Raw genomic sequence first — 72,089 nt, 5'->3', positions numbered from 1 at the left:
CCATGTCATGGTGACCTCATCAGGTGGGTCTCTACCATCCCTAATACTGACATATTATATACATTTATCCAGGTCTTATCTATCATAGTGCCCATTCTAATATACAGACAGCAAATGCAGGACCCATACTAATAAAATACACATAAGGGCAGGTGAGTGGGTTCTATTCCAGGAAGAAGGGTCTCCACCTTCAAGGGTACATATATACACAATTACAGTAAAGAGGAGGGGTATGGCATGCTCGCATCTCTTATGTTTAAAATTAGGGTGTGCAGTGCAGCCCCCTTCCCCCCGCCCGCTATTTGTAATAGTTTATGTTTGTACACTTGAAGGTGGAGACCCTTCTATCTGGACTAGCACCCAACCCACCTTCCCTTAGTATGGGTCTTTGCATTGTCTGTATAATAGAATGGGCACTATGACAGGTAAGACCTGGATAAACCCACCTGATGAGGGCACCGTGACGGGGTAGGTGGACCCGCATTTTTGGCCAAACATGTGCTAAGAACCTTAATTTCATTTGCTTTATGTTAGATTGAGGAGTTTATTATAATTGTTCTGATTAGCAGTGTTCTTAGTGCTTAGAGTGTGCACCTGCATTTTCCTTTTCCTGTGTGAGACGTTAATAATGTAAGAAATTATTCTATTATGAGAACCATTATATTTTCATGAAAAGCACTGTAACAACGTTTTATTAAGGAATAAAAAGGATAAAAACTCACTTACAAAATAATCCATACTTTTAAATAGCAAATGGTGTCCAAAAACCATTTTCTTCTACTGGTTTAATATTGTTCTTGATTCAGAGGATGACGCAGTATACACAGCAGCAGCCGATGCCGCAGGAGGACGCAGTCTGTCCTGGCAAAGGATTATTTTTCTCCCTCAACAGGTTTCCTTGTTTTTTATTTAAGCTGTCACCATTTCTTCTAGACATCAATTTTATATAAGAAAATGTTGTAAAGAGCGTTCCGCGTTCTGAAATGTAATCCTAAAATGAATTATTTACCCCCTAATTGCTTTCTTGCTGTCAGACACCGGCATGTATGTAACAGGGTCTGCTGACAACCAACTCTTTTGAGGTCTCATAAAAATAGCCTCTTTGGGTCTCAGCTAATATAAAGACCCTGCAGCAAAGGTCATTGATTAAAGTCAGTGAGTAAGGGTGCGGGATAGACTTTTAGTGATATATGGCAGCATGAAGTTAGCAACTTCCAAATTGTATTTCTGATCAGTCTGAACTGTTCACACAATGAAAGCATTGGTTTTTTTTCTTGCAACCTGTGTTTATTGAGTAAAAAGACGAATGACAGAATTTAGATATAGGAAACGATGACATTGCTCTGGAATTGAGATACAAAATATATTTTTTGCTCTGACTGCAAATGGTAAAAAAAAGAGGAAATTAAAACGTTTTACGGGACGTCAGTAATTTCATTCCATAATGTGATGAGGGTTTTGCAGCAGAAAATAACAATAAGAAAAAGCAGCAGCCTCTGTTCCATTGTTACCGATATCCCAAAGGTATATGAAGGGGATACGCGCGTAACATAAGGTTAGGCTGTTACAATACCTGTCCAGGTGAGCTGTCACACCGTATTTACCTACAGTATAAGGAGCGGCTGCTACATACCCTCCAACATGACCCGCCCCACTAGGTACAAAATGCTCTGTATCTGGACTTTCCTCTTAATTTATTATTGCCATCACCTGTGAAGAAACAGCTTTCTTATCATTTAACTAGTTCAACACAGGTGATGGAAATCATAAATTAAGAGGGAAGTCCAGAAACAGAGCATTTTGTACCTAGTGGGGCGGGTCATGTTGGAGGCTCTGCTGCTAATAAGCTGCTCAGCATTTGTGGGCCTTCCTCAGTAGCTGCCTGATTATAGAATAATGGCTGGAAATGGAACATTCAGGGCGACACACTGCTGCCATCTAGTGGTCAGGAGACTTATACGCTGGAGAACAACAAGTGAGACAGCGGCCTCTGAGCACAATGACATTTGCTGCTGTTTTTGGGCAAACAACCAGCCAGCTCCTACCTTACATGTTACAGGTTGTGTTGGAAAAATGAGGAGCTGATTGGTTGCTACGTTATCTCTCTCCACTTTATATCTCTCTCTGCGCGTTGATAAATAGCTCCCTTTATGAGTTTACAGGGCTTAAAAGGGAACATTTCTGGTGCGTGTTCCCATCCGACCTCTAACATGGCGGCAACGAGGTCACAGTCACTTTGGGGGAGATGTATCAAGCTGATAAGCTTCTGTCATTTATACAGCGCAGTCTCTGAAATGACAGAAGCTCATTCGTTGTTTTGGGCAACCGCTCCGCTTTATCTCTCTCCACCGCTTGATACACCTCCCCTATGGGAAATTACATTTTAAACAATGTAGAAAAACTGCCCTTAGAAATGTGTGAGAGGGAAACATACAGAATGGGTTGGTTGGATCGACCCTATTAAGGTCGACACTCATTAGGTCGACCACTACTGGTCGATACTCGATAGGCAGTAGGTCGACACCCTAAAAAGGTCGACAGGTCGACATGGAAAAGGTCAACGTGATTTTTTGTGTGTGTGTGATTATAGTGTCATTTTGTTCGTAAAGTGACCGGGAACCCCAATTGGTGCACCGTGTCCCCTCACATGGCTCGCTTCACTCACCATGGTTCGGGCAGGTTACTATTCCCAATCGTAGTCCACGTGGATCGTAAAGTATGAAAAAGTTCAAACATTTTTAAAAAAATGTGTAAAACTCATGTTGACCTTTTCATGTGTCGATCTTTGCCGTGTCAACCTAATGATCATGTCAAACTTTTCCAGGTGTCGTCCTAATGCATGTCGACCAATAGGGGTCGACCTATTGAGTGTCAACCTAAGTAAGGTTGACCTAAGGACCATATCCCGACACATACTGTATAGCGTAAAACCTTCCCCAGATGGGGAAGAAGCAGCTCACATGGGGGTCCTCCTGTCAGCACCTCAGGCGGCAAGTCTCACATTTGTCAAAGCCATAAACAATGACGCTGTCTCTGGGGCCGTCGCTCTGGTGACAGTAACACGTTTGATAATGGTCCTAATTCAGAGTTGATCGCAGCAGTTAGGCAAAACCATGTGCACTGCAGGGGAGGCAGATGTAACATGTGCAGAGAGAGTTAGATTTGGGTGGGTGTGTTCAATCTGCAATCTAAATTGCAGTGTAGAAATAAAGCAGCCAGTATTTACCCTGCACAGAACAATATCTCACCCAAATCTAACTCTCTCTGCACATGTTACATCTGCCCCACCTGCAGTGCACATGGTTTTGCCCAACTGCTAACAAATTTGCTGCTGCGATCAGATCTGAATGACCCCCAGTGAGGATCTCTGGTTTGCACGGATTGATGTTATGTGCCATAAGGCACCACTTGTGCCCTCGGGGGACGGGAGAGGATGCCAGCCGTGCGGGGGAGTAACTACCTGACCAATTGTCACCCTCACCGCCAATATATTTATCTCACCATGTTACCCTCTGAGAAACGCTCTGGGCTGAGACAACATTGCTAAAGAAATACCTGGGTGTCTGACCAAGGCGCAGACTTATCATTAGTTATTAATATGTGGACGCTCGTGGACGCTCATGTCTCATCGTTGGGCTATTCATAATATCTTGGGCATGGGGCACCCTCAGGCGGACCAGCGTGAACATGATAAGTCTCATTCTTATATCTCTCATACTTTTTAAGATACAACCCCAATACCATGCCCCCACTCACACAATAACTGCGATGGAACGATGATAGAAACATAGAATGTGGCGGCAGATAAGAACCACTTGGCCCATCCAGTCTGCCCCTGTTATCTCCCTGTCGTACATGCGGATAATCCGCCATTTCCGAAAGGTCAGATAATTGCTGCTTGTATTCCGACTGCTGGATCTGACAGGCTGAGAGCGTCCACAATCTGACGGTGTACGACAGTGATACTGGATGCTGTCAGCGTGCCACATAATTGCTCTGACGGACATGTTAATCGGAAGGTGCATGCACAGCTCAGAGGGAGGTGTATCAAGACTTGGAGAGAAATAAAGTGGAGAACTTACCCAAAGCAAACAGTAAGAGTTTGTCATTTCACAGACTGTGCTAGATAAGTGACAGACAGAAGCTCCACTTTATCTCTCTCCAAGCCTTGGTACATCTCCCCCACAATATTGGTGTTTGAATCTGCCCACAGGATAGAAATAGCTATTTTCAATCAAAAAGGTGTTGACTGAGGCCCTCATGCCGAGTTGTTCGCTCGCTAGCTGCTTTTAGCAGCATTGCACACGCTAGGCCGCCGCCCTCTGGGAGTGTATCTTAGTGTGGCCGGAGAGACCAGCCAGCCACACGTGTAATGGCGGCTGCGGCACTGAAGGTGTTAACCCTCGTGCCTGGCGCCATATTAAGGGACAATGGGCGCTGGGCGTCACTGTTAAACGTACTTACGGCGCTGGGCACGGACTGTTTAAAAGTTTGTTTAATGATGTGTTTTAACATGTCATATGTAGTGCTCTATGCACAATTGCAGGAATGCATGTTTAACTGTATTTTATATTCAAGATGTGGTCATCTGTATATTTAAAGAGGAAAATGCACTTACTATTATAGATGTCTGAATAATCATGTCTTATCCTCTGGGAATGGAACAGGGCCCTTAGCATGCCACTTCCTATCAGAGAGGTGTGAAGGACAATACCTTTTGATGTGTAAGTTCCTTAGAGAGAGATGCTAATCACTGGGTTTATGGGCTTGGAACTTGTTTCATGTACCTGATTTAATTGACATACGAACGACAGATACAGGAAGGAAGACTGTTTGTTTGTATTGTAGCCTTCCTGTTGTAATCTCAGCACTGGGTTTGCTTGGAGATGTGAATGAGACAGAAACATTGTGTTTTGAAGCTATGTGATAAATTTATCAATAGTGAATGTTAATCTGATACCAAACGTCTGTGTCAGAGGAAGGAGGATATTGTTTTATTGCACTTATATCCTTGTAAAATGTGATTTATTGGTATTTTGTAAAATAACCTGATTGGTTGGAGAAGACAGGGAGGGCTTACCCCCCTGTGATACTGTGTGGAAAACTGACATAAAAAGGAGACCTGCGTGCCTCCAGAGTGGTATTGTAACATCTTCTTCTGCTGAAAACATCTTGATTGTATGCTGTTGCCCCTAGCAATAGGGAGGAGCCTTTTTAAAGGTTATTTGAGCAATAAACACCTTTGCCTCAAGAAGACTGCTTCATCTTGTGACCTACAGGGTTAGGCCAAACCTAGCCCCGTTCTCCGGCTGTCCAGGGAAGCACCTAGCGTCTCCAAGCTCCGCCTTCCGCCAGCTACCGGTAGAGGCCTAGCAAGTGGCTAGGGGGGATTCGTCGACACCACACAGCTGTGGTAAGGCAGTGCGTCGGCACATACAGAGCAGAACCGTGGTTCCAAACGCCACGGCAGGTTAGGAGTTTGGTGGTGGCAGCAAGAACCCGCCCACAACGCAGTGGGTGGAGTCAGTAACAGGCGGTTACTGACGGTAAGCGGGAATCCCCTATGTGGTCAGGCCTCGTGCGGCTTGACTTTCCATTCTGTGCGCAGTCGACGGGACGCGGCAAGCGGCGAGTGCTTCCGTACGGTACCGTCCTGTCACAGAAATTGGTGGCAGCGGTGGGATAATCCCAGGCGGCTTTTCATCACCTGATTGGAGAAGCCGAGTTACTCAGGAGAGGAGTAACTGCAGCGCAGGAGAACGCACAAGATGGCGGAATTCAGCGGAATGTCCAAGGAGGATCTGGAGATCGTATGCCAGGGGAAGGGTGTGGATATCCCTTCCAACGCGTCCAGAAGCGTAATGAAGGCGGCGCTCAGGAGCTGGGAGGAGTCTCATCGGGCGGAGGTGGAAAGCACTGACGGCGTCAGCATCGCAGAGGACGGCCCACCAGTGGACCTTCGTACAGAACCGGTGAGAACCACAAGCCCCGACCTCTCTCACAGCAGCAATGTTTCCCAGCAATCCCTAGCAGGGCCAGGATCCCAACGTCCCAGGGGGGGCGGCCCGGATAGCCTAGCAGATCGGCTAGCGGAATTGGGGGAAAGGGCAACGGAGCAAGAGCGCTTGATCATCATCCAGATGTGGCGTGATGAGCGGGCACCACAGGCCGTGGTACCCCGGGAGCCGTTGTCAGCTGTTGTACACAGATCAGGACGAATTCAGTTTGCCAAGTTTGCAGACAGTGATGGGGACATTGATGGACATTTGCAAGTCTTTGAAAGGACTTGTAAACTACACGATCTACCCAAGTCAGAGTGGGTGAGACACCTTGTGCCCACTCTGCATGGAGAGGCCTTGGAGGCCTATCGAGGAGTGGCGACGGAGGACTGTGGGAACTACGACGAAGTCGCGAAGGCCCTCCTCCAGCGATTCTTCATCACTCCAGAGTCTTACAGGAAGAAGTTCAGAGACTTGCCCAAGAATCCTAGCAGCACCCATGAGCAATTCGCCACCCAGCTGCGGCAGTACGTGGTGAAGTGGGTGAAGGATTCGGAAGCCACTACATGGGACGCACTGATCGACCTGATCTGCAGGGAGCAGTTCTACCGCAGGTGCGCCCAAGAAGTGAAGGAGTGGGTGCTAGATCGGGAGCCACCCAGCTTAAAAATGGCTGCCCAATTAGCCGACAAATATGTGGCAATTCGGCCACGGGGGCAGAAGCGCCCCACCAGCAGCCAGCTCCAACAGACTGTACCACCAAGGGGACCCCCCTCTTCAGCTCATCATCCCCAAAGACAATCATCTTCCAACCCGGGTGCTCTTGGCCAGCAACCGCACCGCAGTGTCCCTGCAACTGATCAGAGATCATCGGTGCCAAGACTGGAGAAGAAGTGCTACGGCTGTGGGAAAATCGGACATCTGAGGATGAACTGTCCTGCATCCCAAGCACCCCAGACTCGTGCCCCAAATCCGAGTGCTGGAGCCCGGCTCGCTTGTTTGACGAGAGGAGATGAGCCTACAGAGACTGTTCCCCCTCCAGTCAGTCCGATGGAGTGTGGCGAGAGACAGGTGCACTCTGCAGAGAGAGTCACCTGCATGGCCAAACAGCCCCTACACAACATGTGGAGGCACCTGCAGTCAGTCCACGTGGGACCCCTGCAGGGAGAAGGCCTAAGAGACTCTGGGGCCTCAATCACTGTGGTGAGCCCCCACCTTATAGATCCTGCTGCAGTATTGCAGGGTCGCACTGCCACGATCACCCTGGCAGAAGGAACAGAAAAAGCGGTTCTCATGGCAAGAGTCTACCTGGACTGGGGAGCTGGACCAGAGTTGCGAGAAGTTGCCGTCATGGATGGTCTCCCAACTGATGTGGTCCTAGGAAATGATCTGGGTGGTGGGATCGTCACTATGTTTGTTGGCGCCATTCCCCGGAGTCAAGTTCCAAACCCACCGTTGACATCAGCTACTCCAGCACAGCCCAGCCCAGAGGAAAAGACTACAGCTGCTAGACAACTGCCAGCACAGCCAACCACAGCATCAACCAGCCCAGAGGAAAAGATCACAGCGGCTAGATCAGTACATCGACCCTGCATGCCTTTTGCCTCTGGTATGCCTACGTCCCCTAGCAACGCAGAGGATGTTGGTTCCAGCTCGTGTGATCCTGTGGGGGTGCCCAATGATGCTCCTGACCCAAGTGGTTTGCCAACTCCGGCGGTGAGTATGAGAAACCACACTGATTTTTCCATGACTGACCCCTACCAGACTGACCCTAGTAGTCCCCACCTAGATCCCCCTGTAGAGTGTCCCAATTTAGGAGAGATTGAGGGCCACAGGCAGGAGTTTAGGGAGGTTCAACTCTCCGACCCATCCCCGAAAGGCATGAGGCACCACCCTGGCAGCGGCCTTGACAGGGTTGGGGCAGGAAGTTTGACCGGGCGGGAAGGGTTAAGGTACAGGGTAGATAGGAAAGTGGGAGGGGATAGACCAGATAGGGAATGTGTCCAACTGGTCCCCTCCGGGAAAGTTCCTGCGCAACCGGTGTCGGTTGCCAGCGAAACCCCTTTGGACAGTAACCCGGAGACAGACCGTACCCTGAAGTGCCTGACACAGAGCTTACCCTGGTCTGGAATGTCGGATGACGCCCAGACCACAGGTAAGGCTGGTGCCATGCGTTGGCAGCCGGGGCACTTCAGCGGTTGTGTTGTCTCTGGGCCTCTGCCCATAGGAGAACCCTTGCAGCAAGTTGCTGTGGACATAGCAGGTCCCCTGCCTGTGCGCAGTAGATCGGGGAAGACACGCAGCCTCCCTGTAGTGGATGCCACACAGGATACAGAGGCTGGTGGTCTGGCCGCCATAACTGTGGCACAGGTAGCGGACGAGGAGGAAGGAGTAGGCCTAGGTGACAGGGTAGGTTTCCCGAGTCATAGGTCGACAGAGGAGGATGGGAGGGCAGGTCTGACAGTTCGGGCAGACAGTTGCCAGATAGGTATGACGGAGGTGCAGTGCCTGGGGCACCATGTGGGAGGAGACAGGGGTAGGCCCAACCCAGAGGAGGTGGAGGCAACCAGAGGCTGTCCCCGACCCACATCACCCAGACCGGTACTGACCTTAGAACCTGTAAGGCCCTACGGACATGTTGTCATTGACTTTAGTCCTGTAGTGAACCCCTTGACAGAGATGGCTAGGAAGGGCATTCCCAAGTCAGTGGACTTTGCACCCGCTTGCGAGTTGGCATTCCAGTCATTGAAGAAGGCTCAGGTACCCGCTCCAGTGCTGATGGCGCACATTCTTGACCAGGACTGTGTGTTACGAACTATTGCGCCACTGCACGGACTGGGAGCTGTACCGAGCCAGAAAGAGCCATATGGGCAGGAGCACCCTGTGGCCTGTTTGAGCAGGAAACTGCTATTGTGGGAGGTGGGGTATGCCACAATTGGGACACCGTGGGTGGCACTTGTTTGTAACCGGCCCCCCACCGTGGTGACTTACCACCTACCTGTTAGGTGGCTGCAACCTACCTTGGGGGAATTGGACAGACTTTTGTGGTGGAGCCTTGAACTTGGACTTCAGGTGGACTATTTGAAGATTGTGCACCCACGAAGAGAGGCCCACTGCACTATGGATGGACTGTCTAGGCCAGAGCCTACACATCCCAGGTAGCGTCCCCTTCACCCCAACGGACTGCGGGACCAGGACTCAAATCGTTGGGACATGGGTCCCTGGTTGACCCGCTTGAATGGGGGGGGGGGAGTGTGGCCGGAGAGACCAGCCAGCCACACGTGTAATGGTGGCTGCGGCACTGAAGGTGTTAACCCTCGTGCCTGGCGCCATATTAAGGGACAATGGGCGCTGGGCGTCACTGTTAAACGTACTTACGGCGCTGGGCACGGACTGTTTAAAAGTTTGTTTAATGATGTGTTTTAACATGTCATATGTAGTGCTCTATGCACAATTGCAGGAATGCATGTTTAACTGTATTTTATATTCAAGATGTGGTCATCTGTATATTTAAAGAGGAAAATGCACTTACTATTATAGATGTCTGAATAATCATGTCTTATCCTCTGGGAATGGAACAGGGCCCTTAGCATGCCACTTCCTATCAGAGAGGTGTGAAGGACAATACCTTTTGATGTGTAAGTTCCTTAGAGAGAGATGCTAATCACTGGGTTTATGGGCTTGGAACTTGTTTCATGTACCTGATTTAATTGACATACGAACGACAGATACAGGAAGGAAGACTGTTTGTTTGTTTGTTTGTATTGTAGCCTTCCTGTTGTAATCTCAGCACTGGGTTTGCTTGGAGATGTGAATGAGACAGAAACATTGTGTTTTGAAGCTATGTGATAAATTTATCAATAGTGAATGTTAATCTGATACCAAACGTCTGTGTCAGAGGAAGGAGGATATTGTTTTATTGCACTTATATCCTTGTAAAATGTGATTTATTGGTATTTTGTAAAATAACCTGATTGGTTGGAGAAGACAGGGAGGGCTTACCCCCCTGTGATACTGTGTGGAAAACTGACATAAAAAGGAGACCTGCGTGCCTCCAGAGTGGTATTGTAACATCTTCTTCTGCTGAAAACATCTTGATTGTATGCTGTTGCCCCTAGCAATAGGGAGGAGCCTTTTTAAAGGTTATTTGAGCAATAAACACCTTTGCCTCAAGAAGACTGCTTCATCTTGTGACCTACAGGGTTAGGCCAAACCTAGCCCCGTTCTCCGGCTGTCCAGGGAAGCACCTAGCGTCTCCAAGCTCCGCCTTCCGCCAGCTACCGGTAGAGGCCTAGCAAGTGGCTAGGGGGGATTCGTCGACACCACACAGCTGTGGTAAGGCAGTGCGTCGGCACATACAGAGCAGAACCGTGGTTCCAAACGCCACGGCAGGTTAGGAGTTTGGTGGTGGCAGCAAGAACCCGCCCACAACGCAGTGGGTGGAGTCAGTAACAGGCGGTTACTGACGGTAAGCGGGAATCCCCTATGTGGTCAGGCCTCGTGCGGCTTGACTTTCCATTCTGTGCGCAGTCGACGGGACGCGGCAAGCGGCGAGTGCTTCCGTACGGTACCGTCCTGTCACACTTAGCATAGCAGAATTGCGAACGAAAGATTAGCAGAACTGCTACTAAATAATTTGCTGCAGTTTCTGAGTAGCTCCAGACCTACTCCTAGATTGCCATCAGCTCAACCCGTTTCGTTCCTGCTTTGACGTCACAAACACGCCCTGCGTTCGGCCAGCCACTCCCCCGTTTCTCCAGACACTCCCGCGTTTTACCCTGGCACGCCTGCGTTTTTCCGCACACTCCCAGAAAACGGTCAGTTTCTGCCCAGAAACACCCACTTCCTGTCAATCACTCTCCCATCACTTCAACGATGAAAATTCTTTGTTCGGACGTGAGTAAATCTACTAAGTTTTGTGCTAAAATACTTAGCGCATGCTCGCTGCGTACCATGCGCATGCGCATTTTTGCCTTAATCGCTCCGTTGTGAAAATCGGCAACGAGCGAACAACTAAGAATGACCCCCAATGTTACTATGTTACTATGTTATGTCCTGCTTGGTATGCCACTCATGGAGTTCCTGCCATGTCTCGGAGAACATACAACTTGATGAATGGACCAAGGAAGCCACAAAATTGAAGATTCCTTGTGGCTATTAGAAGACAATTTACTGTTATGATGCGAGATGTAGGTCAATAAACAGATGCCTGGTACCCGGGCCAAAGGGGTAATGAGCTGAGACACGTCTCCAGTGTAGGGTGAAAAGATCCACTTTACCGAAGTGCACATTGTATTATTCTATGCATATAAAGCACCGCATTAAGGTCAATAAGTGAGTATGAATTGCATCCATGTATACACACAGGAGCAGGCGTCCTGCTGCTCTCTCCTATTCTTCCCAGGCAGTAAAACTTCAATTTCCATCTGAAGACAGTCACTAAAAATGACATTTCTGGCTATGGGAAATTGATGTCTCTGCTTTGTAATGTTTTGTTTCTGAACAGACATTAAATGAGCCACGTATGTGCCAGGACTATCAATATGTCACAGTAACACCTGCGTGCTGGCTATAGTGGTAAGTGACAGATACCGTACATGAAGTCTGCAAGGCGGTTATGTCTTGCACCTGTATGCATGGCTTAGCAACCTGTGTCTCTGTTGGGACGCACGTAGCAGGCTCTCCTTGCAGAGGTTCTGAGGATTCCACAGGCCAAGACCCTAATGGGCATATTTATCAAAATCCGCATGTGGGAAGTGATAAATTAGCCCAAATCCGCAATGCCAGCAGGCAGGGATACATAGAATGTGACGGCTGATAAGAACCTCTTGCCCTTTTTCATTCATCCTTTTGGCAACCCTTATGGAAGGCTGTGCAGGAGTAGAGAAATCAGAGGAAAGCCCTATAAATGCTATCTGAAGATGGCGTTATTATCACAGGGCTCCCTCTGGCATTCATTTACAATTATTTATTTTTTTAGGAAAATTGGGCAGATCGCATTCCCCATTACAAGTACAGGAAATGTGATCTGCCTACTAAAAAAAAAATGTGAATTTAAGGGTTTGGAGGAGAATTTTGTGGATTTTCCTCCAACTGCCCTCTAGTACATTTAGGTGATACTAATATAATGTCAAAAGGGTGTGAAATGGGCAACTAAATCGCAGATTTTTTCAGATGGGGGATGCTCTGGACTGGCCCCAGCTGATGCATGTATAGCCAGATGGCTACACATGAGCACTAGAATGGTTGTCTCCAAACACGGAAGTAAAGTCATACTGTAGCAGTTGCTTTTGCATTGCTTCTAATCCTTCGTTGGGAGGGAGCTTGCTTGGAAGGATGGTAATTTACATACTGCATTGCAACTCTGGGTGATATTTTCACATGTCCACACTGCACACACTGCATCCATGTTTTTTACTTACCTTTCCGGAGTCCTGCATCGGAACTACAGTCACTGTAAAAAAATACCAGCAAAACGGCCGTGATGTACACGCAGTAGGGTTTCAGGTTCCGTAACATGGTGGTTGCCACATTTCCTAAGACCTGTGCTCTGTTAAAATGCCTCGGGGGGGGGGGGATTACGGGGGGTGCACAGAGGTGTGTAGAGCATTCAGCCACCAGTGCTGGGTATGCATTTTTCTCCATGTGGGTGCAAATTCGTGTTTATTTTACCACTCGGTGCACATGCAGGGGCAACCCTTTCAAGATTTTGCTATGGGGCCCACAAAGTTCTAGTTATGCCCCTGAACTGGGCCATGTGCTAAGACACCTGCCAGTCACCGGCAAGGGTCACCCAGTACATTCTAACTACACTTCTCCCTGCGAGCACCTGGAATTACAACAGCGACTCTGTATGCGCTGTGTGACTTACCGCGAGTACACATTAGGCGATATATCGTCCAACATATTCCCGCGAGAATCGGACCGATATATCATACAAATCACATACAAAACACAAAAAGCATCATTAAATTGTTACATTAATATGTGAACACATTATGTGTGTGTGTGTGTGTGTGTGTGTGTGTGTGTGTGTGTGTGTGTGTGTGTATATACACACACACACATATATATATATATATATATATATATATATATACTGGATATATTGATTTTATGTACCTTGCACTTTTAAAAAAAAATCCAGAATTATGTTTTGCAGACACTTATCTTATGATCTAGGTTCTTCTCACTTACATAGCTATCATATAGATGGAAAGTGCTGTGTACGTGGAAGACTTCTGCGAATTGGAACAATCAAGATACGTAGAGAACTTTCAGTGGTTAATGTGTCACTGGTATAAAGCGTAGATAGGCGATAAGAGTAATTTGGTGACAATAACACATATTTGTACGTCCGGGAACTTCTGATTGGATGCCCCGGTGAGAAAGGCGCTCAGCACATTTTGTTTTGCTCTACATTTGCCAACTGCCATTTCCATAAGTAACCTCACTGTGCAGTTTTGCATAATACACTGACTGATAGTCTCAGATATAAGTTGATGCTTTTTTTTTTTTCAAATGGAAAATGTTCTGACAGAAAGCGAGGCGGATCTCATCCCCCACAGAGCACGTACCGGATGCTGAGCTCACAATGTGACTACACCGGTCAGCACAGAGCGGCATTATGGCATAGGGACTTAGAAGAGGATAATATATTAAATAAAAGTTATTATGTATTTCTTGGGACAAATCTAGACTCTGGCGGTGATCTACCTTTTAGGGGATTGCTTGGTTAGTTTCCCGTTACTTTTATAAACTAATTTCCTTGGGATACAGGTACTGAGACTTGTGTTCCAGCCAAACTCAGGGAAAGGACAATTGGTGACAGCCATTATGGCACAGCTAGAATGATAGAGATTGTTAGTAAGGAAGATGATGGTGAGTATAAGGAAATCGTCTCCATCTTGGAGTTGCCCCATGCGGACTCGGGGGCCATATGCTATACGAAGATGTGGGATATATAAAAAAGGGTAAAGAAAACAAATCGAGAGGGAACACAGAGCAAATGAGAAGAAAGACAACAAGTTGGACAGCATGTAATCTTCCATGTGGTGCCCAAATCAGATGTAACTCTTGAATCGTTGGACTTCTGTTTGTAGAGGTTCTTGATCATCTGCCTTCATCCCAACAAATCTGAATGTTACTGTAGGTCTTGCCAAGTTGGGGGGGTCAATCTTGTTAAGACCTCAGGCTGAGCAGAAGTCATCTAGGTCAGGATTTACTCGTAGTGAGATCAGTTTCCCATTGTGGATTACCTGGAGGCTGAACGGAGACTCACAACACGGCCCCACCACCAGCGGTCTCAGTACTCTACACTGCTGAAGCATTTTCCAAGATGGGTTTAAGGAAATGTGCTATCTTGTGCAGTTACATTTCATGCCATCCTCTTTTTGTATTAAATATTGGTGCCTATAAATCATGTCTCTTTGCATTTTCCCAGCTGGCCCCATTGGTCTCATGTCGCTATTAAAATTCGATTTGCTCATTGGGCTCAAGCTCCAGAAATTCCCCAAAGATTTTTCAAAGAATATCTTTCAAGCCTGTGCAGGAATGTCTTGTGCAAGTCCACCTTTGCTGATATTGTTTTTAACAACCCCTATTGTCAAGGGCATGGATTAAAAAAAAGCCTAGCTCTCATGTTGATGGCCTGTGGAGTCTTTGAGTCATTTAATTGTGATTTTACCGTACTAAGGTCAGCGGCACCAGTGCTCCAGGTAGGCGTTTCTGAGTCATTGGAAGGGGAGTTTGATTACCTTGAGCTGTTGGTGATGGGCTGGAAGTCAGCCCCCATCTAAACCTCTGAGTTGTTGGTAAGGGGCTGGCAGCTGGCCCACATCTAGGCCTTGACCTGTTGGTCTGTTTCATTTTTGGTTGCATATAGCCCCAATGAACTCTTGCCATTCTTTTTGTGCGACCATACCTTATTTTATGCTAGGTTGGGCAGGCTGACATCAACCATTATGTGGTTTAAGTGGATCAATATGGTGGTGGGAATGGTCTCAGTGCCACAGGATCATCTAGAGCCAGGAAGCTCCAGGCAGATGATCCTCGCTTGAAGACACTGCAATGGCCTCAGGGAGATCTGTAGTCTTCTAGTGTCTTTTCATGCTCCGTCTATTAGTCACAGCTGCATCGGATCTATAGAACTGCGCCATAAAGACAGGTAGCGCAGGAGAGCCCAAAGAGATCAGGTTCTATGAGGAACATCAGCCAGGTGATCAGCACCAGGGAGCTGAGGAGGTAGCATGGAAAGTCTCTGTGTCTGTCTGACTAGCTCTACACCGAATACTACCAAGCCACGTCCTGTGCTCACTTTATAATCTACTAGCTACCCCAGTTAAGTACATTGTTATATCTTCTTTATGGTAAATGGAGTCACAATATAGGAAGAGGGAAAACAGAGCTACAAAGAGAATATAAACAACAGAATACAACACAATGCAGAATAAAGTGAAATAACTGATGATGTTGATGAATTAAGTAAGACATTTTCCATGAGAGCAAAGAAAGGTAAATGTCACCACACGTGACCTAAACTCCAATGAATTAATAAAGACAATGCACAGAAACGTATCAAGGGGTACGTATTAGTTTTAATTTTTAGCTCCAAAGTGGATTTTCTATTTACTTATACTGGAGTTGCTGGTTTATTAGAAAACACCTAACCCGCATGGTAAAATAGAATGGTATTAACTAATAGCCAATCATGAGTGGTCTCTTACCTGTGATTGGTTGAGGACTATAAGAGACCACTCTTAATTGGCTGCCCTGCTATAAATAGGCGGGCTCAGTGGAGATGAACTCATTTGACATTTAATTCCCATATGGATTATGTTGGACCAAGAAAAGAGACGTTATGCAAAGTATTTATTATGGACACGTTCTTGACAAAATAATGATAGCAGCTAGCTGCAGTAATCACGTGGCAACATCGTTTAAATAATTTAATAAATGGGACGTTATTTTATCAACTTATTAAAGGGGGTGAAATGTATTATTATTTTCACTGAGTGGTCAATAACTAATTCTGTGTAGCGGCATACAAAATATGTGTATCGCTATCTGGGGCGCAACTATGAATTGGGGGCTAATCTTTATTTCATGGCTAAGGGGATCTAAACTTGTAATTCCCACTGTTGCAACACTACAAGTGCAGTATATACTGGTGCACAAAAGCACGCTGTCAGGGACGGTTCTAGGCCTTTTGGTGCCCCGAGCGGAAAATAGGGGCATGGCTTCTTACAGGGGGCGTGGTCAGTTACACCCCCTGTAGAGTTGTACCCCATTTGTGCCCCCTGTAGAGTAGCGCCACTGACACACACATAAAAAAGAATACTTACTATCCCCGCTCCTGATTCCCGACCGCTGCAGACCGCCGCCGGCGCCGCTCCTCTCCTCGGATCTATGGGAGAGACGTCATGACGTCTCTCCCATAACACAGCATCGACACTAGAGATCAATTATGACCCCTAGCGTCTGTGTCAGTCCCACAATGCTGTGCGGTGCGTGATGACGTCATTGCGCACCGCACAGCAAAGGTCCTCTCCACGAAGGGAAACTAGACAGGTAGCGTCTAGTTCCCTTCACAGCGGGGGACCAAGCGGGGGGCACAGTAGCAGATCTTGCCATGGTGCGGCGCCCCGGGCAAAAGTCCTGCTTGCCTGTGGCAAGATCCGCTACTGCCTGAGCTGCACCACAACAGTGTGCAATACATGTAACGCTTGGCTATTTAGTAATGAACCGGTAATTTTTGGGGTATTTTCTAAACTGGAAGGGCGAGGTTTTGTTTTGCCTTTTTGTTTGTACATTTTTAAATAGTTCCAAGTACAGTACATGCTGCTACATCTGTCTAACCAATCAGAACAATGTCCAAGTACATGCCGCTACATCTGTCTAGCCAATCAGAACAATGGCGGTAATTCAGAGTTGATCGTAGAAGTACTAAAGTTAGCACATCCATGATCAGTTACTCTGACATGCGGGGGGACGCCCAGCACAGGGCTACTCCGCCCCGCATGTCAGGCCTGACCCCCCACCCTCCGCACAAGTACAAAAGCATTGCACAATGTCACGCAGCTGTCGCGGTCCGCTCCTCGCATGGTCCGGACATGCCTGCATTGCCCGAACCGTGCCTCCCGAAACGGCAGCCCAATGCCGCCGGTGACTGTGCATGCGCAGTTCAGACCTGATCGCCCGCTGTGCAAAAACGCAGCCTAGCGATCAGGTCTGAATTAGCCCCAATGCCCAAGTACATGCCGCTACTTCTGTCTAGCCAATCAAAACAATGGGGATCATTCAGACCTGATCGGTGCTGTGCGTTTTCGCACAGCAGCGAACAGGTCTGAACTGCGCATGCGCCGGTACGGCCGTCTTATCCTTGCGATCGCCTCTGCCTGATTGACAGGCAGAGGCATTCGCTGGGTGGGAGGGGGCGGGGCAGCAGCGTTGGGCCACCATTTAGGGGACGCAGTCCGGGGAAAGCAGGCGTGCCCGGACCATGCGGGGGGCGGTCCGCGGCGGCTGCATGATGTCACACGACCCAGGCAGCGACGAGTAGCTCCGTGTAAGCGTGCAGGAGATGCGCTGGATGGGAGCTACTCTTCCAGTACACAAGCATCGCCGCCGTGCAATACTTTTGTACTTGTGCAATGGGGCAGAACCTGGCATGCGGGGCGGAGTAGCCCTATGCTGAGCATCCCCCCCGTATGTCAGGGAAGATGATTGTAGCCGAAATTTACACATCTACGATCAATTCTGAATTAGGCTCAATGTCCCAGTACCTGCTGCTACATCTGTCTAGCCAATCAGAACATTGTGGTCACGCAGAATGGCGGCAAGAATTGAGACGCTGGCGTACAGAATCGCAGTCGCAGCCTGAGACATGCCCCAAAATGATCACGCCATGCCTGCGTTACCGCCACCAGAAATTCCCTTCCTGTCAGTCACTTTGAGTATGAATCCTCACTGCGAGTGGCTACAGTAATGGACTCTGACCCATGCGCAGTGCGACTAAGACGCAGTCGGCTGATAATTGCTCATATGCTTTGTAAAACCGCCATTTTGTAAGTGTCTCCCCATACGGTGAGGAGAGTGTCAGCCCTATCTCGTGCAGGACGTACTCACATGAGCTGACACAGGGGAACCACAGGCTGTGGTGAGAGAAGGGTTACCTCAGCCCTCCACACATGCACTGCTATGTACGTGCGGTTTCCCATCACACAATGTTCACTTATTACTTCCGTGTCTTGTTTTCTTTCATAGGCGCCACTCTTTCTTTTATTGGACCCTCAGTGATGGCACCGCGGCACAGCATTAGGACACCACGGCACAGCATTAGGGCATTGTGTTACAGCATTAGGGCACTGCGGCACAGCATTAGGACACGGCGGAACAGCATTAGGGCACCGTGGCACAGCATTAGGACACCGCGGCACAGCATTAAGGCCCTGCGTTACAGCATTAGGGCACTGCGTCACTGCATTAGGACACCGCGGCACAGCAATAGGGCACCGCGGCACAGCATTAGGACACTGCGGCACAGCATTAGGACACCGCGTTACAGCATTAGGAAACCACGGCACAGCATGATGGTACCGCGTTACTTTATTAGGGCACCACATTGCAGCATTATGATACAGCGGCACAGCATTAGGGCACCGCGGCACAGCATTAGGACACCATGGCATAGCATTAGGGCACCGCGGCACAGCATTAGGACACCATGGCATAGCATTAGGGCACCGCGGCACAGCATTAGGACGCCGCGTTACAGCATTAGGGCACCGCATTACAGCATTAGGACACAGCGGCACAGCATTAGGACACCGCGGCACAGCATTAGGGCATTGTGTTACAGCATTAGGGCACCGTGTTACAGCATTAGGAGACGGTAGCACAGCATTAGGGCACCGTGGCACAGCATTAGGACACCGTGGCACAGCATTAAGGCCCTGCGTTACAGCATTAGGACACCGCGGCACAGCATTAGGACACCATGTTACAGCATTAGGGCACAGTGGCACAGCATTAGGGCCCTGCGTTACAGCATTAGGACACCGCAGCACAGTATTAGGACACCGTGGCACAGCATTAGGGCATTGTGTTACAGCATTAGGGCACGGTGGCACAGCATTAGGACACCGTGGCACAGCATTAAGGCCCTGCGTTACAGCATTAGGGCACCGCGGCACAGCATTAGGGCCCTGCGTTACAGCATTAGGGCACCGCGGCACAGCATTAGGGCCCTGCGTTACAGCATTAGGGGCACAGCATTAGGGTACCGCAGCACAGCATTAGGACACTGCGGCACAGCATTAGGACACGTGTTACAGCATTAGGGCACCGCATTACAGCATTAGGACACCGTGGCATTGCATTAGGGCACCGCGGCACAGCATTAGGGCACCGCGGCACAGCATTAGGACACCGCGTTACAGCATTAGGACACTGCATTACAGCATTAGGGCACCGTGTTACAGCATTAGGACACAGCGGCACAGCGTTAGGACACCGCGGCACAGCATTAGGGTACCGCGTTACAGCATTAGGACACGGCGGCACAGCATTAGGGCACCGTGGCACAGCATTAGGACACCGCGGCACAGCATTATGACACCGTGGCACAGCATCCGGGCATTGTATTACAGCATTAGGGCACCGCGTTACAGCATTAGGACACGGCGGAACAGCATTAGGGCACCGTGGCACAGCTTTAGGACACTGTGGCACAGCATTAAGGCCCTGCGTTACAGCATTAGGGCACCGCGGCACAGCATTAGGGCCCTGCGTTACAGCATTAGGGCACCGCGGCACAGCATTAGGACACCGCGACACTGTATTAGGGCACCACGGCACAGCATTAGGACACTGCGGCACAGCATTAGGACACCGCGTTACAGCATTAGGGCACCACGGCACAGCATGATGGTACCGCGTTACATTATTAGGGCACCGCATTGCAGCATTAGGACACAGCGGCACATCATTAGAGCACCGCGGCACAGCATTAGGACACTGTGGCACAGCATTAAGGCACCGCGGCACAGCATTAGGGCACCATGGCACAGCATTAGGACACTGCGGCACAGCATTAGGACACCGCGTTACAGCATTAGGGCACTGTGGCACAGCATTAGGACATGGCGGCACAGCATTAGGGCACCGTGTTACAGCATTAGGGCACCACGTTACAGCATTAGGATACGGTGGCACATCATTAGGGCACCGTGGCACAGCATTAGGGAATCGCGTTGCAGCATTGGGGCACCGTGGCACAGCATTAGGGCACCGTGGCACAGCATTAGGGCACCGTGGCACAGCATTAGGGCACCGTGGCACAGCATTAGGGCACCGTGGCACAGCATTAGGGCACCGTGGCACAGCATTAGGGCACCGTGGCACAGCATTAGGGAATCGCGTTGCAGCATTGGGGCACCGTGGCACAGCATTAGGGCACCGTGGCACAGCATTAGGGCACCGTGGCACAGCATTAGGGCACCGTGGCACAGCATTAGGGCACCGTGGCACAGCATTAGGGCACTGCGTTGCAGCATTGGGGCACCGTGGCACAGCATTAGGTACCATGTTACAGCATTAGGACATAGCGGCACAGCATTAGGGCACTGCATTACAGCATTAGGACATAGCGGCACAGCATTAGGGCACTGCATTACAGCATTAGGGCACCGTGGCACAGCATTATTACTCTACTGTGTAATTGCTGTGTAGATAAAGATATTGCGTATATTTGTATCTGGACCTCACTGGCTTTTGAACGTGTATTATTAATTTATATAATACCAGTTATTTATATAGCGCACACATATTCCGCAGCGCTGTAGAGAATATTTGGCCATTCACATCAGTCCCTGCCCCAGTGGAGCTTACACTCTATATCTCCTATGTACACGCACACACCCACTAGGGTTAATGTTTGTGAGGAGCCAATTACCTATCAGTATATACTGTATATGGATTGTGGGAGGAAACCGGAGTACCCAGTGGAAACCCACGCAAGCATGGGGAGAATATACAAACTCCACACAGTTAGGGCCATGGTGGGAATCGAACCCATGACCTCAGTGCTGTGAGGCAGTAATGCTAACCACTACACCATCCGTGCAGTTATGACTTATATTCCTGCAGTGTTTGGTAGAATGGAGAATATTTCATATATGATGTATTGAATTCTGCCCATGTGTTCCCCTTACCTCCAGTGTGCCCCCCCCCCCCCATCCATCAGCTGCAGCCCTGTGTGTCCCAGGCCACTGCCGCACTGGTGCTATGGATATTTGCTGTCACCGTGTGATTATCCCCCATGTACTGTAGTTGTATTTTATAGTCTGATTCATTGTAATTTCCCAGTGCGGCTGTTCAAACACTTTGTGGCACCGTAGAATGAAAGGATGATGGGGGTCATTCCGAGTTGATCGTAGCTGTGCTAAATTTAGCACAGCTATGATCTTCTTCCCTGACATGCGGTGGGACACCCAGCACAGGGCTAGCCCGCCCCGCATGTCAGTGCCGGTTCCCCCGCAGAAGTGCAAAGGCATCACACAGCAGCGATGCCTTTGCATTTCAAGAGCAGCTCCCGACCAGTGCAGCTTTAGCGTGCTGGCCGGGAGCTACTCATCGCTCCCCGGCCCGCAGCGGCTGTGTGTGACGTCATGCAGCCGCTACGGCCCGCCCCCCATACGGTTCGGCTACGTCTGCGTTGGCCGGACCAAACCCACGAAACGGCGGCCAAACGCCGCCGTTCCGCCCCCTCCCGCCCAGCGATCGCCTCTGCCTGTTAATCAGGCAGAGGCGATCGCATCCCTGCTACGGCTTTCGGCCGTCTGGCATGCGCAGCAGGGACCCGTTTACTCTGCTGCGCTAAAACGCAGCGACCGAACGGGTCAGAATGACCCCCAATAACACTGACTCCACACCTTCCACCTCTGTAAGTACAGCAGAGTGCGCTACAGTAACAGCTCGTCCTCGGGTCAGTTATTACGGTGACTTTATTTTCCTAATATTCTGTTGTCTCAGAGTAACAGCGGCATCATCAGCACGTTGCTCCGTCTGTAGGGAAACAGTATAGATGCGTCCACTTACATCTTTGCTATTTTACCCAATTTGGCGCAACATGCAGAACACGGCTAAGCTGTTTTTCACGAGTAGCGAGCGGATGGATTTTACATTTTTTTGTTTGCCATAATAGAAGAATTTGTATAAAGTAACATATTAAAGAAGCAAATTAAGACAAATCACAAGACACGGCTAAATCTCTGCGTCTACGGCGTGCAAACCGTGCCATACATGGCGGGATGTAGCAAAGATGTATGTGGACACATCTGTAGTTATATTGAATAGATTGCAGCCTGCCACGGATATTCGCTGCACCCTGTGTGAGGCATGAGGTACAGCCTACTAAGCAGTCAGTATTTCTGTTTCTCAGGGGGTGACAGAAACGTGAGGCCTCCACGGTGTGAGGTGACTTTTCTCAGCGCCGGGATGTGGTTTTCCTAGAAGCGGCGAAGGTTCTGTCATTCTTCTCGTACGTAGCAAAGGAATGAGTCAGCTGTGTTCACATGAAGACGAGCGCAGCCGCCGTTGTGGTCACGGTGGAGATCTAGCCGCAGCTTCTGTTTCCTGCACACCTGAGGCACAAGGAGAACACCACGCTATGGGCAGAAGGAAAACAAAATAGTGACCATTGCACTGATTTACTGACATATTCTGATAAGACCTGACTGACACTACCCAGCATGTCAAAGCAGAGTGACGGAGCTTAGTACATATTAAAAAATACAATGCAATCGCTCTAGACAAGCATTTAAAGCATCCCGACTTGAGGGGTAATTCAGAGTTGAACGCAGCAGCAAATTTGTTAGCAGTTGGGCAAAATAAAGGGAGTCATTCCGAATTGATCGCTCGCTAGCTATTTTTTGCAGCGCTGGGATTAGATAGTCGCCGCCCATAGGGGAGTGTATTTTAGCTGTGCAAGTGTGCAAACGCATGTGCAGCCGAACGGTACAAAAGTTTTGTGCAGTTTCTGAGTTGCCCAGAACTTACTCAGCCGCTGCGCTCGCTTCAGCCTGTCCGAAGCCGGAATTGACGTCAGACACCCGCCCTGCAAATGCTTGGACACGCCTGCGTTTTTCCAAACACTCCCAGAAAACGGTCAGTTGCCAGTTGCCACCCACAAACGCCCTCTTCCTGTCAATCTCCTTGTGATCGGCTGTGTGAATGGATTCTTCGTAAAACCCATCGCTCAGCAACAATCCGCTTTGTACCCGTACGACGCGCCTGCGCATTGCAGTGCATACGCATGCTCAGTTGTGACCTGATTGCTGCACTGCAAAAAAAACTAGCGTGCGATCAGGTCGGAATGATCCCCATGGTTTTGCCCATCTGCTAACAAATTTGCTGCTGCGATCAACTCTGAATTACCCCCTTTGCTTGTACGGAGTCGCAGTTGCGATTTTAGGCGCATGTTTGCAGAAGTGTATTGAAAATGTGTTGGGTGTTCCTGAGTGGAGACTGGAAGTTGCGTCTTCTGGGCGTGTCATGGTCGGCTGAAGTGTTTGCATGCACAGATGCCATATGTCTCACATAAGAGGCCATGTTCTGTCTGGAGGTTTGGGGGCCATGTTCGGTCTCCAGGCCTGGGGGTTAGCGCACTGCAGATGAGGTATGTAGCTGCCGCACCTATGAACAAGCCAGGGTAACGGGAGAGATTAGCAGGGAACTGGGGGTCACTGTGCGGATCTGGGGGCACAGGGGTGCAGAAGAGCGACGTCCGGAATGGTTGGATGGGTCATAGTGTTTATCCATCTCACCTGACACAATTTAAGGCATCACAAACCATCAGGTATTAAGACAAAAGTATCATGGAATGATCTAGAAGGGTGTTATATAAATACACATGTGTCTGAATGTCCAAGGACTGAGACGCCTGCTGTCAGCGTCCGTATGCGCTGTAATACCACGCGGTGCGTCCATCGGTCGCACCACTGACATATGTGCACCAACCCTCCGTCTGAGTACGGTCCCCTACGTGAGCGGTTGAGGGTCTGTGTATGCGAACATATTAGCGACACGCCCGGACTACTCCTATAACACGCCCATGAAACGGACCATCTCCGTGCGTCTGTTTAGCCACCTCCCACTTACCGCCCAGGAACATCCGGCTCTTTCCCTGCACATTCTGATACCGTGCGGCTCAATCACAACAGCGCCTGTGTGCATACACTCTGTAACGCCTGCGCCGCGGGAGTTTTTAGTCAGCAATAGTGGAATGTATAAGTCTGGTAAGACCCTGCTATATCAGTGGCGGTTCTTGCCACGGGCAAGCAGGACTTTTGCCCGGGGCGCCGCCTTCCGGAGGGCGCTGGCGCCATCCGGAGGGCGCCGCACCGTGGCAAGATCCGCCACTGCTGCCCGCTGTGTCCCCGTCCACCTCCGCTGCCCGCTGCCGTCCCCGTCCTCGGCGCCTCCTGTGAAGGGAACTAGACGCTATGCGTCTAGTTTCCCTTCGTGGAGAGTAACTGCTGAGCGGTGCGCGATGACGTCATAGCGTCTAGTTTCTCTTCGTGGAGAGGACCTTTTGCTGTGCGGTGCGCGATGACGTCATCGCGCACCGCTCAGCATTCAAGCGGCGCTTTCAATGTACAGGGGGCATGACTCACCACGCCCCCTGTATTAGGCCACGCCCCTTTCCTGCCCGGGGCGCTCTGCGCCCTTGAACCGGCCCTGTGCTATATATATAAGTAACAAGAAGACACCTCATGGGGTCTTTGTACTAAGACTTGGAGAGAGATAATGTGGGCGGAGATAAAGTACCAGCCAATCAGCTCCTAACTGCCATGTTACAGCCTGTGTTTTTAAAAATGACAGGAGCTGATTGGCTGGTACTTTATCTCTCTCCACTTTATTACTCTCCAAAGCTTAGTACATCTGCCCCAAAGTGAGATGTTGCCCCGGGAGAGAGATAAAGTGGAGACGTTTTCCAAAGCACCCAATCAGCTTCTAGTTGTCACAGACTGTGATAAATAAATGACAGAAGCTGATTGGTGGGCGACTTCCCCACTTTATGTCTCTCCAAGGCTTGGTACATCTCCCCGCTAGAGGTACAGGCGCCAGCCTCTAATGAGCATGCAGAAGTCAGAGCTTCATTGCCCGTGTTCCAGACCACAGAGAGTGCGGAGCGGCCTCCCAATACGTGCAATGTCGCCCAGCAATGGCGCGTTCCGTCACATGCACTCTAACAGTAGCTAGTAAGAGCATTTGTCACATGCAATAGGTGCACCTGACTAGGTGAGATGTACCTACCCCAAAGAGAAGAGTACCTCCTGATCGTGCGTCACTGCGCTGGGCCCCTGGCCAGAGGGACGGCCGCCATGTGCATATATTCGCTGTTTTGCTCCATATTCAGTTCCAGCTTTCGAGCTTCGCATTCTCTGCAGCGCTGGTTACAAAGGGAACAAAACTTTCACATCTCAAAGTCGTCCTTACAACATTAATAAGACTCAGAGGAACATGTACTAAGCAATGATAAAAGTGGAGAAGTGAGCCAGTGGAGAAGTTGCCCATGGCAACCAATCAGCATGGACGTAACATTTATAATTTGCATACTATAAAACTATACAGAGCAGCTGATTGGTTGCCATGGGCAACTTCTCCACTTTTATCACTGCTTCATACATTTATTTCTCAGTTTTGTCTTCAGTGAAGCGGCGATCGCCTAAGGTAATGGCTTAGATCTTACGTAGTGATGTCAGTGCGCGTGTCGGTATTCTGCCGCGGTGCTGATAGGTGAGCGCCGGGGGATCCCCACTAGGCCCTGCAACCCTTTATTTCTGCAGTGCCATAGGCATTATTGTCAGAGGAAGGTGCACCTACAGTGCCTGCTGTATACACTATATGGCGGGCGTCATATTGCTACATAGCTGACGTGTCGGTATGCCGTCATCATGTCCACAGACAGTCATTATCTCAACACTACAATTTTGAACTGTAGCATTTCCACATGGTTAAAAATGTTGACGCCCTACTTGTCGGCACTGGCAGAATGTCGGCACCGGGTGACATTCCTATATAGTCATGGTGTTGGCAATGGAAATCTTCTAGTTAGCTCTAGGGCTAGGGTTTAGGCTCGCATCTCCCTAGTGACATTGCTGGGCTAGGGTTAGGGCTAGCATTGGGTATATGGTAGAGATGAGCGGGTTCGGTTTCTCTGAATCCGAACCCGCACGAACTTCATGTTTTTTTCACGGGTCCGAGCAGACTCGGATCCTCCCGCCTTGCTCGGTTAACCCGAGCGCGCCCGAACGTCATCATGACGCTGTCGGATTCTCGCGAGACTCGGATTCTATATAAGGAGCCGCGCGTCGCCGCCATTTTCACACGTGCATTGAGATTGATAGGGAGAGGACGTGGCTGGCGTCCTCTCCATTTAGATTAGGGTTGAGAGAGAGAGAGAGAGAGAGATTGACCTGAGGCTGTGATACTGTAGAAGAGAGTGCAGAGTTTAGTGACTGACGACCACAGTGACCACCAGACAGTGCAGTTGTTTGTTTTATTTAATATATCCGTTCTCTGCCTGAAAAAAACGATACACACAGTGACTCAGTCACATACCATATCTGTGTGCACTGCTCAGCCCAGTGTGCTGCATCAATGTATATATATATCTGACTGTGCTCAGCTCACACAGCTTATAATTGTGGGGGAGACTGGGGAGCACTGCAGTGCCAGTTATAGGTTATAGCAGGAGCCAGGAGTACATAATATTATATTAAAATTAAACAGTGCACACTTTTGCTGCAGGAGTGCCACTGCCAGTGTGACTAGTGACCAGTGACCTGACCACCAGTATATATAATATTAGTAGTATACTATCTCTTTATCAACCAGTCTATATTAGCAGCAGACACAGTACAGTGCGGTAGTTCACGGCTGTGGCTACCTCTGTGTCGGCACTCGGCAGCCCGTCCATAATTGTATATACCACCTAACCGTGGTTTTTTTTTCTTTCTTTATAGTCATACTAGTTACGAGTATACTATCTCTTTATCAACCAGTCTAGGGCCCTCATTCCGAGTTGTTCGCTCGGTATTTTTCATCGCATCGCAGTGAAAATCCGCTTAGTACGCATGCGCAATGTTCGCACTGCGACTGCGCCAAGTAACTTTACTATGAAGAAAGTATTTTTACTCACGGCTTTTTCTTCGCTCCGGCGATCGTAATGTGATTGACAGGAAATGGGTGTTACTGGGCGGAAACACGGCGTTTCAGGGGCGTGTGGCTGAAAACGCTACCGTTTCCGGTAAAAACGCAGGAGTGGCCGGGGAAACGGTGGGAGTGCCTGGGCGAACGCTGGGTGTGTTTGTGACGTCAACCAGGAACGACAAGCACTGAACTGATCGCACAGGCAGAGTAAGTCTGGAGCTACTCTGAAACTGCTAAGTAGTTAGTAATCGCAATATTGCGAATACATCGGTCGCAATTTTAAGAAGCTAAGATTCACTCCCAGTAGGCGGCGGCTTAGCGTGTGTAACTCTGCTAAAATCGCCTTGCGACCGATCAACTCGGAATGAGGGCCTATATTAGCAGCAGACACAGTACAGTGCGGTAGTTCACGGCTGTGGCTACCTCTGTGTCGGCACTCGGCAGCCCGTCCATAATTGTATATACCACCTAACCGTGGTTTTTTTTTCTTTCTTTATACATACATACTAGTTACGAGTATACTATCTCTTTATCAACCAGTCTATATTAGCAGCAGACACAGTACAGTGCGGTAGTTCACGGCTGTGGCTACCTCTGTGTCGGCACTCGGCAGCCCGTCCATAATTGTATATACCACCTAACCGTGGTTTTTCTTTCTTTCTTTATACATACATACTAGTTACGAGTATACTATCTCTTTATCAACCAGTATATATATTAGCAGCAGACACAGTACAGTGCGGTAGTTCACGGCTGTGGCTACCTCTGTGTCGGCACTCGGCAGCCCGTCCATAATTGTATATACCACCTAACCGTGGTTTTTTTTTCTTTCTTTATACATACATACTAGTTACGAGTATACTATCTCTTTATCAACCAGTCTATATATTAGCAGCAGACACAGTACAGTGCGGTAGTTCACGGCTGTGGCTACCTCTGTGTCGGCACTCGGCAGCCCGTCCATAATTGTATATACCACCTAACCGTGGTTTTTTTTTCTTTCTTTATACATACATACTAGTTACGAGTATACTATCTCTTTATCAACCAGTCTATATTAGCAGCAGACACAGTACAGTGCGGTAGTTCACGGCTGTGGCTACCTCTGTGTCGGCACTCGGCAGCCCGTCCATAATTGTATATACCACCTAACCGTGGTTTTTCTTTCTTTCTTTATACATACATACTAGTTACGAGTATACTATCTCTTTATCAACCAGTCTATATATTAGCAGCAGACACAGTACAGTGCGGTAGTTCACGGCTGTGGCTACCTCTGTGTCGGCACTCGGCAGCCCGTCCATAATTGTATATACCACCTAACCGTGGTTTTTTTTTCTTTCTTTATAGTCATACTAGTTACGAGTATACTATCTCTTTATCAACCAGTCTATATTAGCAGCAGACACAGTACAGTGCGGTAGTTCACGGCTGTGGCTACCTCTGTGTCGGCACTCGGCAGCCCGTCCATAATTGTATATACCACCTAACCGTGGTTTTTTTTTCTTTCTTTATACATACATACTAGTTACGAGTATACTATCTCTTTATCAACCAGTCTATATTAGCAGCAGACACAGTACAGTGCGGTAGTTCACGGCTGTGGCTACCTCTGTGTCGGCACTCGGCAGCCCGTCCATAATTGTATATACCACCTAACCGTGGTTTTTTTTTCTTTCTTTATACATACATACTAGTTACGAGTATACTATCTCTTTATCAACCAGTCTATATATTAGCAGCAGACACAGTACAGTGCGGTAGTTCACGGCTGTGGCTACCTCTGTGTCGGCACTCGGCAGCCCGTCCATAATTGTATATACCACCTAACCGTGGTTTTTCTTTCTTTCTTTATACATACATACTAGTTACGAGTATACTATCTCTTTATCAACCAGTCTATATTAGCAGCAGACACAGTACAGTACGGTAGTTCACGGCTGTGGCTACCTCTGTGTCTGCACTCGGCAGGCAGTCCATAATTGTATACTAGTATCCATCTCCATTGTTTACCTGAGGTGCCTTTTAGTTGTGCCTATTAAAATATGGAGAACAAAAATGTTGAGGTTCCAAAATTAGGGAAAGATCAAGATCCACTTCCACCTCATGCTGAAGCTGCTGCCACTAGTCATGGCCGAGACGATGAAATGCCAGCAACGTCGTCTGCCAAGGCCGATGCCCAATGTCATAGTACAGAGCATGTCAAATCCAAAACACCAAATATCAGAAAAAAAAGGACTCCAAAACCTAAAATAAAATTGTCGGAGGAGAAGCGTAAACTTGCCAATATGCCATTTACGACACGGAGTGGCAAGGAACGGCTGAGGCCCTGGCCTATGTTCATGGCTAGTGGTTCAGCTTCACATGAGGATGGAAGCACTCAGCCTCTCGCGAGAAAAATGAAAAGACTCAAGCTGGCAAAAGCAGCACAGCAAAGAACTGTGCATTCTTCGAAATCCCAAATCCACAAGGAGAGTCCAATTGTGTCGGTTGCGATGCCTGACCTTCCCAACACTGGACGTGAAGAGCATGCGCCTTCCACCATTTGCACGCCCCCTGCAAGTGCTGGAAGGAGCACCCGCAGTCCAGTTCCTGATAGTCAGATTGAAGATGTCAGTGTTGAAGTACACCAGGATGAGGAGGATATGGGTGTTGCTGGCGCTGGGGAGGAAATTGACCAGGAGGATTCTGATGGTGAGGTGGTTTGTTTAAGTCAGGCACCCGGGGAGACACCTGTTGTCCGTAGGAGGAATATGGCCGTTGACATGCCAGGTGAAAATACCAAAAAAATCAGCTCTTCGGTGTGGAGGTATTTCACCAGAAATGCGGACAACAGGTGTCAAGCCGTGTGTTCCCTTTGTCAAGCTGTAATAAGTAGGGGTAAGGACGTTAACCACCTCGGAACATCCTCCCTTATACGTCACCTGCAGCGCATTCATAATAAGTCAGTGACAAGTTCAAAAACTTTGGGTGACAGCGGAAGCAGTCCACTGACCAGTAAATCCCTTCCTCTTGTAACCAAGCTCACGCAAACCACCCCACCAACTCCCTCAGTGTCAATTTCCTCCTTCCCCAGGAATGCCAATAGTCCTGCAGGCCATGTCACTGGCAATTCTGACGAGTCCTCTCCTGCCTGGGATTCCTCCGATGCATCCTTGCGTGTAACGCCTACTGCTGCTGGCGCTGCTGTTGTTGCCGCTGGGAGTCGATGGTCATCCCAGAGGGGAAGTCGTAAGCCCACTTGTACTACTTCCAGTAAGCAATTGACTGTTCAACAGTCCTTTGCGAGGAAGATGAAATATCACAGCAGTCATCCTACTGCAAAGCGGATAACTGAGGCCTTGACAACTATGTTGGTGTTAGACGTGCGTCCGGTATCCGCCGTTAGTTCACAGGGAACTAGACAATTTATTGAGGCAGTGTGCCCCCGTTACCAAATACCATCTAGGTTCCACTTCTCTAGGCAGGCGATACCGAGAATGTACACGGACGTCAGAAAAAGACTCACCAGTGTCCTAAAAAATGCAGTTGTACCCAATGCCCACTTAACCACGGACATGTGGACAAGTGGAGCAGGGCAGGGTCAGGACTATATGACTGTGACAGCCCACTGGGTAGATGTATGGACTCCCGCCGCAAGAACAGCAGCGGCGGCACCAGTAGCAGCATCTCGCAAACGCCAACTCTTTCCTAGGCAGGCTACGCTTTGTATCACCGCTTTCCAGAATACGCACACAGCTGAAAACCTCTTACGGCAACTGAGGAAGATCATCGCGGAATGGCTTACCCCAATTGGACTCTCCTGTGGATTTGTGGCATCGGACAACGCCAGCAATATTGTGTGTGCATTAAATATGGGCAAATTCCAGCACGTCCCATGTTTTGCACATACCTTGAATTTGGTGGTGCAGAATTTTTTTAAAAACGACAGGGGCGTGCAAGAGATGCTGTCGGTGGCCAGAAGAATTGCGGGACACTTTCGGCATACAGGCACCACGTACAGAAGACTGGAGCACCACCAAAAACTACTGAACCTGCCCTGCCATCATCTGAAGCAAGAAGTGGTAACGAGGTGGAATTCAACCCTCTATATGCTTCAGAGGTTGGAGGAGCAGCAAAAGGCCATTCAAGCCTATACAATTGAGCACGATATAGTAGGTGGAATGCACCTGTCTCAAGCGCAGTGGAGAATGATTTCAACGTTGTGCAAGGTTCTGATGCCCTTTGAACTTGCCACACGTGAAGTCAGTTCAGACACTGCCAGCCTGAGTCAGGTCATTCCCCTCATCAGGCTTTTGCAGAAGAAGCTGGAGACATTGAAGGAGGAGCTAACACGGAGCGATTCCGCTAGGCATGTGGGACTTGTGGATGGAGCCCTTAATTCGCTTAACAAGGATTCACGGGTGGTCAATCTGTTGAAATCAGAGCACTACATTTTGGCCACCGTGCTCGATCCTAGATTTAAAGCCTACCTTGGATCTCTCTTTCCGGCAGACACAAGTCTGCTGGGGTTGAAAGACCTGCTGGTGACAAAATTGTCAAGTCAAGCGGAACGCGACCTGTCAACATCTCCTCCTTCACATTCTCCCGCAACTGGGGGTGCGAGGAAAAGGCTCAGAATTCCGAGCCCACCCGCTGGCGGTGATGCAGGGCAGTCTGGAGCGACTGCTGATGCTGACATCTGGTCCGGACTGAAGGACCTGACAACGATTACGGACATGTCGTCTACTGTCACTGCATATGATTCTCTCAACATTGATAGAATGGTGGAGGATTATATGAGTGACCGCATCCAAGTAGGCACGTCACACAGTCCGTACTTATACTGGCAGGAAAAAGAGGCAATTTGGAGGCCCTTGCACAAACTGGCTTTATTCTACCTAAGTTGCCCTCCCACAAGTGTGTACTCCGAAAGAGTGTTTAGTGCCGCCGCTCACCTTGTCAGCAATCGGCGTACGAGGTTACATCCAGAAAATGTGGAGAAGATGATGTTCATTAAAATGAATTATAATCAATTCCTCCGCGGAGACATTGACCAGCAGCAATTGCCTCCACAAAGTACACAGGGAGCTGAGATGGTGGATTCCAGTGGGGACGAATTGATAATCTGTGAGGAGGGGGATGTACACGGTGATATATCGGAGGGTGATGATGAGGTGGACATCTTGCCTCTGTAGAGCCAGTTTGTGCAAGGAGAGATTAATTGCTTCTTTTTTGGGGGGGTCCAAACCAACCCGTCATATCAGTCACAGTCGTGTGGCAGACCCTGTCACTGAAATGATGGGTTGGTTAAAGTGTGCATGTCCTGTTTTGTTTATACAACATAAGGGTGGGTGGGAGGGCCCAAGGACAATTCCATCTTGCACCTCTTTTTTCTTTTCTTTTTCTTTGCATCATGTGCTGATTGGGGAGGGTTTTTTGGAAGGGACATCCTGCGTGACACTGCAGTGCCACTCCTAAATGGGCCCGGTGTTTGTGTCGGCCACTAGGGTCGCTAATCTTACTCACACAGTCAGCTACCTCATTGCGCCTCTTTTTTTCTTTGCGTCATGTGCTGTTTGGGGAGGGTTTTTTGGAAGGGACATCCTGCGTGACACTGCAGTGCCACTCCTAGATGGGCCCGGTGTTTGTGTCGGCCACTAGGGTCGCTAATCTTACTCACACAGCTACCTCATTGCGCCTCTTTTTTTCTTTGCGTCATGTGCTGTTTGGGGAGGGTTTTTTGGAAGGGACATCCTGCGTGACACTGCAGTGCCACTCCTAGATGGGCCCGGTGTTTGTGTCGGCCACTAGGGTCGCTAATCTTACTCACACAGCTACCTCATTGCGCCTCTTTTTTTCTTTGCGTCATGTGCTGTTTGGGGAGGGTTTTTTGGAAGGGACATCCTGCGTGACACTGCAGTGCCACTCCTAGATGGGCCCGGTGTTTGTGTCGGCCACTAGGGTCGCTTATCTTACTCACACAGCGACCTCGGTGCAAATTTTAGGACTAAAAATAATATTGTGAGGTGTGAGGTATTCAGAATAGACTGAAAATGAGTGTAAATTATGGTTTTTGAGGTTAATAATACTTTGGGATCAAAATGACCCCCAAATTCTATGATTTAAGCTGTTTTTTAGTGTTTTTTGAAAAAAACACCCGAATCCAAAACACACCCGAATCCGACAAAAAAAATTCGGTGAGGTTTTGCCAAAACGCGTTCGAACCCAAAACACGGCCGCGGAACCGAACCCAAAACCAAAACACAAAACCCGAAAAATTTCAGGCGCTCATCTCTAGTATATGGTTGGCATTCAGTGGCACACCCAGGGGGGATGTGTGTACCCAGAAATCCCCGACAGACCTAATTTTTTTTTTGTCAACGCAGCTGTAGCTTGCCACTTAAGCCACGCCCTCAAGACATCTGGCCCCGCCCTCTATAAAGACCCGTAAATCGCTGCTGCCACTGACAGGTGACTTCAGTTCAGAGGTCTGAGTGTGTGTAAGTGTGTGTGAGTGTGTGTGTGTATATATTATCCATATAACATAACTTTGCAAATATATGTAACTAAGGTGGTCATTCCGAGTTGATCGCTCGCTAGCAGTTTTTAGCAGCCTTGCAAACGCTATGCCACCGCCCACTAGGAGTGTATCTTAGCTCAGCAGAAGTGTGAACGAAAGGATCGCAGAGCGGCTACAAAGTTTTTTTGTGCAGTTTCAGAGTAGCTCAAAACCTACTCAGCGCTTGCGATCACTTCAGAGTATTCAGTTCCTGTTTTGACGTCACGAACATGCCCTGCATTCGCCCAGCCACGCCTGTGTTTTTCCTGGCACGCCTGTGTTTTTCCGAACGCTCCCTGAAAACGGTCAGTTGCCACCCAGAAACGCCCCCTTCCATTCAATCTCTCTGCGGCTGCCATTGCGACTGAAAAGCTTCGCTAGACCTTGTGTGAAAATACATCAGCCGTTGTGAAAGTACGTCGCGCGTGCGCACTGTGCCGCATACGCATGCGCAGAAGTGCCGGTTTTTACCTTAATCGCAGCACAGCGAACATTTTCTGCTAGCGATCAACTCGGAATGACCCCCTAAGTTCTCTGAATGATCTACTACCAAGTAGCCGCACAGGCGTGAAGAGGACATAACGCTGCGTTACCAGCTACAGGACAGTCTGGTTCTTCCCCTCCCCAGTTACGCAAAAATGAAAACTAAAAAAACATCCAAAATGTTAATTTGTTCATTTGTTTTCTCATTTCTGACTATTTTTTACACAGTGTTTTTTCCTCAGAAGCACAATTCTAAGCTACAATTCCACTGATCAAAAATGTCTCTACAAGAAATCTTCCTGCCATTTCATTTTGCGTAAATAGTTGAGGACTTGATTAAGCAATGGACGCAGATCGCTGCATACGCAGCCAGGCCTGCGTCCATCTCCTTACATGCTGAGGGCCGCCCAGCACAGGGCAAGGCCGCCCAGCGTGTGTAATGGGCCGCCTCCCAGTTAGATTGCGGACGCATTAAACTACGGTTGACTCCTGGCAGCGCAGCCTGGTTGTGCTGTCAGGGGGTCGGCCGCCATTTTTTAAATCAGAGTGGCTGCGCGTGACGTCACGCAGCCACCCCCGAAAACGGTCAAGGCATGCCTCCATTTTGCCCCTCCCTCCCTCCCTCCAACGCTGCGTTGCTGCCCCACGAACGGCCACTGATGTCAGTCATACTGCGGCCGCATCCTTCCTGGAATGTGTAAGTTGGCACATGCACACGGCTGCGTTCAGGTCAGAATCCACTAAACCCCACACCCTGCATACGTGTTTAGGCGCAGTATAAGCCCCTGGTCAGGTGTCCACGCTATAATCCCATCGTTAGCATGTAATGGAACTATGCGACTCCCTGTTTCCTGTAGTCACAATGAAGGAAAATCCTACTGTAAGTGTCCTATCACTAAAACCTGCCCTGTTGGTGTGCCTTGAGGACCGTGGTTGGGAGTGCCTGCTGTATTGTGTGGAGTGCAGAGTATGTCAGCTGACTGGACATTTGCCTTTGTACCATGCACTTACCTTCCTTTGGATGCAGCGATACAACACGACAATGGCACACAGCGATAGGAAGACGCCAACTCCAAGTAAAATCTGTGTCACCAAATCTGACTTTACGTCACAGGTTGGGGCCTTAAAATCTAGAAGAAATTTGCAAATTGGGTTAGAAATCTTCAGAAAATTGACACAATGGGATAAATTTATTAAGATGGGAGTTCTGTTTAAGATGAGATGTTGCCCATATCAACTAGTGATGAGCGGGTTCGGTTCCTCGAGATCCGAAACCCCCCGAACTTCACCCATTTTACACGGTTCCGAGGCAGACTCGGATCTTCCCGCCTTGCTCGGTTAACCCGAGCGCGCCCGAACGTCATCATCCCGCTGTCGGATTCTCGCGAGATTCGTATTCTATATAAGGAGCTGCGCGTCGCCGCCATTTTCACTCGTGCATTGGAGATGATAGCGAGAGGACGTGCAACGTTCTCTCAGTTTCTGTGTTCAGTGTGCTGCAAATATCTGTGCTCAGTGTGCTGCAAATATCTGTGCTCAGTGTGCTGCAAATATCTGTGCTCAGTGTGCTGCAAATATCTGTGCTCAATGTGCTGAAAATATCTACGTTCTCTGCCTGAAAAACGCTCCATATCTGTGCTGCATTGTAGCATATAGTAGGCGGACAGTGCAGAATTTTGCTGACCACCAGTATTATATAGCAGTACGGTACAGTAGTCCACTGCTCTACCTACCTCTGTGTCGTCAAGTATACTATCCATCCATACCTGTGCTGCATTTTAGTTGTGCGCAGTATTATATAGTAGGAGGACAGTGCAGAATGTTGCTGTGACCACCAGTATATATATAGCAGTACGGTACAGTAGTCCACTGCTCTACCTACCTCTGTGTCATCAAGTATACTATCCATCCATACCTGTGCTGCATTTTAGTTGTGCGCAGTATAGTAGGAGGACAGTGCAGAATTTTGCTGTGACCACCAGTATATATATATATATATATATATATATATAGCAGTACGGTACAGTAGTCCACTGCTCTACCTATCCCTGTGTCGTCAAGTATACTATCCGTCCATACCTGTGCTGCATTTTAGTTGTGCGCAGTATAGTAGGAGGACAGTGCAGAATTTTGCTGACCACCAGTATATATATAGCAGTATGGTACAGTAGGCCACTGCTCTACCTAATTCTGTGTCGTCAAGTATACTATCCATCCATACCTGTGCTGCATTTTAGTTGTGCGCAGTATAGTAGGAGGACAGTGCAGAATTTTGCTGACCACCAGTATATATATAGCAGTACGGTACAGTAGTCCACTGCTCTACCTACCTCTGTGTCATCAAGTATACTATCCATCCATACCTGTACTGCATTTTAGTTGTGCGCAGTATATAGTAGGAGGACAGTGCAGAATTTTGCTGTGACCACCAGTATATATATATATATATATATATATATATATATATATAGCAGTATGGTACAGTAGTCCACTGCTCTACCTACCTCTGTGTCGTCAAGTATACTATCCATCCATACCTGTGCTGCATTTTAGTTGTGCGCAGTATAGTAGGAGGACAGTGCAGAATTTTGCTGACCACCAGTATATATATAGCAGAACGGTACAGTAGTCCACTGCTCTACCTACCTCTGTGTCGTCAAGTATACTATCCATCCATACCTGTGCTGCATTTTAGTTGTGCGCAGTCTAGTAGGAGGACAGTGCAGAATATTGCTGACCACCAGTATATATATAGCAGTACGGTACAGTAGTCCAATGCTCTACCTACCTCTGTGTCGTCAAGTATGCTATGCATCCATACCTGTGCTGCATTTTAGTTGTGCGCAGTATAGTAGGAGGATAGTGCAGAATTTTGCTGACCACGTGTATATATATATAGCAGTACGGTACAGTAGTCCACTGCTCTACCTACCTCTGTGTCGTCAAGTATACTATCCATCCATACCTGTGCTGCATTTTAGTTGTGCGCAGTATAGTAGGAGGACAGTGCAGAATTTTGCTGACCACCAGTATATATATATAGCAGAACGGTACAGTAGTCCACTGCTCTACCTACCTCTGTGTCGTCAAGTATACTATCCATCCATACCTGTGCTGCATTTTAGTTGTGCGCAGTCTAGTAGGAGGACAGTGCAGAATATTGCTGACCACCAGTATATATATAGCAGTACGGTACAGTAGTCCAATGCTCTACCTACCTCTGTGTCGTCAAGTATGCTATGCATCCATACCTGTGCTGCATTTTAGTTGTGCGCAGTATAGTAGGAGGATAGTGCAGAATTTTGCTGACCACGTGTATATATATAGCAGTACGGTACAGTAGTCCACTGCTCTACCTACCTCTGTGTCGTCAAGTATACTATCCATCCATACCTGTACTGCATTTTAATTGTGCGCAGTATAGTAGGAGGACAGTGCAGAATTTTGATGTGACCACCAGTATATATATATATATATATAGCAGTACGATACAGTAGTCCACTGCTCTACCTACCTCTGTGTTGTCAAGTATACTATCCATCCATACCTGTGCTGCATTTTAGTTGTGCGCAGTATAGTAGTAGAACAGTGCAGAATTTTGCTGACCACCAGTATATATATAGCAGTACGGTACAGTAGTCCACTGCTCTACCTAATTCTGTGTCGTCAAGTATACTATCCATCCATACCTGTGCTGCATTTTAGTTGTGCGCAGTAAAGTAGGAGGACAGTGCAGAATTTTGCTGACCACCAGTATTATATAGCAGTACAGTACAGTAGTCCACTGCTCTACCTACCTCTGTGTCGTCAAGTATACTATCCATCCATACCTGTGCTGCATTTTAGTTGTGCGCAGTATAGTAGGAGGACAGTGAAGAATTTTGCTGACCACCAGTATATATATAGCAGTACGGTACAGTAGTCCACTGCTCTACCTACCTCTGTGTCGTCAAGTATACTATCCATCCATACCTGTGCTGCATTTTAGTTGTGCACAGTCTAGTAGGAGGACAGTGCAGAATATTGCTGACCACCAGTATATATATAGCAGTACGGTACAGTAGTCCAATGCTCTACCTACCTCTGTGTCGTCAAGTATACTATGCATCCATACCTGTGCTGCATTTTAGTTGTGCGCAGTATATAGTAGGAGGACAGTGCAGAATTTTGCTGACCACCAGTATATATATATAGCAGTATGGTACAGTAGTCCACTGCTCTACCTCTGTGTCGTCAAGTATACTATGCATCCATACCTGTGCTGCATTTTAGTTGTGCGCAGTATATAGTAGGAGGGGACAGTGCAGAATGTTGCTGTGACCACCAGTATATATATAGCAGTACGGTACAGTAGTCCATTGCTCTACCTCTGTGTCATCAAGTATACTACAAAAGTTCAGTAAAATGACCCAAAAATCAAAATTAAAAGCGTCTGATGAGAAGTGTAAACTTGTCAATATGCCATTTACGACACGGAGTGGCAAGGAACGGCTGAGGCCCTGTCCTATGTTCATGGCTAGTGGTTCAGATTCACATGAGAATGGAAGCACTCATCCTCTCGCTAGAAAACTGCAGTGCCACTCCTAGATGGGCCAGGTGTTTGTGTCGGCCACTTGGGTCGCTTAGCTTAGTCATCCAGCGACCTCGGTGCAAATTTTAGGACTACAAATAAGGTGTGAGGTGTTCAGAATAGACTGGAAACTAGAGATGAGCGCCTGAAATTTTTCGGGTTTTGTGTTTTGGTTTTGGGTTCGGTTCCGCGGCCGTGTTTTGGGTTCGAACGCGTTTTGGCAAAACCTCACCGAATTTTTTTTGTCGGATTCGGGTGTGTTTTGGATTCGGGTGTTTTTTTCAAAAAACACTAAAAAACAGCTTAAATCATAGAATTTGGGGGTCATTTTGATCCCAAAGTATTATTAACCTCAAAAACCATAATTTACACTCATTTTCAGTCTATTCTGAATACCTCACACCTCACAATATTATTTTTAGTCCTAAAATTTGCACCGAGGTCGCTGTGTGAGTAAGATAAGCGACCCTAGTGGCCGACACAAACACCGGGCCCATCTAGGAGTGGCACTGCAGTGTCACGCAGGATGTCCCTTCCAAAAAACCCTCCCCAAACAGCACATGACGCAAAGAAAAAAAGAGGCGCAATGAGGTAGCTGTGTGAGTAAGATTAGCGACCCTAGTGGCCGACACAAACACCGGGCCCATCTAGGAGTGGCACTGCAGTGTCACGCAGGATGGCCCTTCCAAAAAACCCTCCCCAAACAGCACATGACGCAAAGAAAAAAAGAGGCGCAATGAGGTAGCTGTGTGAGTAAGATTAGCGACCCTAGTGGCCGACACAAACACCGGGCCCATCTAGGAGTGGCACTGCAGTGTCACGCAGGATGGCCCTTCCAAAAAACCCTCCCCAAACAGCACATGACGCAAAGAAAAAAAGAGGCGCAATGAGGTAGCTGTGTGAGTAAGATTAGCGACCCTAGTGGCCGACACAAACACCGGGCCAATCTAGGAGTGGCACTGCAGTGTCACGCAGGATGTCCCTTCCAAAAAACCCTCCCCAAACAGCACATGACGCAAAGAAAAAAAGAGGCTTTTTACTGATATTTGGTGTTTTGGATTTGACATGCTCTGTACTATGACATTGGGCATCGGCCTTGGCAGACGACGTTGCTGGCATTTCATCGTCTCGGCCATGACTAGTGGCAGCAGCTTCAGCACGAGGTGGAAGTGGATCTTGATCTTTCCCTAATTTTGGAACCTCAACATTTTTGTTCTCCATATTTTAATAGGCACAACTAAAAGGCACCTCAGGTAAACAATGGAGATGGATGGATTGGATACTAGTATACAATTATGGACGGGCTGCCGAGTGCCGACACAGAGGTAGCCACAGCCGTGAACTACCGCACTGTACTGTGTCTGCTGCTAATATATAGACTGGTTGATAAAGAGATAGTATACTCGTAACTAGTATGTATGTATAAAGAAAGAAAAAAAAACCACGGTTAGGTGGTATATACAATTATGGACGGGCTGCCGAGTGCCGACACAGAGGTAGCCACAGCCGTGAACTACCGCACTGTACTGTGTCTGCTGCTAATATATAGACTGGTTGATAAAGAGATAGTATACTCGTAACTAGTATGTATGTATAAAGAAAGAAAAAAAAACCACGGTTAGGTGGTATATACAATTATGGACGGGCTGCCGAGTGCCGACACAGAGGTAGCCACAGCCGTGAACTACCGCACTGTACTGTGTCTGCTGCTAATATATAGACTGGTTGATAAAGAGATAGTATACTCGTAACTAGTATGTATGTATAAAGAAAGAAAAAAAAACCACGGTTAGGTGGTATATACAATTATGGACGGGCTGCCGAGTGCCGACACAGAGGTAGCCACAGCCGTGAACTACCGCACTGTACTGTGTCTGCTGCTAATATATAGACTGGTTGATAAAGAGATAGTATACTCGTAACTAGTATGTATGTATAAAGAAAGAAAAAAAAACCACGGTTAGGTGGTATATACAATTATGGACGGGCTGCCGAGTGCCGACACAGAGGTAGCCACAGCCGTGAACTACCGCACTGTACTGTGTCTGCTGCTAATATATAGACTGGTTGATAAAGAGATAGTATACTCGTAACTAGTATGTATGTATAAAGAAAGAAAAAAAAACCACGGTTAGGTGGTATATACAATTATGGACGGGCTGCCGAGTGCCGACACAGAGGTAGCCACAGCCGTGAACTACCGCACTGTACTGTGTCTGCTGCTAATATATAGACTGGTTGATAAAGAGATAGTATACTCGTAACTAGTATGTATGTATAAAGAAAGAAAAAAAAACCACGGTTAGGTGGTATATACAATTATGGACGGGCTGCCGAGTGCCGACACAGAGGTAGCCACAGCCGTGAACTACCGCACTGTACTGTGTCTGCTGCTAATATAGACTGGTTGATAAAGAGATAGTATACTACTAATATTATATATACTGGTGGTCAGGTCACTGGTCACTAGTCACACTGGCAGTGGCACTCCTGCAGCAAAAGTGTGCACTGTTTAATTTTAATATAATATTATGTACTCCTGGCTCCTGCTATAACCTATAACTGGCACTGCAGTAGTGCTCCCCAGTCTCCCCCACAATTATAAGCTGTGTGAGCTGAGCAGTCAGACAGATATATAATATAGATGATGCAGCACACTGGCCTGAGCCTGAGCAGTGCACACAGATATGGTATGTGACTGACTGAGTCACTGTGTGTATCGCTTTTTTCAGGCAGAGAACGGATATATTAAATAAACTGCACTGTGTGTCTGGTGGTCACTCACTATATAATATATTATGTACTCCTGGCTCCTGCTATAACCTATAACTGGCACTGCAGTAGTTCTCCCCAGTCTCCCCCACAATTATAAGCTGTGTGAGCTGAGCAGTCAGACAGATATATATAATATTATATATAGATAATAGATGATGCAGCACACTGGCCTGAGCCTGAGCAGTGCACACAGATATGGTATGTGACTGAGTCACTGTGTGCTGTGTATCGCTTTTTTCAGGCAGAGAACGGATTATATTATGTACTCCTGGCTCCTGCTATAACCTATAACTGGCACTGCAGTAGTGCTCCCCAGTCTCCCCCACAATTATAAGCTGTGTGAGCTGAGCAGTCAGACAGATATATATAATATTATGTATAGATAATAGATGATGCAGCACACTGGCCTGAGCCTGAGCAGTGCACACAGATATGGTATGTGACTGACTGAGTCACTGTGTGTATCGCTTTTTTCAGGCAGAGAACGGATATATTAAATAAACTGCACTGTGTGTCTGGTGGTCACTCACTATATAATATATTATGTACTCCTGGCTCCTGCTATAACCTATAACTGGCACTGCAGTAGTGCTCCCCAGTCTCCCCCACAATTATAAGCTGTGTGAGCTGAGCAGTCAGACAGATATATATAATATTATATATAGATAATAGATGATGCAGCACACTGGCCTGAGCCTGAGCAGTGCACACAGATATGGTATGTGACTGAGTCACTGTGTGCTGTGTATCGCTTTTTTCAGGCAGAGAACGGATTATAAAGTAAACTGCACTGTCCTCACTAGTAAACTCTCTCCACTCAGTCTCTACATTTCTACAGTAACAGTACTCCTCCTAGTCAGCTCCAGTAAATCTCTCTCAGTCTCTTATAATCTAAATGGAGAAGACGCCAGCCACGTCCTCTCCCTATCAATCTCAATGCACGTGTGAAAATGGCGGCGACGCGCGGCTCCTTATATAGAATCCGAGTCTCGCGATAGAATCCGAGCCTCGCGAGAATCCGACAGCGTCATGATGACGTTCGGGCGCGCTCGGGTTAACCGAGCAAGGCGGGAAGATCCGAGTCGCTCGGACCCGTGAAAAAAAACATGAAGTTCTGGCGGGTTCGGATTCAGAGAAACCGAACCCGCTCATCTCTACTGGAAACGAGTGGAAATTATGGTTATTGAGGTTAATAATACTATGGGATCAAAATGACCCCCAAATTCTATGATTTAAGCTGTTTTTGAGGGGTTTTTGTAAAAAAACACCCGAATCCAAAACACACCCGAATCCAACAAAAAATTTTCAGGAGGTTTTGCCAAAACGCGTCCGAATCCAAAACACGGCCGCGGAACCGAATCCAAAACCAAAACACAAAACCCGAAAAATTTCCGGTGCACATCACTAATATCAACCAATCAGATTCCAGGTATTATCTTCTAGAAGGTGCTAGATAAATGAGAAGTAAAATCTCATTGGCTGCTATGGGCAACATTCAATCTGGAGGATCCGATACGATGCTCACGGGGACACGCATCGGATCGGATCGGCCTGGAGACACCTCAAAAATGCCCGATTTTACCCAATATATCGGGCCGAATGCCCGAATTGGGCTGAAATTGGGCATAATCGCTCTAGTGTATGGGGCCCCTTGAGATGTACAAATCCTACAGATGCTTCAGATATTAGTGTCTTGCCCACAGATGGAACTGGAAAATCAGCAATATCCCTCAGTGTCATTCCCTAGTGAGGTTGCTGGCCTGGGAATACTGGGCTGAATATTAGTACATGACAATACTGTATATAGATAAGTGGGGCTCAGCGCCTCAGTGATCCTGGACACACAGCCATCAGTGCACCGCCGACACTGGCACCTGCGCCTCTGCACGCTGTAACACCGCCGGAAGAATGACGCTGCCATGTCTGAGAAGAGGCATTTAGCACCATTCATTTTTGGAAAGTGGTATTACATGTATTATACACATTAATGAGCAGAATGACAGCACTTTGGCCCTCATTCCGAGTTGTTCGCTCGTTGCCGATTTTCTCTATATTGCGATTAGTCGCTTACTGCGCATGCGCTTAGTTATTTTACTCAACAGTTAGGTATTTTACTCACGGCATTACGAGGATTTTTCTTCGTTCTGGTGATCGGAGTGTGATTGACAGGAAGTGGGTGTTTCTGGGCGGAAACTGTCCGTTTTATGGGTGTGTGTGAAAAAACGCTGGCGTTTCTGGGAAAAACGCAGGAGTGGCTGGAGAAACGGAGGAGTGTCTGGGCGAACGCTGGGTGTGTTTGTGACGTCAAACCAGGAACGAAACTGACTGAACTGATCGCAGATGCCGAGTAAGTCTGGAGCTACTCAGAAACTGCTAAGAAGTGTCTATTCGCTATTCTGCTAAGCTAAGATTCACTCCCAGTAGGCGGCGGCTTAGCGTGTGCAATGCTGCTAAAAGCAGCTAACGAGCGAACAACTCGGAATGAGGGCCATTATTCAGTACTGGACCCAAGAGGACCTAATACGGGGCATTAAATATAAAGACGACTTTCTCTGGGAGGAGGAGGAGGAGGAGGATCACTGACTAACCATAAAACAGCCATGTTCCAGTATTACCCCGAATTTATATTAACAATAATAGCTACATTGATTTGGCAATAGGTAAGCACAAAGGTGATCACAGGAGGTTATTACAGGTACAGAGTATTGGGACGGGGGCACATGGGTGATCCATGGCTGCCCGCCTAATAGTAAGTATTGCTCCCTACACCCACCCTACCTCACTGCTCCCTACACCCACCCTACCTCACTGCTCCCTACACCCACCCTACCTCCCTGCTCCCTACACCCACCCTCCCTCACTGCTCCCTACACCCACCCTCTCTCACTGCTCCCTACACCCAGCCTCCCTCACTGCTCCCTACACCCACCCTCTCTCACTGCTCCCTAAACCCACCCTCTCTCACTGCTCCCTACACCCAGCCTCCCTCACTGCTCCCTACACCCACCCTCTCTCACTGCTCCCTACACCCACCCTCCCTCCCTACTCCCTACACCCACCCTCCCTCACTGCTCCCTACACCCACCCTCCCTCACTGCTCCCTACACCCACCCTCCCTCACTGTTCCCTACACCCACCCTCCCTCACAGCTCCCTACACCCACCCTCTCTCACTGCTCTCTACACCCACCCTCTCTCACTGCTCCCTACACCAACCCTCCCTCACTGCTCCCTACACCCACCCTCTCTCACTGCTCCCTACACCCACCCTCCCTCACTGCTTCCTACACCCACCCTCCCTCACAGCTCCCTACACCCACCCTCCCTCACTGCTCCCTACACCCACCCTCTCTCACTGCTCCCTACACCCACCCTCCCTCCCTACTCCCTACACCCACCCTCCCTCACTGCTCCCTACACCCACCCTCTCTCACTGCTCCCTACAGCCACCCTTTTTCCCTGCTCCCTACACCCACCCTCTCACTGCTCCCTACACCCACCCTCCCTCACTGTTCCCTACACCCACCCTCCCTCACAGCTCCCTACACCCACCCTCCCTCACTGCTCTCTACACCCACCCTCTCTCACTGCTCCCTACACCCACCCTCCCTCACTGCTTCCTACACCCACCCTCCCTCACAGCTCCCTACACCCACCCTCCCTCACTGCTCCCTACACCCACCCTCTCTCACTGCTCCCTACACCCACCCTCCCTCCCTACTCCCTACACCCACCCTCCCTCACTGCTCCCTACACCCACCCTCTCTCACTGCTCCCTACAGCCACCCTTTTTCCCTGCTCCCTACACCCACCCTCTCTCACTGCTCCCTACACCCACCCTCCCTCACTGTTCCCTACACCCACCCTCCCTCACAGCTCCCTACACCCACCCTCCCTCACTGTTCCCTACACCCACCCTCCCTCACAGCTCCCTACACCCACCCTCTCTCACTGCTCTCTACACCCACCCTCTCTCACTGCTCCCTACACCCACTCTCCCTCACTGCTTCCTACACCCACCCTCTCTCACTGCTCCCTACACCCACCCTCCCTCACTGCTCGCTACATCATCCCTCCCTCACTGCTCCCTACACCAACCCTCCCTCACTGCTCCCTACACTCACCCTCTCTCACTGCTCCCTACACCCACCCACCCTCCCTACTCCCTACACCCACCCTCCCTCACTGCTCCCTACACCCACCCTCTCTCACTGCTCCCTACACCCACCCTCACTACTCCCTACTCCCACCCTCTCTCACTGCTCCCTACATCCACCCTCTCTACTCCCTACACTCACCCTCCCTCACTGCTCCCTACTCCATACACCCACCCTCCCTCACTACTCCCTACACCCACACTCCCTCCCTGCTCCCTACACGCACCCTCCCTCACTGCTCCCTACATCCTCCCTCCCTCACTGCTCCCTACACCCACCCTCTCTCATTGCTCCCTACACCCACCCTCCCTCACTGCTCCCTACACCCACCCTCTATCACTGCTCCCTACACCCACCCTCTCTCACTGCTCCCTACACCCACCCTCCCTCACTGCTCCCTACACCATTCCTCCCTCACTGCTCCCTACACCCACCCTCCCTCCCTAGTCCCTACACCCACCCTCCCTCACTGCTCCCTACACCCACCCTCCCTCCCTACTCCCTACACACACCCTCCCTCCCTACTCCCTACACACACCCTCCCTCACTGCTCCCTACACCCACCCTCGCTCACTGCTCCCTACACCCACCCTCCCGCTGCTCCCTACACCCACCCTCCCTCACTGCTACCTACACCCACCCTCCCTCACTGCTCCCTACACCCACCCTCCCGCTGCTCCCTACACCCACCCTACCTCACTGCTCCCTACACCCACCCTCCCTCACTGCTCCCTACACCCACCCTACCTCACTGCTCCTTGTGATGTTAGTGTATTAGAATGCTTAATATTTGTAGACACTCCCTTACTAACATGTGTAAGCCTGAATCTTCAGTGATGGTCCCTGGGACCAGGGGGATGCTGGGAAGTGGGTGGTCCAGTGCAGTGTGCCTGGAGTTGGTGATGGAATAAAAAGCACAGCAGTGAACTCACATGTCTCTGTGTCCTGATGACTGGATTTACAAACATATGAACAAAACACTCCCTACACCCTTCCTCCCACGCTGCTCCCTACATCCTCCCTCCCTCATTGCTCCCTACACCATTCCTACCTCACTGCTCCCTACACCATTCCTCCCTGCTCCCTACACCCACCCTCCCTCCCTACTCCCTACACCCACCCTCGCTCACTGATCCCTACACCCACCCTCCCTACTCCCTACACCCACGCTCCCTCCCTACTCCCTACACCCACCCTTCCTCACTGCTCCCTACATCCTCCCTCCCACGCTGCTCCCTACACCCACCCTTCCTCACTGCTCCCTACACCCACCCTCCCTCCCTGTTCCCTACACCCACCCTCCCTAATTGCTCCCAACACCCACACTCTCTCACTGCTCCCAACACCCACCCTCTCTCACTGCTCCTTACACCCACCCTCCCTCACTGCTCCCTACATCCTCCCTCCCTCACTGCTCCCTACACCCACCCGCCCTCACTGCTCCCTACAGCATTCCTCCCTACTCCCTACACCCACCCTCCCTCACTGCTCCCTACACCCACCCTCCCTCACTGCTCCCTACACCCACCCTCCCACGCTGCTCCCTATACCCACCCTCCCTCACTGTTCCCTACATCCACCCTCCCTCCCTTCTCCCTACACCCACCCTCCCTCACTGCTCCCTACACCCACCCTCCCGCGCTGCTCCCTACACCCACCCTCCCTCCCTACTACCTACACCCACCCTCGCTCACTGCTCCCTACACCCACCCTCCCTCCCTACTCCCTGCACCCACCCTCGCTCACTGCTCCCTACACCCACCCTCCCTCCCTACACCCTACACCCACCCTCGCTCACTGCTCCCTACACCCACCCTCCCTACTCCCTACACCCACCCTACCTCACTGCTTCCTACATCCCCCCTCCCGTGCTGCTCCCTACACCCACCCTCCTGTGCTGCTCCCTACACCCACCCTCCCTCACTGCTCCCTACACCCACCCTCTCTCACTGCTCCCTACACCAAGCCTCCCTACTCCCTACACCCACCCTACCTCACTGCTCCCTACACCATTCCTCCCGCGCTGCTCCCTACATCCTTCCTGCTCCCTATATCCACCCTACCTCACTGTTCCCTACACCCACCCTACCTCACTGCTTTCTACACCCACCCTACCTAACTGCTCCCTTCACCCACCCTCACTGCTCCCTACACCCACCCATCCTCACTGCTCCCTACATCCACCCTCCCTCACTGCTCCCTACACCCACCCTCCCTCCCTACTCCCTACACCCACTGTGACAGGACGGTTCCGTACGAAAGCACTCACCGCTTTCGCATCTCGTCCCCTGTGCACAGAATGGAAGGTTAGGTCACACGAGGCCTGACCACATAGGGGATTCCCGCTTACCGTCAGTAACCGCCTGTTACTGACTCCACCCACTGCGCTGTGGGCGGGTTTATGCTGCCACCACCAAACTCCTAACCTGCCGTGGCGTTTGGAACCACGGTTCTGCTCTGTATGTGCCGACGCACTGCCTTACCACACCTGTGTGGTGTTGACGAATCCCCACTAGCCACTTGCTAGGCCTCTACCGGTAGCTGGCGGAAGGCGGAACTTGGAGACGTTAGGTGCTTCCCTGGACAGCCGGAGGACGGGGCTATGTTTGGCCTAACCCTGTAGGTCACAAGATGAAGCAATCTTCTTGAGGCAGATGTTTATTTGCTCAATAATAGCCTTAAAAAAGACTCATCCCTATTGCTAGGGGCAACAGCATACAGCAAGATGTTCCAGCAGAATAAGATGGTACAATTACAATCTGGAGGCACGCAGGCCTCCTTTTTATGTCAATTTTCCACACACACAGGGGGGTAAGCCCTCCCTGTCTTCTCCAACCAATCAGGTTATCGCACAAAATATAAATAAATTACATTTTACAAGGATGTCAGTAAGTGCAAAAAAGCTATTTCCTTTTTCCTGCCACACACAGACAAAGTTTTGTATAATTTAAACTCCAATTCCTACTTCCTGGGAGGTTACACTTCACCATTGATACATTTAACACATAGCTTTAAATACGGTTTGTATTGGATTTACCAAACAAATATTCTTCCTTCCTGCATCTACCATTCAGGATTCGTATATCAATTAAATCAGCTACATGAAACAAACAGGTTCCAAGCCCATAGACTTTATCTATTGGATAAGGAGATCCCACGTGATTAGCATAGGGGGTCATTCCGAGTTGTTCGCTCGGTAAATTTCTTCGCATCGCAGCGATTTTCCGCTTATTGCGCATGCGCAATGTTCGCACTGCGACTGCGCCAAGTAAATTTGCTATGCAGTTAGGAATTTTACTCACGGCATTACGAGGTTTTTTCTACGTTCTGGTGATCGTAATGTGATTGACAGGAAGTGGGTGTTTCTGGGCGGAAACTGGCCGTTTTATGGGTGTGTGTGAAAAAACGCTACAGTTTCTGGGAAAAACGCGGGAGTGGCTGGAGAAACGGAGGAGTGTCTGGGCGAACGCTGGGTGTGTTTGTGTCGTCAAACCAGGAACGACAAGCACTGAACTGATCGTACTGGCAGAGTAAGTCTCGAGCTACTCAGAAACTGCACAGAGAAGTCTTTTCGCAATATTGCGAATCTTTCGTTCGCAATTTTGATAAACTAAGATTCACTCCCAGTAGGCGGCGGCTTAGCGTGTGCAAAGCTGCTAAAAGCAGCTTGCGAGCGAACAACTCGGAATGACCCCCATATTTCTCTAAGGAACTTACACATCAAAAGGTATTGTCCTTCACACCTCTCTGCTAGGACAGGGCCATTAGCATGCCACTTCCTATTTCCAGAGGATAAGAGATGATTATTCAGACATCTATAAGAGTAAGTGCATTTTCCCCTTTAAATATACAGATGACCATATCTTGAATATAAAATAAATACAGTTAAACATGCAATCCTACAATTGTGCACAGAGCACTACATATGACATGTTAAAACACATCATTAAACAAACTTTTAAACAGTCCGCGCCCAGCGCCGTAAGTACGTTTAACAGTGACACCAAGCGCCCATTGTCCCTTAATATGGCGCCGGGCACGAGGGTTAACCCCTTCAGTGCCGCAGCGGCCATTGTCCACGTGGGCTGAGGGTCTCTCCGGCCACACCCACCCTCTCTCACTGCTCCCTACATCCACCCTCCCTCACTGCTCCCTACACCCTTACTCCCTCACTGCTCCCTACACCCTTACTCCCGCGCTGCTCCCTACACCCACCCTCCCTCCCTGCTCCCTACAGCCACCCTCCCTCACTGCTCCCTACACCCACCCTACCATGCTGCGCCCTACATCCACCCTGCGCCCTACACCCACCCTCTCTCACTGCTCCCTACACCCAACCACTCTCACTGCTCCCTACACCCACCCTACCTCACTGCTCCCTACCCCCACCCGCACTCACTGCTCCCTACATCCTCCCTCCGTCACTGCTCCCTACACCCACCCTCCCTCACTGCTCCCTACGTCCTCCCTCCCTCACTGCTCCCTACACCCACCCTCCCTCACTGCTCCCTACACCCACCCTCCCTCACTGCTCCCTACACCCACCCTCTCTCACTGCTCCCTACATCCTCCCTCCCTCACTGCTCCCTATACCCATCCTCCCTCCCTGCTCCCTACACCCACCCTCTCTCACTGCTCCCTACACCCACCCTCACTGCTCCCTACACCCACCTTCCCTCACTGCTCCCTACACCCACCCTACCTCACTGCTCCCTACACCCACCTTCCCTAACTGCTCCCTACACCCACCCTCCCTCACTGCTCCTTACACCCTCCCTCCCTCACTGCTCGCTACACCCACCCTCCCTCACTGCTCCCTACACCCACCCTCCCTCACTGCTCCCTACACCCACCCTCTCTCACTGCTCCCTACCCCCACTCGCCCTCACTGCTCCCTACACCCACCCTCTCTCACTGCTCCCTACACCCACCCACCCTCACTGCTCCCTACACCCACCCTCTCTCACTGCTCCCTACACCCACCCTCCCTCACTGCTCCCTACACTCACCCTCTCTCACTGCTCCCTACACCCACCCTCCCTCACTGCTCCCTACACCCACCCTCCCTTACTGCTCCCTACACCCACCCTCCCTCACTGCTCCCTACACCCACCCTCTCTCACTGCTCCCTACACCCACCATCCCTCACTGCTCCCTACACCCACCCTTCCTCTCTGCTCCCTACACCAACCCTCTCTCACTGCTCCCTACATCCACCCTCCCACACTGCTACCTACACCCACCCTCCCTCCCTGCTCCCTACACCCACCCTCCATGCTCCCTACACTCACCCTCCCTCACTGCTCACTACACCCACCCTCTCTCACTGCTCCCCACACCCATGCTCCCTCCCTGCTCCCTACACCCACCCTCCCTGCTCCCTACACCCACCCTCTTTCGCTGCTCCCTACACCCACCCTCCCTCACTGCTCACTACACCCACCCTCTCTCACTGCTCCCTACACCCATGCTCCCTCCCTGCTCCCTACACCCACCCTCCCTCCCTGCTCCCTACACCCACCCTCCCTGCTCCCTACACCCACCCTCTCTCGCTGCTCCCTACACCCACCCTCCCTCCCTGCTTCCTACACCCACCCTCTCTCACTGCTCCCTACACCCACCCTCCCTCCCTGCTCCCTTCACCCACCCTCTCTCACTGCTTCCTACACCCACCACCCACCCTCACTGCTACCTACACCCACCCTACCTCACTGCTCCCTACACCCACCCTCCCTGCTCCCTACACCCACCCTCTCTCACTGCTCCCTACACCCACCCTCCCGCCCTGCTCCCTACACCCACCCTCTCTCACTGCTCCCTACATCCACCCTCACTGCTCCCTACACCCACCCTACCTCACTGCTCCCTACACCCACCCTCCCTCACTGCTCCCTACACCCACCCTCCCTCCCTGCTCCCTACACCCACCTTCTCTCACTGCTTCCTACACCCACCACCCACCCTCACTGCTCCCTACACCCACCCTACCTCACTGCTCCCTACACCCACCCTCCCTGCTCCCTACACCCACCCTCTCACTGCTCCCTACACCCACCCTCCCGCCCTGCTCCCTACACCCACCCTCCCTCACTGCTCCCTACATCCACCCTCACTGCTCCCTACACCAACCCTCTCTCACTGCTCCCTACATCCACCCTCCCTCACTGCTCCCTACACCCACCCTCCCTCCCTGCTCCCTACACCCACCCTCCCTGCTCCCTACACTCACCCTCCCTCACTGCTCACTACACCCACCCTCTCTCACTGCTCCCTACACCCATGCTCCCTCCCTGCTCCCTACACCCACCCTCCCTCCCTGCTCCCTACACCCACCCTCCCTGCTCCCTACACCCACCCTCTTTCGCTGCTCCCTACACCCACCCTCCCTCCCTGCTCCCTACACCCACCCTCTCTCACTGCTCCCTACACCCACCCACCCTCCCTGCTCCCTACACCCACCCTCTCTTACTGCTTCCTACACCCACCACCCACCCTCACTGCTCCCTACACCCACCCTCCCTGCTCCCTACACCCACCCTCTCTCACTGCTCCCTACACCCACCCTCCCGCCCTGCTCCCTACACCCACCCTCTCTCACTGCTCCCTACATCCACCCTCACTGCTCCCTACACCCACCCTACCTCACTGCTCCCTACACCCACCCTCCCTCACTGCTCCCTACATCCTCCCTGCGCCCTACACCCACCCTCCCTCACTGCTCCCTACACCCACCCTCCCATGCTGCTTCCTACACCCACCGCCCTCACTGCTCCCTACACCCACCCTCCCTCAATGCTCCCTACACCCACCATCCCTCACTGCTCCTTACACCCACCCTCCTTCACTGCTCGCTACACCCACCCTCCCTCACTGCTCCCTACGCCCACCCTCCCTCACTGCCCCATACTCCCTACACCCACCCTCCCTTACTGCTCCCTACACCCACCCTCCCTCACTGCCCCATACTCCCTACACCCTCCCTCCCTGCTCCCTACACCCACCCTCTCTCACTGCTCCCTACACCCACCCTCACTGCTCCCTACACCCACCCTCCCTCACTGCTCCCAACATCCTCCCTGTGCCCAACACCCACCCGCCCTCACTGCTCCCTACATCCTCCCTGCACCCTACACCCACCCTCCCTCACCGCTCCCTACAACCACCCTCCCTCACTGCTCCCAACATCCTCCCTGCGCCCTACACCCACCCTCCCTCACTGCTCCCTACATCCTCCCTGCGCCCTACACCCACCCTCCCTCACCGCTCCCTACACCCACCCTCCCTCACTGCTCCCTACAACCTCCCTGCGCCCTACACCCACCCTCCCTCACTGCTCCCTACACCCACCCTCCCATGCTGCTCCCTACACCCACCCTCCCTCACTGCCCCCTACACCCACCCTCCCTCACTGCTCCCTACACCCACCCTCCCTCACTGCTCGCTACACCGACCCTCCCTCACTGCTCCCTACACCCACCCTCCATCACTGCTTCCTACACCCACCGCCCTCACTGCTCCTTACACCCACCCTCCCTCACTGCTCCCTACACCCACCCTCCCTCACTGCTCCCTACAGCCACCCTCCCTCACTGCTCCCTACACCCACCCTCCCTCCCTGCTCCCTACACCCACCCTCCCTGCTCCCTACACTCACCCTCCCTCACTGCTCACTACACCCACCCTCTCTCACTGCTCCCTACACCCATGCTCCCTCCCTGCTCCCTACACCCACCCTCCCTCCCTGCTCCCTACACCCACCCTCCCTGCTCCCTACACCCACCCTCTCTCGCTGCTCCCTACACCCACCCTCCCTCCCTGCTCCCTACACCCACCCTCTCTCACTGCTCCCTACACCCACCCCCCCTCCCTGCTCCCTACACCCACCCTCTCTTACTGCTTCCTACACCCACCACCCACCCTCACTGCTCCCTACACCCACCCTACCTCACTGCTCCCTACACCCACCCTCCCTGCTCCCTACACCCACCCTCTCTCACTGCTCCCTACACCCACCCTCCCGCCCTGCTCCCTACACCCACCCTCTCTCACTGCTCCCTACATCCACCCTCACTGCTCCCTACACCCACCCTACCTCACTGCTCCCTACACCCACCCTCCCTCACTGCTCCCTACATCCTCCCTGCGCCCTACACCCACCCTCCCTCACTGCTCCCTACACCCACCCTCCCATGCTGCTTCCTACACCCACCGCCCTCACTGCTCCCTACACCCACCCTCCCTCAATGCTCCCTACACCCACCATCCCTCACTGCTCCTTACACCCACCCTCCTTCACTGCTCGCTACACCCACCCTCCCTCACTGCTCCCTACGCCCACCCTCCCTCACTGCCCCATACTCCCTACACCCACCCTCCCTTACTGCTCCCTACACCCACCCTCCCTCACTGCCCCATACTCCCTACACCCTCCCTCCCTGCTCCCTACACCCACCCTCTCTCACTGCTCCCTACACCCACCCTCACTGCTCCCTACACCCACCCTCCCTCACTGCGCCCAGCATCCTCCCTGTGCCCAACACCCACCCGCCCTCACTGCTCCCTACATCCTCCCTGCACCCTACACCCACCCTCCCTCACCGCTCCCTACAACCACCCTCCCTCACTGCTCCCAACATCCTCCCTGCGCCCTACACCCACCCTCCCTCACTGCTCCCTACATCCTCCCTGCGCCCTACACCCACCCTCCCTCACCGCTCCCTACACCCACCCTCCCTCACTGCTCCCTACAACCTCCCTGCGCCCTACACCCACCCTCCCTCACTGCTCCCTACACCCACCCTCCCATGCTGCTCCCTACACCCACCCTCCCTCACTGCCCCCTACACCCACCCTCCCTCACTGCTCCCTACACCCACCCTCCCTCACTGCTCGCTACACCGACCCTCCTTCACTGCTCCCTACATCCACCCTCCATCACTGCTTCCTACACCCACCGCCCTCACTGCTCCTTACACCCACCCTCCCTCACTGCTCCCTACACCCACCCTCCCTCACTGCTCCCTACAGCCACCCTTCCTCACTGCTCCTTACACCCACCCTCCCTCACTGCTCGCTACACCCACCCTCCTTCACTGCTCCCTACACCCACCCTCCCTCACTGCCCCATACTCCCTACACCCACCCTCCCTCACTGCTCCCTACACCCACCCTCCCTCACTGCCCCATACTCCCTACACCCACCCTCCCTCACTGCTCCCTACACCCACCCTCCCTCACTGCTCCCTACATCCTCCCTGCGCCCTACACCCACCCTCCCTCACTGCTCCCTACACCCACCCTCCCATGCTGCTTCCTACACCCACCGCCCTCACTGCTCCCTACACCCACCCTCCCTCAATGCTCCCTACACCCACCATCCCTCACTGCTCCTTACACCCACCCTCCTTCACTGCTCGCTACACCCACCCTCCCTCACTGCTCCCTACGCCCACCCTCCCTCACTGCCCCATACTCCCTACACCCACCCTCCCTTACTGCTCCCTACACCCACACTCCCTCACTGCCCCATACTCCCTACACCCTCCCTCCCTGCTCCCTACACCCACCCTCTCTCACTGCTCCCTACACCCACCCTCACTGCTCCCTACACCCACCCTCCCTCACTGCTCCCAACATCCTCCCTGTGCCCAACACCCACCCGCCCTCACTGCTCCCTACATCCTCCCTGCACCCTACACCCACCCTCCCTCACCGCTCCCTACAACCACCCTCCCTCACTGCTCCCAACATCCTCCCTGCGCCCTACACCCACCCTCCCTCACTGCTCCCTACATCCTCCCTGCGCCCTACACCCACCCTCCCTCACCGCTCCCTACACCCACCCTCCCTCACTGCTCCCTACAACCTCCCTGCGCCCTACACCCACCCTCCCTCACTGCTCCCTACACCCACCCTCCCATGCTGCTCCCTACACCCACCCTCCCTCACTGCCCCCTACACCCACCCTCCCTCACTGCTCCCTACACCCACCCTCCCTCACTGCTCGCTACACCGACCCTCCCTCACTGCTCCCTACACCCACCTTCCATCACTGCTTCCTACACCCACCGCCCTCACTGCTCCTTACACCCACCCTCCCTCACTGCTCCCTACACCCACCCTCCCTCACTGCTCCCTACAGCCACCCTCCCTCACTGCTCCTTACACCCACCCTCCCTCACTGCTCGCTACACCCACCCTCCTTCACTGCTCCCTACACCCACCCTCCCTCACTGCCCCATACTCCCTACACCCACCCTCCCTCACTGCTCCCTACACCCACCCTCCCTCACTGCCCCATACTCCCTACACCCACCCTCCCTGCTCCCTACACCCACCCTCTCTCACTGCTCCCTACGCCAACCCTCCCTCCCTGCTCCCTACACCCACCCTCTCTCACTGCTCCCTACACCCACCCTCACTGCTCCCTACACCCACCCTCCCTCACTGCTCCCAACATCCTCCCTGCGCCCTACACCCACCCTCCCTCACTGCTCCCTACATCCTCCCTGCGCCCTACACCCACCCTCCCTCACCGCTCCCTACACCCACCCTCCCTCACTGCTCCCTACATTCTACCTGCGCCCTACACCCACCCTCCCTCACTGCTCCCTACACCCACCCTCCCATGCTGCTCCCTACACCCACCCTCCCTCACTACCCCCTACACCCACCCTCCCTCACTGCTCCCTACACCCACCCTCCCTCACTGCTCGCTACACCCACCCTCCCTCACTGCTCCCTACACCCACCCTCCCTCACTGCTTCCTACACCCACCACCCTCACTGCTCCCTACACCAACCCTCCTTCACTGTTCCCTACACCCATCCACCCTCACTGCCCCATACTCCCTACACCCACCCACCCTCACTGCTCCCTACACCCACCCTCCCTCACTGCCCCATACTCCCTACACCCACCCTCCCTCACTGCTCCCTACACCCACCCTCCCTCACTGCCCCATACTCCCTACACCCACCCTCCCTCACTGCCCCATTCTCCCTACACCCACCCTCCCTCACTGCCCCCTACACCCACCCTCTCTCACTGCCCCCTACACCCACCCTCCCTCACTGCTCCCTACACCCACCCTACCTCACTGCTCCCTACACCCACCCTCCCTCACTGCCCCATACTCCCTACACCCACCCTCCCTCACTGCCCCATTCTCTTTACACCCTCCCTCCCTCACTGCCCCCTACACCCACCCTCCCTCACTGCCCCCTACACCCACCCTCCCTCACTGCTCCCTACACCCACCCTCCCTCACTGCTCCTTACACCCACCCTACCTCACTGTTTTCTACACCCACCGCCCTCACTGCTCCCTACACCCACCCTCCCTCACTGCTCCCTACACCCACCCTCCCTCACTGCCCCATACTCCCTACACCCACCCTCCCTCACTGCCCCATACTCCCTACACCCACCCTCCCTCACTGCTCCCTACACCCACCCTCCCTCACTGCCCCTTACTCCCTACACCCACCCTCCCTCACTACTCCCTACATCCTTTCTCACTGCCCTCCACATCCACTCTCCCTGCTCCCTACACTGCAATCCTGGGATCCCAGGAATCCCGGAATTGAGCTTTTTTCTATCCCGAATCCCGGGATTGATAAAATGTCCTGGTATTGTCCTCCCTAGTTATCGGCGCCTGTGTCTGTGTAAGAGATACTGTACGTGGTAAAGTTGGGTGAAAATGTCCCTGTTAGTAACAAGGGTGTAGCCGGTTCCTGGAAATAATCACCTATGTTGTGTAATTGGGGTCCGTGACTCACACATTCCCATTCCCTCCCTATATTAATTATCGCCTAGTTTGGAAGGGGTGATATTTTGGATTCATCAGGGGTTCCCTGTGGGACCAGTTATTGGTACGGAGTCTTGGGTGGAGGCAGTGGTGCAAGTAGAATTTTTTTCTTAGTGGTACTGATAGTAAAAATGGGCGTGGTCATGAGGGGGTGGGTCACACGCAACTAGGGGAGTGGCTACATGACACATAATGCAACACACCATAATGCTTATTACACATAATGCCACACACGATAATGCCCATTACACATAATGCCACACACCATAATGCCTTACATATTATACCACGCACCATAATGCCCATTACACATAATGCCACACACCTGAAACTTGGTGGGACGAATCTCATGATTGGACAGTCAATCTAGAGGGCTATACGCTGTTTAGGAGAGACAGACAAAATAAAAAGGGTGGAGGGGTGTGTCTTTACGTAAAGCCGTTTTTAAAACCTGATATACGGGAAGATATTCAGGAGGGGACTATAGACACTGTCGAGACATTATGGGTAGAAATTGCATGCGGGGAAAAAGGAATAAAAAAGTTAGTATTGGGTGTATGCTATAGGCCGCCTGGTATCAACGCATCTGATGAGGAATTGTTACTAAAGCAAATTGAAAGAGCAGCAGGAGTAGGAGACATAGTAGTGATGGGAGATTTTAACTATCCAGAGATAAACTGGAAAAACGATTCATGTGATACTGCTAGGGGCAATATGTTTTTACACACACTTAATGATTACTTAGTCCAACTAATTGAGGAACCAACTAGGTACAATGCAATCTTAGACCTGGTATTAACAAACAATGGGGATTTGGTATCAGGTATTATAGTAGGGGAACCCATAGGAAACAGCGACCACAATATGGTCACATTCAATATCAGTTTCCATAAACAGCCCTATACTGGCTCAACTAGGACTCTAAACTTTAGCAAAGCGAATTTTGAAAAGATGAGGGTCTTTTTCAGGGATATTGAATGGGAAAGTTTGTTTTTAGGAAAAAATACTACGGAGAAATGGGAGGTACTAAAATTCCTGCTAGCTAAAAATACACTCAAATTTATTCCTACGAGCAGCAAAAAAAGGAATACAAATCATAAACCGATGTGGCTTAGCAAAAAGATAAAGGAACTTATGGGCAAGAAAAGGCGAGCATTTAAAAAATACAAATCTGACGGGGAAGCAGAGTCATTTCAGCACTATAAGGAATGTAACAAAATATGCAAACAGGAAATAAGAGCCGCTAAAGTAGAAACTGAAAAACTAGTAGCAAAGGAAAGCAAAGCGAATCCCAAAAAATTATTTAAATACATGAATAGCAAGAGATTAAAGAAGGAGAGTATAGGCCCTTTAAAAGACAAGTTGGGAGTCTTAAGCAAAAATGATAATGACATAGCGGACACACTAAATGAGTTTTTTTCAACAGTATTTACTAGAGAGGACCCAATTCAGGGACTAACATATAATCTCAATAATGACAATATCACACTGATAGGTACTTATTTAAGCGAGGAAGTAGTCTGTGACCGATCAAAACATTTAAAGATTAATAAGTCACCAGGTCCCGATGGTATTCACCCAAGGGTTCTAATGGAGCTTCACTCTGAACTTGCAAAACCGCTATTTTTGATCTTTAAGGATTCAGTAATATCAGGTATGGTTCCCAAAGACTGGCGTATAGCGGAAGTAGTGCCTATATTCAAAAAGGGAAGTAAAGCTGAACCAGGTAATTATAGACCAGTTAGTCTTACATCTATAGTGGGGAACGTATTGGAAGGTATTCTAAGAGATAGTATTCAGAAGTTCCTGGAAGTCAATAAGGTAATTAAAAGGAATCAACATGGGTTTATGAAGGACAGATCCTGTCAAACCAACTTACTTGGCTTTTATGAAACAGTAAGTGCAAACCTAGATCAGGGTAAAGACGTGGATGTAATCTTTTTAGATTTTGCCAAAGCATTCGACACTGTACCACACATGAGACTTATCTACAAGCTACAAGAATCAGGGCTAGGAAGCACAATATGCACTTGGGTCAAAAACTGGTTAAATAATAGGGAGCAGCGCGTTGTGGTTAATGGATCTTTTTCAACTTGGACTGAAGTGCTAAGTGGTGTGCCGCAAGGCTCAGTATTAGGACCGCTATTGTTCAATATTTTCATTAACGACCTAACAGAAGGTCTAGAGAGCATGGTGTAAATTTTTGCAGATGATACCAAATTGTGTAAAGTTATAAATGCGGAGGGGGATGCTGTGTCGCTTCAGAACGACTTAGTTAAAATAGAAGCTTGGGCAGCGAAATGGAGAATGCGCTTCAATACAGACAAGTGTAAGGTAATGCACTGTGGTAACAAGAACAAAAATAACACCTACCTACTAAATGGGGTAAAATTAGGGGATTCTGTACTGGAAAAGGACTTAGGTGTCCTCATAGATAGCAAACTAAGAAGTAGTACCCAAAGTAGGACTGCAGCAAAGAAGGCTAATAAGATATTAGCATGCATAAAACGGGGTATTGATGCTAGGGACGAGAGTATTATACTCCCATTATATAAATCACTTGTGAGGCCACACCTTGAATACTGTGTACAATTCTGGGAACCGAACTACAAAAAGGATATCCTGGAGCTAGAAAAGGTTCAAAGGCGGGCGACCAAACTAATTAAGGGTATGGAGATGATGGAAAAGAGGAGATTAAGAGGGGACGTGATCAACATTTACAAATATATAAGGGGACAATATACAGATCTTGCGCAGGAACTGTTTTTGGTTAGATCAACACAGAGAACTCGTGGACACTCGCTCAGATTAGAGGAGAGGAGATTCCGCACAATACGGCGTAAAGGTTTTTTTTACGGTAAGGACGATACATGTTTGGAATTCCCTGCCTGAGGGAGTTGTAATGGCCAACTCAGTCAACACCTTTAAGAATGGGTTAGATAAATTCCTAATGGATAAGGATATCCAGGGTTTCGGGACATAGTCACGCACTATGGTTATTATAAAAAAGAGGGGTTAATCGGAACGGCAGTCAGCAACTTCAGTCAAAATTTTATACAATAAAGTTCATATCTAGCGCCCTGCTTGTCTGGATATCTGTTATGGCAGCAACGTTGTAAAGGAGGTAAAACCCAAACCTCTAGAGGTATACAAAATGGAGATATACAACTGCACCTGAGTCAATAAACACAATGAATGTGTGCACAAATAACTGTCATGAATGTTGTCAATGACATATCGTCAATACAAATACCAATTGAAATGATGACCTACACGATGTATTCTTTTGGGAATTAAAACATATTTTTAATCAAAAAAGTGGTGTATTAAATTCACCTAATGCATGCATATAGGAATATTTTTCATTATATTCCTATATGCATGCATTAGGTGAATTTAATACACCACTTTTTTGATTAAAAATACGTTTTAATTCCCAAAAGAATACATTGTGTAGGTCATCATTTCAATTGGTATTTGTATTGACAATATGTCATTGACAACATTCATGACAGTTATTTGTGCACACATTCATTGTGTTTATTGACTCAGGCAAAGTTGTATATCTCCAAAATTTTATACAAAATAATCGTGCATAGGAGACCACAAATAGGTTGAACTTGATGGACAATTGTCTTTTTTCAACCTTATATACTATGTTACTATGTTACCATAATGCCTTACATATTATACCACACACCTTAATGCCCATTACACATAATACCACACACCGTAACACCCATTACATATTATACCACACACCATAATGCCCATTACACATAATACCACACACCATAACACCTATTACATATTATACCACACACCATAATGCCCATTACACATAATACCACACACTGTAAGACCCATTACATATTATACCACACACCATAATGCCCATTACACATAATGCCACACACCATAATGCCTTACATATTATACCACACACCTTAATGCCCATTACACATAATACCACACACCGTAACACCCATTACATATTATACCACACACCATAATGCCCATTACACATAATACCACACACCGTAACACCTATTACATATTATACCACACACCATAATGCCCATTACACATAATACCACACACCGTAAGACCCATTACATATTATACCACACACCATAATGCCCATTACACATAATGCCACACACCATAATGCCTATTACATATTATGGCAAACACAGTTATGCCACTGACACCATTTTCTGTCCCTCACACAAAAATGCCCCTTATAAATTATGCCCCAGTGGTGGGCACCATATTTCTTAATGGTACTCCGCACCACCCCATACCACCCTACTTTCAGCACTGGGTGGAGGCACATAGCAATTTTATGGGGAAACATAAGTTTCCCTTAAAGAGGTAATGTACTAAACAGCGGGGTTACATGCTCATTTATACAGAATATTCAGCCCACATGACTGGGAATGACACGTCTTACCGTGGACGTACACGTAGACTTTATTCACCATGGATTTGCGGAAAGGCGGTGTAGTGAACGTCTGGATGTGACAGATGTAGGTGTCTGTGTGTCTGGTGTCCAGCTGGGTGAGGGTGATGGAGAAGGTGCCGTTGAGCTCCTCATAGCGACATCTGGCTTTGTCTTCCCAGGTGTAGAATTTGATTTGTGACCCTGACGTGTACACCACACACACCACATCGCCATCTGTGCCTTTCTCTAGCGTTAGGTTAAACCTGGAATTGCTTGGCGGGGCGTACTGGCAGAGGTCCACCTCGCCATCACGGGAAGCAACCACCACCCGTTCTTTGCTGGTCTCAGGGTTTTGTGCTGTAAGGGAGAAACAAAGCCAACATTAGGTTCTGACACGTTCTACAGCAGGTCCATGCATGTAAACCCAAGTGTGTGTCATGTATGTACTCATTAGATTGCATAGAGATTGCAGTTCAGCACCAGAAATCCAAATCCACCTGAATTTTGTGGATCCAAACCAAACTAAAACCCAATCAGGATCTCACGAGGAGTCGGTTCGGATCTTGCCGCAGTCCGAATGCGGATTTTAAATCCGAATTTCAGGGTTTCGAGTGTAGAAATTATATGATTTTAGCTCTTTCTTATTGATTTTTATCAATAATTATTGATTTTTGTATCGATTTTTTTTTTACCAACCAAAACCTGAATCCAAACCAAAACACTAGAGGGAGGTTTTACCAAAACCAGCACACCAGGGTCCGCGCACATCTCTAGAACTCATGTATGTCAGTCAATACAACATTTTTTAGCATTAAACATTAGTCATTTTGTTCTTGGCTACAGAATGACATAAAGCCCTGGACACAGAGCTTTATGCACATGACCCCTCTGGCCACTTACATTACAGTAATCTGGGGATTACCCCGGAGTCTTACCGTCCCTGTGTTCTCCTCTGACGCTCATAACCAGAATGTCATTGTCCCAAGTCGCTACCATAAGGAACCCAATAAAACCTTGTTTTTGGAAATCAAGAAATAGAAAACTACAGCAACATTGTATGATTGGGACAACTGCAAATAATCAGGAGACTACTGGTCACTGGTGGCTTCATCTCTGGGGTGGTCACCCTCTAAACTGTGACCTCATTAAGACTCCTAGGAGTACGCATGGCCTCATGAGTGTTCATAACTTGGTCTTCTGTCCTAGCCTCCTGCAATGAGCCTCCTGAGCGCGTAATGCTCTTTCCTGGTAGCAGCAACAGACTTCCCCTGGTCCACCAACTAGCAGACGTGCGACCCTGTTTGTGAACTTCCATTTCCTTCTAGATCTCAGCACCCTTTCCACGTTGTCCCTTTTATCCCTTGTTTTGTTTACGTGTCAGCTTCTGTCTTTTTCTCAGTGTACTGTATCTCATCTGATAAAGGCTTTTCTGTCATACTTCTGGGTTTCGGAACCTACGTGTAAATGCATGTCCATCAGAGTGCGTGTGTACAAGAGGTCCCTATTGGGGAGTGACCTAGGGATCCAAATGTCTGCAAAATTTAGGACAATGGCTGACAATTGTTTGACAACTTCGCTGCCTGGCTTCCCCACTTCCTCTCCTCCAACCACCCCTCTATCATCCTCTGCGACTTAAGATCCCTATTGTCATCACTAACCCAGCATCCACTAACCTTGTCCTCTCCTCCTCCTTTGGCCTTTCTCAATGGACCTCCACCCACACTCACCATCTCGGCCACTCCCTTGACCTTGCCTTCACTCACTGGTGTGATCCAACTGACTTCTCCAACTCTCTCTTCCATCTCTCTGACCACCGTCTACTGTCTTTCCCCCTCTCATCTCCTCCTCTCCTCTCCACGCCCAGACCCACCGCCACCAGACACAGTCTCGGGTCTCTCAACCCCGCTATCTTCTCCTCCCTTGATACTCTCCTTTCTCCTGTATCCACCATGGTCCGCCCTTCTATAACTCCTCTCTCACATCCACCTTTCTAAACCCCAACCCTGTCACTCCAAACTGACCCAGTTCCTGCAAAAAATGCTCACGCATCGCTGAGCGCCGCTAGAGGAAATCTCGCTCACTGGTGGACTTCATTTCAAGTTTATCTTCTCTTCCTACAGCTCTGCCCTCTCCCTTGCCATGCAATCCTTTATCCAATCACATATCTCGTCTCAGTCCTCCAGTCTTCGTCGCCTCTTTGATATTTTAAACACTCTCCTTCGCCCCCCTCTTCCTCTCCTATCTTCCCTCACTACCATTGACATTGCCTTCTCCAAAATTGAGGCAATCCGAAACAAAATCTTTTCCCGTCTCCCCTGCCCCCACCATCCTCACCCTCCAGCCATCCCACATTGTGCGCCTTTCGCCCCATCACAGACAAGAAAGCCCACACCCTCATCTTATCCTCTCCCCCCTCCACATGCCCCCTGGACCCCCTCCCCTCCCGCCTCCTCCGCTCCCTCTCCCCCACTGCCTGCTTCCACCCTGCCCACCTCTTCAACCTATCACTCTCTACCGGCATCTTACCCTCGCCATTGAAACATGCCTTCTCTCACCTATTCTTAACAACCTTGCCCCTTTTTCACCGGCTAGCTGCTACCTCATCTCTCTTCTCCTGTTAGCCTCCAAACTACAACCTTCTCACCAGCTGCCTTCCTGAGAACTCATCCTTTATCCCCTCCAATCTGGCTTTCGCCCACTCCACGCCACTGACACTGCCCCGGTCAAAGTCACCAATGATATAAGATGCTTATAATACAAAGTCTGTGAATCACTAGAAAACATCACAAAAAATAAACAAATTCATTGAATAATCAATATATAAAGGATATTCTGCTTGGCCTATTTAATTACAATTTTTGTGGAATAAAGGGACCAAATTAGGTAAATCAAAACATTGAGGCCCAATACTTAGACATTAGACATACTGTACAGGTAAGTAAATAATAATGAAATGGTGTTTACTGACGAACAATCGGTGCAAGACACATAAAGTATTTATCTGTAATGACATCATTCTATGGCTGACAACAAAAGACCCGTCCAAATAATATTCACCAATGCGTTATACAGACGGGGACACATAGGGAGGCATAGGTGGTCATTCCGAGTTGATAGCTCGCTAGCTGTTTTTAGTAGCGCTATGCCGCCTCCCACTGGGAGTGTATTTTAGCTTAGCAGAAGTGCGAATCAAAGGATCGCAGAGCGGCGGCAAAGTTTTTTCGTGCAGTTTCAGAGTAGCTTCAGACCTATTCAGCGTTTGCGATCACTTCAGACTGTTCAGTTCCTGTTTTGACGTCATGAACACGCCCAGCGTTCGCCCAGCCACGCCTGCGTTTTTCCTGGCACGCCTGCGTTTTTCCAAACACTCCCTGAAAACGGTCAGTTGACACCCAGAAACGCCCACTTCATGTCAATCACTCTGCGGGCAGCAGTGCGACTGAAAAGCTTCGCTAGACCCTGTGCAACACTACATCGTTCGTTGTAATAGTACGCCACGCATGCGCATTGCGCCGCATACACATGCGCAGAAGTGCTGTTTTTTTGCCTCATCGCTGCACAGCGAATGAATGCAGCTAGCGATCAACTCGGAATGACCCCCATAGAGAGTGAATGTTATTGCTGGCCGGGTCTCTGTGATTATTTGCAGGGAGTGTTTCTCACGTCAGTAAAACCTAATTTTATTTAAACTGCGAGCAGATACTATATGTGATTCCTTTCTTCCCATGAAGAGACCAAAGCCAACGCTGCAGCAGATTACTGTTCCCATACATTACGGAGACGCGGCGCAGGTTTGGAGTCTCTGGATTATATCGCCCATTTCTGGGCAGTGACAGGGAGGTGCCAGGGTTGGCTAAACAGAGGTACACCAGGTAAATGCTTTGCAGCGGCATTAGAGTCAAAACACAGACGCGACTGCAGCAAAAGATGCAAGGATGACCGCGACGGCGTAATACATGGTCATCAGCAATATGGTGTCCTGGTAAAACAGCCCATGTAATAGGTTGAACGCTGTTTGTCTGCAGAACATCTGGTAAAGTTCCACCATTACACAGCACAATGGGCCTAATTCAGAGTTGATCGCTCGCTAGCTATTTTTTGCAGTCCTGCGTTCGCATAGTCGCCACCCACCAGGGAGTGTATTTTACCTGTGCAGGTGTGCGATCGCATGTGCAGCCGAGCGGTACAAAAAGATTTTGTGCAGTTTCTGAGTAGCTCAGAACTTACTCAGCCGCTGCGATCACATCAGCCTGTCCAGGCCCGGAATTGACGTCAGACACCCGCCCTGCAAACGCTTGGACACGCCTGCGTTTTTCCAGACACTCCCAGAAAACGGTCAGTTGACACCCACAAATGCCCTCTTCTTGTCAATCACCCTGTGATCGCCAGTGCGAATGGATTTTTCGCACAAACCCATCGCAGAGCAACGAACCGCTTTGTACCCGTGTGACGCGTTCTGACCTGATCGCAGCGCTGCAAAAAACACTAGCGAGCAATCAGGTCTAAATTAGGCCGAATATCAATGTACAACACGGCAATATTACAGGCAGAATACAGCAATATCAAAATGGAAATGTAATAATGCAATATATGTAACTGGTTCACATTGCCGCATTAAACCCCCTATGTAGTCACAATCTCGGGCCCTCTTGCAAATGATCTCCTGAGTCCTAACACGTTTTTACGATCAGTCCATGATCTGGATATTGTAACGTGAATCTGATGTCTGTGGTTTATGTACTGTAAGTTGTTACTGGGCACATTACATTAATACAGTATTCTCTCTATTAGAGTCTTTCATGTCAGGTTTTCGTTCCTTTGAGTTGATTAACTTTTTTCTATCTTTTGGAAACTATGTAACAAAGTAATTTCCTTTCAAGACCAAATCAGTATTATTTTGATCTGTTGTCTTAGGGCCCCTAAAAGGCGAGGGGCCCATAGGCCGGTGCCTGCTCTGCCTATTTGGTAATCCGGCACTGCTGCTTCAAGAAAAAATATATATATAATTCTTGGAATTTTTCTCGGCATTACTGTCTGTTATATGTTCTATCTATATTATATTTACATTATTTTTAGCTACAAAAGCAATTATTAATAAAACATAAAAGTAAGTATAGAAAGACACAGTAACTCACCAGTAAGCGGCAGAGAAAACATCAGGAGGAAACCAGCCCAGCGGAGACTCATTACAGCTATGTGCGTGTGTGTGCTACCTCCTGTGCTACCTGTGTGCTACCTCCTGTGCTACCTGTGTGTTACCTCCTGTGCTACCTGTGTGCTACCCCCTGTGCTACCTGTGTGCTACCTCCTGTGCTACCTGTGTGCTACCTGTGTGCTACCTCCTGTGCTACCTGTGTGCTACCTCCTGTGCTACCTGTGTGCTACCTCCTGTGCTACCTCCTGTGCTACCTGTGTGCTACCTCCTGTGCTACCTGTGTGCTACCTCCTGTGCTACCTGTGTGCTACCTCCTGTGCTACCTGTGTGCTACCTCCTGTGCTACCTGTGTGCTACCTGTGTGCTACCTCCTGTGCTACCTGTGTGCTACCTACTGTGCTACCTGTGTGCTACCTCCTGTGCTACCTGTGTGCTACCTCCTGTGCTACCTGTGTGCTACCTCCTGTGCTACCTGTGTGCTACCTCCTGTGCTACCTGTGTGCTACCTCCTGTGCTACCTGTGTGCTACCTCCTGTGCTACCTGTGTGCTACCTGTGTGCTACCTCCTGTGCTACCTGTGTGCTACCTCCTGTGCTACCTGTGTGCTACCGCCTGTGCTACCTGTGTGCTACCTCCTGTGCTACCTGTGTGCTACCTGTGTGCTACCTCCTGTGCTACCTGTGTGCTACATCCTGTGCTACCTGTGTGCTACCTCCTGTGCTACCTGTGTGCTACCTCCTGTGCTACCTGTGTGCTACCTGTGTGCTACCTCCTGTGCTACCTGTGTGCTACCTGTGTGCTACCTCCTGTGCTACCTGTGTGCTACTGCCTGTGCTACCTGTGTGCTAACTCCTGTGCTACCTGTGTGCTACCTCCTGTGCTACCTGTGTGCTACCTGTGTGCTACCTCCTGTGCTACCTGTGTGCTACCTCCTGTGCTACCTGTGTGCTACCTCCTGTGCTATAGTACCTGTGTGCTACCCCTTGTGCTACCTGTGTGCTACCTGTGTGCTACCGCCAGGCTCAGCTTGGAGTTTACCTCTGATAAAAGCAGCCTGAGATTCTCGGTGTGCTGAGTTAAGGGACGTGGCTTCCTCTGTGTGGGACATGTTTTTAACGGAAGAGATTAGCTAGTCTGTTTGTCTCCTTGATGTGGTTTAGTGTGTAATGACACAGGGGTGAGAAGTAACAATTCTGCCACCACACAATTTCCACATGCTGGTTTTTTTTTTGTTTTTTTTTTTTAATATAAATCAGTGCATTAAAAGAGAAGTCTTAATTTGTTTTGAAATTCATGATCTAAAATGTGTGTGTGTGTGTGTGTGTGTGTGTGTGTGTGTGTGTGTGTGTGTGTGTGTGTGTGTGTATAGCACCACGTCTACAATAGATAACTCACCTTTCTCTTTCCTTTCTGGTTGTGCTATTTTTGTCACAATGGTCTCAATGGCCCATCTATAATGGGTGACAAGGTGTGCTGTTTTGGCATATGTCTTCCAGTGACCCCCAGAATTCTATATCAATCATATAAATATATTTTATTATTTATTTATTTATTATTATTTTTGTACTAAACCCCAGTGTACTATACTATTATTTTTCTGTGACACTGCGGGTCAGACCGCAGTGTATAATCTCATACACGTATGCGATATATAATATTATGAGCTGTGAGGTGGTCAAAATTGACTGTACATGATTGGAAATGAATGGTATTGAGGTTAATAATAGTCTAGGAACAAAAACACCCCCAAATGATGTGATTTTAGCTGTTTCTATGGTTGTTTGACAAAAATATAGATCCAAAGCCCGGGGGAGAGACAGATGCAACACTGTGACATGACTCTGAGGTTCTTCTCAGTGCTCGATGCTGTTTCATTTACTAACATTTAAAAATCAAAAATAAAATGTGCGTTTTATGCCCTGTAACACAGCAATGATTCAGATGTATGTAGATAGCTCCGCAGCACCCATACTATAGATCCTTTACCTTCATTTTAACAACCCTGAAGAATAAATGTTTTTGAAAAAAGATTTGCATTTATCTCATTTGCTCCATCTTATATCTTATAATATACAGAAGGGCTGTTACATGTAGTGTACTTTTCTCAGTGGCCACAAGGTGGCGCCGTTGTTTCATGTGAAGATGAGATTTCCTGCACTGGGAGATTGGTATCAGACATTGGGGGTCATTCCGAGTTGATCGCTCGCTAGCTAGTTTTAGCAGCCGTGCAAACGCTATGCCACCGCCCACTGGGGAGTGAATTTTAGCTTAGCAGAAGTGCGAACGGTTATATCGCAGAGCGCCTGCAAAAAATGTTTTTGTCGTTTCAGAGTAGCTCAAAACCTACTCAGCGCTTGCGATCACTTCAGACAATTCAGTTCCGGATTTGACGTCACCCACCCACCCAGCGTTCGCCCAGCCATGCCTGCGTTTTTCCTGGCACGCCTGCATTTTTCCGAACACTTCCTGAAAACGGTCAGTTGCCACCCAGAAACGCCCACTTCATGTCAATCACTCTGCGGTCACCAGTGCGACTGAAATGCATCGCTAGACCCTGTGCAAAACTGCATCGTTCGTTGTGCCTGTACGTCGCGCGTGCGCATTGCGCCGCATACGCATGCGCAGAACTGCTGTTTTTTAGCATGATCGCTGCGCTGCGAACAAATTCAGCTAGCGATCAACTCGGAATGACCCCCATTATCTGCTGTTCTTTCTTATGGACCCTGCACACTTTGCGATCCGCCGCCGAGCTGCCCGACGGCGGACACAGCCGACGGGCGACCCAGAGGCGGGCGGGCAGTGACGGGGGGAGTGGAATTTCTACTCCCCCCGTCACCCGCCTCCATAGCAGTGCAGGCAAATATGGATGAGATTGTCTATATTGGCCTGCATGCACAGCCGATGGGGCACCAGCGATGAACGAGCGCGGGGCTGCACATCGTTCATCGCTGGTGACTCCACACTGAAAGATATGAATGGTATCTCGTTTATTAATAAACAAGATCGTTTATGTCTTTCAGTATTATCGTCCAGTGTGTAGGGCCCAATAGTTGCAGTTTCATGGTGAGAAATCCACTAAAGTTCCAGTTACCTTATATATAGGACACCGCAATATTCTGCCGCACCGCACAGCACAGCATTATATATACTACCGTAGTCATCAACTGTACAAAATAACCAACAATCCCGAGCAAACATAAAGCAGGAGGCAGCGTATTCAGGGATGCATAATGTAAGAGATAGATACAAAGACAAAGCTAAAAGTGGGGCAAGGGCGGGCTGGGGCAAGAGAGGAATCAGGGGCTAATGGTAGATTTTGATGAAGAAGGCTGAAGGTGGGGGTCGGGAGAGAGAGCAGAGCAAACTGCAGCGTCAGGTAGAGCAGAGTGCAGTGTCATGCAGAGAGGGCAGAGCAGAGTGCGGCGTTAGGCAGAGAGGGCAGAGGAGAGTGTGGCGTCAGGCAGAGGACAGAGCAGAGTGCGGCATCAGGCAGAGAGGGCAGAGGAGAGTGTGGCGTCAGGCAGAGGACAGAGCAGATTGTGGTGTCAGGCAGAGGACAGAGCAGAGTGCGGCGTCAGGCAGAGGACCGGGCAGAGTGCGGCGTCAGATAGAGGACAGAGCAGAGTGCGGCATCAGGCAGAGAGGGCAGAGCAGAGTGCGGCGTCAGACAGGGGAAAGAGCAGAGTGCGGCATCAGGCAGAGGACAGAGCAGAGTGTGGCGTCAGACAGAGGACAGAGCAGAGTGCGGTGTCAGGCAGAGGACAGAGCAGAGTGCAAAGTCAGGCAGAGGGCAGAGCAGAGTGTGGCATCAGGCAGAGGACAGAGCAGAGTGCGACATCAGGCAGAGGGCAGAGCAGAGTGTGGAATCAGGCAGAGGACAGAGCAGAGTGCGTCGTCAGACAGAGGACAGAGCAGAGTGCGGCGTCAGGCAGAGAGGGCAGTGCAGAGAGCAGCGTCAGGCAGAGCAGAGTGCGGCGTTAGGCAGAGAGGGCAGAGCAGAGTGCAGCATCAGGCAGAGGAGAGTGTGGCGTCAGGCAGAGGACAGAGCAGAGTGCGGTGTCAGGCAGAGCAGAGTGCGGCGTCAGGCAGAGCAGAGTGTGGCATCAGGCAGAGGGCAGAGCAGAGTGTGGTGTCAGGCAAAGGGTAGAGCAGAGTGCGGCGTCAGGCAGAGGGCAGCGTCAGGCAGAGGGCAGAGCAGAGTGCGGCATCAGGCAGAGGGCAGAGCAGAGTGCGGCGTCAGGCAGAGGGCAGAGCAGAGGGCTGCATCAGGCAGAGCAGAGTGCGGTGTCAGGCAGAGGGCAGAGCTGAGTGAGGCGTCAGGCAGAGGGCAGAGCAGAGTGCGGTGTCAGGCTGAGAGCAGAGCAGAGCAGAGCACGGTGTCAGACAGAGTGCAGCGTCAAGCAGAGGGCAGAGTAGAGTGCGGTAGATGGCAGAGCAGAGTGCGGCAGGCAGAGGGCAGAGCAAAGTGTGGCATCAGGCAGAGCAGAGTGCGGTGTCAGGCAGAGGGCAGGGCAGAGTGCGGCGTCAGGCTGAGGGCAGAGCAGAGTGTGGCGTCAGGCAGAGGGCAGAGCAGAGTGCGGCGTCAGGCAGAAGGCAGAGTGCGGCGTCAGGCAAAGAGCAGAGCAGAGTGCGGCGTCAGGAAGAGGGCAGAGCAGAGTGCGAAGTCAGGCAGAGCAGAGTGCGGTGTCAGGCAGAGGACACAGCAGAGTGCGGCATCAGGCAGAGGACACAGCAGAGTGCGGCGTCAGGCAAAGGGCTGTTACATGTAGTGTACTTTGCTCAGTGGCCACAAGGTGGCGCTGTTGTTTCATGTGAAGATGAGATTTCCTCACTGGGAGATTTGTATCAGACATTATCTGCTGCTCTTTCTTAGTTGCAGTTTCATGGTGAGAAATCCCCAAAAGTTCCAGTTACTTTATATATAGGACACCACAATATTCT

The 72,089-nt window shown here is 49.9% G+C and overlaps 1 protein-coding gene across 1 annotated transcript; it reads right to left on the bottom strand.

Moving 5' to 3' along the window:
• Positions 1-21,930: 21,930 nt before the first annotated feature.
• On the bottom strand, positions 21,931-67,273 carry LOC134943220 (T-cell-specific surface glycoprotein CD28-like). Its single transcript, XM_063932162.1, has 5 exons — positions 67,129-67,273; positions 62,003-62,350; positions 35,251-35,369; positions 25,317-25,452; positions 21,931-22,666 (listed from the first exon to the last, which is right to left on the bottom strand). The coding sequence occupies exons 1-4, from the start codon at positions 67,178-67,180 to the stop codon at positions 25,348-25,350; spliced, it is 624 nt and encodes a 207-aa protein (XP_063788232.1). The 5' UTR covers positions 67,181-67,273; the 3' UTR covers positions 21,931-22,666; positions 25,317-25,347.
• Positions 67,274-72,089: the final 4,816 nt, after the last annotated feature.

The sequence above is a fragment of the Pseudophryne corroboree genome, chromosome 7 (assembly GCF_028390025.1).
Source record: "Pseudophryne corroboree isolate aPseCor3 chromosome 7, aPseCor3.hap2, whole genome shotgun sequence".
Classification (NCBI taxonomy): Eukaryota; Metazoa; Chordata; class Amphibia; order Anura; family Myobatrachidae; genus Pseudophryne; species Pseudophryne corroboree.
Note: the sequence above shows the minus strand (reverse complement) of the source record. Positions and strands in the feature narration are given on the sequence as shown.

What these genes read in the sequence shown, in the direction of transcription:
- LOC134943220 (XM_063932162.1), bottom strand. Translation starts at nt 67,180, where the DNA reads ATGAGTCTCCGCTGGGCTGGTTTCCTCCTGATGTTTTCTCTGCCGCTT. An exon ending in GTTTTCTCTGCCGCTTACTG is followed by an intron (nt 62,351 to 67,128) that starts GTGAGTTACTGT and finishes TCTCCCTTACAG; the next exon opens with CACAAAACCCTGAGACCAGC. An exon ending in AGTCTACGTGTACGTCCACG is followed by an intron (nt 35,370 to 62,002) that starts GTAAGACGTGTC and finishes AATTTCTTCTAG; the next exon opens with ATTTTAAGGCCCCAACCTGT.